This window comes from Paramormyrops kingsleyae, chromosome 18, assembly GCF_048594095.1.
Source record: "Paramormyrops kingsleyae isolate MSU_618 chromosome 18, PKINGS_0.4, whole genome shotgun sequence".
Lineage (NCBI taxonomy): Eukaryota > Metazoa > Chordata > Actinopteri > Osteoglossiformes > Mormyridae > Paramormyrops > Paramormyrops kingsleyae.
Genome location: NC_132814.1, coordinates 1,546,121 through 1,618,209, shown reverse-complemented (window position 1 = coordinate 1,618,209; position 72,089 = coordinate 1,546,121). Strand labels below are relative to the sequence as shown.

At 41.8% G+C, this 72,089-nt stretch overlaps 5 long non-coding RNA genes across 7 annotated transcripts in view; 3 read left to right on the top strand and 2 right to left on the bottom strand.

The window, feature by feature from the left end:
• Positions 1-1,386, top strand: part of LOC140579754 (uncharacterized) — a 1,987-nt gene extending 601 nt beyond the window's left edge. Inside the window, exons 2-3 of the long non-coding RNA XR_011983623.1 lie at positions 956-1,050; positions 1,164-1,386. This is a non-coding gene — a long non-coding RNA (uncharacterized lncRNA). The remainder of the gene's footprint in view (positions 1-955; positions 1,051-1,163) is intronic.
• A 536-nt stretch (positions 1,387-1,922) lies between these two features.
• Positions 1,923-3,185, bottom strand: LOC140579405 (uncharacterized). Its single transcript, XR_011983458.1, has 3 exons — positions 3,119-3,185; positions 2,489-2,604; positions 1,923-2,197 (listed from the first exon to the last, which is right to left on the bottom strand). It is a non-coding gene; the product is annotated as an uncharacterized lncRNA (long non-coding RNA).
• Positions 3,186-54,511: 51,326 nt separating this feature from the next.
• On the bottom strand, positions 54,512-64,751 carry LOC140579556 (uncharacterized). 2 transcript variants are annotated; one of them, XR_011983531.1, is made up of 5 exons: positions 64,249-64,751; positions 63,788-63,915; positions 63,479-63,641; positions 62,725-63,018; positions 54,512-54,772 (listed from the first exon to the last, which is right to left on the bottom strand). It is a non-coding gene; the product is annotated as an uncharacterized lncRNA (long non-coding RNA). The 2 variants fall into 2 exon arrangements; XR_011983530.1 differs by lacking the exon at positions 54,512-54,772 and adding an exon at positions 58,448-58,831 and having other exon boundaries at positions 64,249-64,750.
• Positions 54,963-55,676, top strand: LOC140579559 (uncharacterized). The gene is made up of 2 exons (XR_011983534.1): positions 54,963-55,185; positions 55,368-55,676. It is a non-coding gene; the product is annotated as an uncharacterized lncRNA (long non-coding RNA).
• A 736-nt stretch (positions 64,752-65,487) lies between the features above and the next one.
• Positions 65,488-70,259, top strand: LOC140579557 (uncharacterized). Of its 2 annotated transcripts, XR_011983533.1 has the most exons (4): positions 65,488-67,372; positions 67,592-67,759; positions 67,855-67,950; positions 68,961-70,259. It is a non-coding gene; the product is annotated as an uncharacterized lncRNA (long non-coding RNA). The 2 variants fall into 2 exon arrangements; XR_011983532.1 differs by having other exon boundaries at positions 65,488-67,759.
• Positions 70,260-72,089: the final 1,830 nt, after the last annotated feature.

The window sequence follows — 72,089 nt, the reverse complement described above, 5'->3', positions numbered from 1 at the left end:
ACGGACAGAAGTGGCAGCTGCCACTAAGAACTGGCAGCTGCCAAGCTCCTTAGTGGCAGCTGCCGCTACCTGCCTTGACGGGTGCCTGTGACGTCACTTCCTCCTGCCAGCTGCCTTTTTGGGACTGAACCCTTACTGATTATAACTTCACATCTTAATAAAATGAAATTTTCATCCAGTTCGCCAGTGGAGTTTGCCAACTCTAGTAACTCCCGCACCGTTTCCCGAACAACATCCGCCATTCTGGTGGCAGGTACAGTACGGTTCTTGATGGTCACAGTGCTTTTTTGTAGTCGTAGACACGCCCATCGACCCACCCGCCTTATTAGCATATATTTGCATGATGTGAACTTGAAAACGAAAATGAAAAGTAGGAAACGAAAATGCTAAATGGAAAACGAAAAGTCAAAGTGCAGTAGATGGCGCTGTAACTCATTTGTGTTTGTCTTTTCATTTTTACAGCCTCAGTGCTGTTTGTGCTGAAAATGAAAATCCAAACGGGCACTTTGATTTCGGTTTATCCATTTTGAGTTTTCTTTTTAATATTGTCATAGATGTACCGATAAGCCTCAGAAAAGTAAATATGATGAAAAGATTTCATTTTCATTTTAATTTTAGCAGTTAATGTGCATGCTGTGAAGATAAAGCAAATGCAAAGTCGATATTGCTCTTTCTTTTACCGATTAGCGATTTCATTTTAATTATGACACTAAAATACCGCGAGTATATTGAAAATGAAAATGCAAAAGAGATAATGAAAAGACAAAGTGTTCTTTTAATTTTATACTTAATTTTTGCACAAATTACTCGTGCCTGAGTGGAAAATGAAAATGCAAATGGTGTTATTTTGATTTCTTTTTCATTTTTGCAGGATTTTTGCGCACAGACTATGGAAACTAAATGGCAAAGTGGAGATTGTATTTTCTTTTTATCATTTTCATTTTATTTTTTGCAGAAAATACCTCCCATAGTTTGGCCACTTATGTGCAGTTCGAAACAACATGCCCACATTTTTACCTGTCCCACAAGTGATGCCTGAAGCCATGTGTAGTAAGTCAAGTATTTACTGTTTTTTTTTGTGCTTTTTTTTCCTTTTAAACTTTACTGTAGAAAATGAGGTAAGAGTGCACCTTTTTCTAATTACCTATTTGTTTCCATTGCAGAGGACAGTGAAGAAACCCTTTCTGATGAGTGTCCGGAGGAATTACCTGTAAGAATGTATGATACAGGCGTATGTGTCTTTATGTGTATGTAATATGACGGTATTTTATTATTTGTGAGTTGCCGGAGTCCCCACCTCCAGAGAGGTCTACAGATAGGGCTCCAGAGAGGCCTATAGAAAGGGCTCCAGAAGACTCCGCACACAGAAGTGAAACTGAGGTGGCTAGTGTTATACTTGTCATTGAATTTTGTTGTGAGGCACATATTGAGGTGTCCCCCCTTTTGTTTTTCGGTCTTTTTTTTTTTTTTTACATTTTCTTTTTCTCCTTCACAACTGGCACAGAGTGACATCCGTTCTTTGTACCGAAGAAACCTTCAGCTTAAAAATGACTACTTGGTATTGATGAAACGGAGAGTGGAAGCACAAATTGAAGTGGATAATTTAAAAAAACAGAAATTATCACTTGAGATTCAGTTGCTTCAAAAGGAACTTCACAGTAATTAATGTGACTTTCACACATAGTACCCTACTATTGTTGACCTTGAATAACACTCTCTCTCTCTCTTATTGCAGCCAAAAGATGAAAGATGTGCTTAATTTCAAATAAAACACAAGAAAATAACCGTATTTGTGTAGTGTTGTTCTTTTATTCTGTTAATAATTATGTGAAATGGTATTCCACAATTCTGTCCCGTGCAGTTTTGCCACTAGGTTGATCCAAGTGCACTGGCTGGAGGTCATCATCAGGATGCACCTCCACCACTGGGGTCCTCTCCTTTCTGATGGTGGCAATGTTGTGTAAGACAGAACATGCAACAGTAATGTCACAGGCCCTGTCAGGTGCAACCCTCAGACTTTTCAGACACTGAAATCTTCCCTTCAGTTGCCCATACGTCATTTCAATGCGTGCCCTTGTCCTAGTTAGAGCTGCATTGTATCGGGCTTGTGGACCTGGGTCTGGGTCTGGGAATGGAGTCATGAAATACTGCCTGCAGGCATAACCCCTGTCTCCAATAAGAACCCCATCGTAATCACCTGTTTTATGGGAAAAGGCAATTATGTTAGGCCCAGTTTACTGTTAGTGTAAGTAAAACATTGAGCTTCACATTTTCTATTTCCCTTACCACGTTCAAATCTTTGGAACAAATGTGACTCTGAAAATTCTGGAGTCGTGCACTAAACCAGGCCATTTGGCTTCCATATTCGTAATGTGGCACAAAGAATCACACACCATCTTAGAAATCAGTCAAATACATACTGAGTCAGTCAAATGCATGCTTTTTCATTCCATTACATTAAAATAGTTCTTATACAGTATTAACTTACCTGCACATTAACACTGTGAACACCCTTTCGATTCACAAAATCCCCTTCATTGGGGCCTGATGGGGCCTTGATAGGAATGTGGGTGCAGTCTATGGCACCAATCACATTAGGGAAGCCTGGGGACACACTTCATACTTATTGGAATGATCATAATTGCATTATTTTCATCAGCAATATCTATACCGTACCTGTGCAATGGCAAAAAACTTAAGTGGCTTGGAAATAACACAAATACCCTCAAAAACTGTTTGAGTGCCAAGTAAACTTTGCGAATGGCATGGCAGACAACACTTTTCGCCACTTTCTCCGCGTCTCCAATGGTGTAAAGGAAAGTGCCACTCGCAAAGAACCTCAGGGCAATACACACAGTTTGTGCGGTTGTTAACGCTCGACTCCGGTAAGTTGAACATTTCTCATGGGGGTTTAGCAAAGAAATTATATAAATGATACCCTCACGAGAAAAGCGGTATCTCTCAAGAAGTATATTGTCATGCTGCGCCCAAGGGTCCTGTTTATCATGCAATACACGAGGACTTTGAAAAACTCTGCGTATAATCCTCGCACCTTCAGTAACCGGTTGATCTCCCTTAAACGGACAAGACATGGCTGCGACAGATTTGAGAAAATTACCTCCACTTATATAGATGCAATCGGGGGATAGAATGTGACATATTATTAGACACACACGGCGATTAACACACAAATGATGACAACAGCCACACACACATGTATACATATACTGTATGTATGTTTAAATACATCCATCCATATATATATGCAAGATACTTCTCCCACTTGAGTCAGTCCGCGTCAGTCGTGCTCTTTAACCAATCAGATGTGACCTCAACATTTCAACCAATCATAACCCGCCAGGAGCGCAGCCTAAATCCTGTTTACATGAAATAAACCTGCTCCTGAGCAGGTTTAAGCTTACGGACCTGTTGCTATGACAGCAAGTCCGAGATGCTCATCGAAGAACGAAACTATCCAAGATCAGGACAAATCCACAACAATCAAATCCAGCTAACTGAGTTAGCGACGTACGAAGAACGGACCCCAGGTTTGTTCTATGTAAACAAGGATTAGCTCACATGCGTAATCAGTGTCCGTGTGTTGAAATCCAACCAGTCATGGCCTCACCATTCATGAATGAGTGACCAATTGATATCGGTGTGCAAATTATAAGAAGAGAATTTCATACAGAGAGGGTTTTGCGCGATCGCCAAGATGCTTTATTGCTCCCAGAGGAATTTTTTTTCGAAAGCTTTAATAATAATTATCCTTTATTGTTCCTCATGGGGAAATTCTTTTTACACCTCCCTCAACTTGCTCTTTGTAGAACAAACTGTCACCTGTTGGGGCACCCAGGGAGCTGGGAGTTAAGGGCCTTGTTCAAGGACTCACAGATATGCTGAGATTGGATCTGAACCAGCGACCTTGTGATTACAAGCACACAGGCTCAGCCCACTGAGCCACACGCTACCGAGGGGGAATATTGTATCTCAAAGATTTATTAGCACCTGATATTCAAAGTCAAACCAGGCAAACTATATATACGTATATATAAATATATATATATATGATTTTTATGTCAACAATTCTTTGAATAGTATATATTTACACCAATATTCACCAATTTGAAGTATATTCTTGTACTTCACTTTGATCTGTTCCCATGTTCTCATTGTGCTTATGTTTGATCTGGAATTATGACATACAGTAAAATCGTGTCATAGTGGACTCGCATATAACGGAATTTTGCTAGACAATTTGGTCGGCTATAACAGACATGCACACTACAAGGTGTGTGGCGTGCCGGTGATATCCAGCGCAGATACGTAGTCGAGATTATTAATAGTCACGCATCTGGTCAGGTGATGTTGGTTTACTACATGTACAATATAATAATCTATACCAAATGTGTCTGCTGAGGTGTGGCATGAGTAAATGGTGCCCTGTAGTTGTGTTCTGGGCATACAGCAACTCTGGATATAACAGACTTTGGATATAACAGACTGTTTTGCTAGGTCCCTTGAAGTCCGTTATAACTGGATTTTACTGTATTAAATAATAATTCATCTGATACATAGAATAAGGTGACCAGATAAGCCATGTCAGGGAGGACAGCCTGAGCTAGGACAGGAATTGTAAATTACCATTTCAATTAAAAGGACCTGGATTACACTTGAGCACTGAGCTCTGGCTGTGTGCCAATTGGTCAGTCTCTTATAATCGTGCATCTGTCACTAATGTTAATGTGAAACAGCTGGATGAGTCTTTCAGTCAAGGAAACAAACCAGTCAAAGCAGAAGAACAGTTGAACTATTTAGCCGAGGACTGGAGCCTTTCAGTTTTAAATTAGTTTGTAAAACCCGAAGTAGCTCAAAGTGTCCTCCCTGACATGGATTATCTGGTCACCCTAACATAGGAAATGAAACGCTGCATTCAGTAAGTACAATGAACACTACATTTAATTTGTCGGCCACTTTTTGCCAGCTGTCTTTTCTGGTTTGGGCTGCTTTTGCCGTGTTTCCCCTTGTGCATGTTAGTTCTTGAAATTCTTCATATCCTTTTTAATACGAGGTCCTGCTCCGCTTGTGTGAAAAGGTGCAACCTTCCTTTCGTCATCTTGTTGCAGCCTATTAAAGACTTGATCAAGTTTTCTAGAAGCGATATATATGGGTTTTTTAAGCAGCGTAGGCGCACGCAATCATCTCGGATGATTGGATCCAGCTAGACTAATCTACTACTGCGTTTGAAAAACCGACTTATCTCGGACGAGTTTCAATGGCATTAACTTATTCAGGATAAGGCATCTAATCTCAGATGATTTAAGTGACGTATGGAAAATACCCCCAGAGTATCTGCTAATCTTCTGGCACAATGACCAACTCAGGAACTGAGCTAAGGCAGAAACATAAATACACAAACTGAACGGCGTAACAACGCAGGATGAGTGAGACATGAAACAACTGACCAATCAGGGAGGGTGCAGGACGATGAGCAATCAAGTGGAACACACAAGGACTGGCACAAGAAAACAGGCAACAGGTGAAACTAATAAATAAATCAAGGAACTATGAGACCAACAGAGAAACTAAGAAACAGTAGAATATACCAAAGACAAGTAATACATAATCACCAACACAGGCACCAAGCAAAACCCAGAACAATACGCAAACTACAAAACTGATGAAGTAGAAAAACTAATACAACAGAAACAATAAGGAACAAAAGCTACTAAAGACAAAAATAGAAGTGGCTGGACTGGATCACATGACTGAGGAGTTTACAGATAGTCACATGCTCAGCCCATAGAGCCATGCTGCAGTTTGGGGAGCTGTGGAAACACACTAAGAAACAATACTCAACAAATTGTCATGTAATTATGTAACTAATCTAGCTATCATTTAGGCACCATATTTATCTGTCAAAGAAATAATTATATTTAAGATTTTCTAGTGTTAATCACATAACCTTCAACTTCTGTCTACAATACAAATGCCAATGTGTCGTCCATATAGCAGATATTTAACCTCAGGGGCATACAGGCATACTCTGAGATTATCATTCCTCACCTTACCAACACAATAATTCAGCTATATTACACTTCGGGTCATATTTTCCCACAGTTTCCTGTTTCCTGTCATTAATTTTATCAGACAATGACACATTCCTGACCATTAAATTTTTCTAAGGCCGTTTGAGAAAAACCATGCAATACCATTTTTGACATAGGGTGGCATAAGACCTCAGCAATATGCTTAAAAGCCACTTTTACCCTCTGAACGCTGCTGAAAATGATAATTTTTAAAAATTACGCTGTGATTTTTTTATATTGTACAAAAATGAAAACGTGACTAAATGCTAAATTTCATGAGTTTAAAAAAGCAAGCATTTGAGTCTGCTAATTCTGTGTGAAATATAGCCATGTATTTGTATGTAAGCATTGTCATCATTATTTATAACAAATATACTACGACATTATTACATTTCAGTGTTTCCCCTAAGTTTACAGCTTTGGGGGAGGGGGCAGACGGACAGGATTCATGGTGTTCATGTATTTCTTTTAATGAAGCGTTGATGAACGCAGATAATTTTGTCTGCTTTTCAGGTGGTTGACGCGACATATTTTCCGACACGCGCTCTGTCCGCTGGTGGGAGTGTGCTCACCTGTGTGCGCGCGCACGTATCAGGGTGGGACTCCGCCACGCGCGATACAGAGAGCAAAGGAGAAATGTAGACGTGCGACCGTGGGAGCCAACCCTGGCCAGGTGCCAACACTTACAAGTGTATACTTTTGGACTGTGGGAGGAAAATGGAGCTGCTGGCGGAACACGAAGAGAGCAAGCAAGCTCCACACAGAAAGGTCCTACACCTGACCCGGGGATCAAATCCAGAACCTTCTAGCTGTGAAGCAGCAGCACTAACCACCCCACCACCCCCAAATCTGTGATTCAAACAGTACAGCAAATTACAATGCAAAGTTCACAGCAAAAACCAAATTCCGTGCCTCCATGTGTGGTGTTTTCAGTGCTCTCCCCAACTCTTCCAGGAACAATCTTCTAAAGTTGCATCTCTGGACCCTCCATGTTGGACTTACCACCTTCCAGAAGAGGTAAGCATTGAAGGGCTTGGCATCGATCAGCCAGTGTGGCATTTTTCGCTGACATGAGTAGCTGGGGGTCACCTTGTCCAAACTGTCCAACCGTCCTTTACTAGAGTTATTGTTTAAAATTATTTGGGGCTTTTTGACCCCCTGCCCAGATACTTCAGCCCTCTGTTGGTATGTACTCATAAGGAGTACAGTTTTGTTTCTTTTTGGAACATAAAAAACCAGTGTAGTGTTTGGGGTGAATGTGAAGAGTGAGGAAAACACCCTTCTATCTGTTGTCATCATGGACGGTGGCATTTCTCGCTTTCGTCTACTTATGCCCACCATGGTCATGTTGCTTTTTAGAAGTTCCTGTCCCAGCTAATATGGTATAAAAAAACATTGTCGCATGTTACCCTGTGACCAGCGAGCCCCTCTTTGAGGTCCAGTACTACTCTCATCCCCAGATGGCGTTCCGGTGCTGCTCCTGCCACCTTTCACGATAAAAATCTGCATTCCCCTGATGTAACTGGACCTGGCATTGCAGACCACCAAGATTTTTATCCCGTATTTTGCTGGCTTACTGGGAACATATTGCCGAAAAGGACACCGGCCTGCAGGAAGTCAAAAAGAGAAACAGACATATTTTCAGAACATCTCCAAAATGCAGAATATAAAATTACTTTCCACATAAAACTATAAATTTCTGTAAACCTTTTGTCTGACTGACTGCATTGGATGACAATTATTCTTTTACATTTTTAGCAATGAACAACATATATTAGTTACCTCTCAATGGAATGAGTTTCTTATCCCTCATCACATGATGTCCTGGGTTGTAGAAGAGAGGTAATCTGCCTGCCCTCTTCTCTCAAATGGTCCTACAGGTGGCCAGCTTGTCTCTGGCCCTGCGCTTGGCCCATGTTTCACGGTTGTCGAATCTCAGGACCGCTGAGAGGTAATGGAATCTGTTCAGGGGAATCGTCACTGGAAAATCAGGACTTCCAGGCTCCATGTTCCATTGACTGCGAACAGACTCATTCCTTGACCTAAAAACAGCGCTCAGGACCAGAAGACCAGTTCAACAGTGTCCACCATCTGCCAGTTATCACTCCGCCTCCACTTCCCTTCAATATTTGTCATTTCAATGACAATATTCTCCATTTTGGCTGAGAAGACAAGCAGAACCCAGATAGCAAAATCTTTCTGGCCCGGATGTGGCCCACATCACGCATAATCATCTGGCCCACATACTGCATGGAATGACGGCGATTGAGCGGACCGCTCTCGGTTGCCGCATCAGGTTAACATCTGGGCCAGAGCAGGGCCTGATGTTAGCCACGAGTGGCCAGGCTCTGTCTGAGATCTGGCCATATTATGGCCCATTACCAGTTTCTGAACCTCACAGATGTTAACCTCGTAAGAGCTACTTTTCAACAGGAACTGTATACACTCCCTGATCAGGCTTCAAATGTGTTTAGAAACAACAAAAGTCCAATGTCTTCAAGGATTTTGAATTTGAGGAAAAAAACAAATAACAAAAAAAAAAAAAAGACACTTGTATCCAGAATAACTTCCATTTTCAATTTGGGGTTAAGGGTCTTAATAACTTGCAAATGAATCCAGCTTCACCCAGCCAACACATCCATGTGGGGCCCGCATGGGATGCACTTGGGCTGACATGGGAAACCCAAGTGGGGCCCAGTCAATTTTATCCACAGTTTCCATGGTGGCCCCACATGGGTTAGCCCACATGGGCTAATGATGAGCCCTTGATGGGCTCCATATACACTGAAAAAAAGAACATGTTGGATTTACATAATTCAATAGTGGACAGTGGTTGCACAGATGTTTTGCTTTGGCAGCAACTTGAACAATTGAGTTAAAGTATTAATCTTTATTAACTCTAATAGTGTTTAATTTACAACATAGGGTAAGTCAATGAGTCTCCACCTCCAAACATCTGCCCCATTTTAATATGCACACAAGTCATGAGGATCAGAAGAGCCAGCCCAGATTTACCCATCATCATGAGAAAGACTCTGACCAAAAAGGACCTTACAGCTTTTTCTTGTTTTATTTTGAAGCTTTGTTGGTTCAGTTCTGATTGTTCTTGGAGATTAGAAAGCTGTGGTCCTGGTGATTTTTTCCCCCTGATGTGTGGTTTTATCGCATATTGGGGAAAAACTTTAGGAAACGTCCTGGGCACGTCTCCTGAGTGGCATATAGTTTAAAGGGATAGGTGTGTATATGGTTGCTGGTCCTGCCCTTAGATGATTAACATATGCAGAAAGGTGTCAGGACATTTGTAATACCCTTTCTGTAGAGTTCCTGGAACCGCCTACTCCCCTGTAGACCAATGGTGCTGGGTGTATATTTGCATAGCATGATACAGTACTGTCTTTGAGTGAATAGAGTTTTTTTTTTTTTTTTAACCCACCACGATTGCAATGAATAGGGCAAGAGAATAAAAGCCACAGGAATGGCTCATGTGTGCTACTTGGTGACTAGACTAAATGGTTTTTGCCTCTATGGCTTAACTAGAGAATGCATGTTACTATGAAAAATCAGTTGTTTTGTTTGTAGGGTCTCTAGAAAGGACATTTGTACATCTACAATTGAGGTTTCTTTGGGGATGCACATAGATAAGTAGTACAAATTAGCATACACAGATAACCCAGAACAACTATTAATAAAATGTGGTAAAGATTAAATATCAGTGCCATACCATTCTCAATCATGGTGGGTTTCTAAAAATGAAGCTTAATGAAGATCTGAATATTAAATGAGCAAAGTGATTAGATTCGTTCTTCTATCCCAAGCTGTGGTCTAAAAGCAATAAGGCCACCACACATTATATATGCTTTAGCAGAAATACACTCCTTCGACCATTAAGATAGCTCTCACCTTTCCTCAGCCCTTATATACCAGAGATGGTTCTCAAGAAAGCTGGTTCTTTCATACCCTAACTGAAGACACCTTATTGATGCTTGAATAAATACATTTATAACAACAGCTTTTCAATATACTCCAACTTACACGAGCACAGTTCTTTGGGTATAAAGAGCTGAACTGGGGGGGGGACTTGCATAAAAAGAGAAAAGGCTATGTTGGTCTGAATCTTTCTCATGATGGTGGGTAAATCTGGGCTGGCTCTTCTGATCCTCATGACTTGTGTGCATATTAAAATGGGGCAGGGGGGCGCTAGAGAGCAACGCATGGAGTAAGACGTATTTTTCAGTGCTTCAGTGCACACTTACCTTTAAAATTGCAATCGCAATTTCAGAAATAAACTTTCATCGACCAAAGTGTAGTACAATTCTCCTATATGGCGCAGAATTTACGAAAATTCAAGTACGACTGCGCGTCCAGAGCAAGGCCTAGCACACCACCGGCGAAAAGTACGAGAAGTTCCGACGAAATTCCAACTGATTCTGCGGCTAGCCCGACCATGGACACCGCATTGAACACAGCTGATGTCCTCACCACGTTGAGAAAGGATATATCTACTATAATAAGAGAGGAGTTGAAGGGAGCCTTAGCAGATGAATTTGATGATATACTGTAAAGAAGGAAATACAGGCAGTAAGATCTGAAGTCGCCAATAATGTAAACGCAATGCGCGCAGAGATTGCTCACGCTAATGCTAACATGAAGGCGGTAGAGGACGGATTGTCGTTTATGGTCGGACGAACTAGTCTGTACTCAAAGCTCCGTAACAGATCTTAAGAAACAAGTAGAAGAATTAAAAGAAAAATGCGAGGACATGGAGGGCAGGATGAGGAGAGCTAACATTCGGATCGTGGGGGTTGATGAGAGACCGGGCTCGAGCTCTCCCACAGCAATCTCCAAACTTCTCAAGGAGGTGTTCCAGATGGATAAAGAGGTGCGGAGTGAACGTTCACATTGCAGTCTAATACAAAGAAAACCAGGAGACAAATCACGTGCAATTATCGCTAGACTACACAGCGATGGGGACGCTATGGACATTTTGAGGAGAGCCCGAGAGAGCCGCGGTCGCCTTACATATAACGGTCATCCAATCGCAATATTCCCAGACTACACGGCCGCGGTTGCCAAAGCCAGAGCGGCCTTCACTGACGTCAGAAAGATGCTCCAGGGCAGACCCGGAGTCCGTTTTGGAATTCTCTTCCCAGCCAGATTTCGTATTTCTCACAACAATGAAGAGAAAATGTTTATGGATGCCGCTAAAGCCATGGACTACGTAAAAAAGAACGTCATTCCGACAGCAGAGGTAGAGACCTGACCGTCTGTACCTTCGTTTTCCACGGGGTGTGAAATTACACTGGAAAACGTACTCGGTAATATTTTGCACTTTTCTAAATTAATCCGTATTATGTTCCTCACAGTATGTAATTATTTAAATAATAGATATTACGGATATAATAAGGTAAGCGCTTGCTCTTTCATCTCTTTGAGTTTAATGTGTGTTTCTGCAGGAGTCTGAAATGTGGAGTAGTAATCTTAGTCAACTTATTGGGGGTCGCACCCCAGCGGTGGCGAGCACTTTTAGTGCTGTTCGCACTATAGTCTGTTCTGACACGAAGTAGGGGACTATGTCCCGATAAAAGCATTGTATACTAGTAAATGCTGTGTTCATTGCGCACCTACTGTTTTGTTTAGATTATGCAGTTCAGATCCCTCTGTTCTTTAGGGATCTCGTTACAGGAATTACGGGGAAATGTCTCGTTTTTCTTACGCTACTGTGCATTGTTGTTTTTGTTCCTTTCTTGTCTTTTAAATGTTATTTATTTCTTTATTTATTTTTTGCTTTCATTATTATTGCAAGCATGGGCGTAAATTTCATTTAACAGTAGGGGGGGACAATAAATATAAAATTTCTCATGAGCAATTTTTGAAGGGGACACAAATAATACAGTCAAATTGTACTTATGAAGATATGTCCCCACAATGAAAAACTTTGCTTCTATCATTATCATTGTAGCATGGAGACTGCGTCATTATACTTATTTTCAAAGGTTTTCTCAGGTTCAATGACAAAGCAGATTTTTCTTCAAAACTATTTATTGCATTGTTTGTTATATTGTTTACAGTCAAGCCATCAACATACAATAAAATTTAAACATGACTTTAAATGCATAATAGAAATTGATTATACAAAAAAATACAGTGGGGTCAGTTCGGACGTAGCACAGTGCTCATTTAGTAAATGCACAGCTAAACAATATGCTAATTGTAGTTAACATTATGCCAAGTCGTCACAAATAAAACAATGCATGGGAAACGGCTTTGGCGTGTTATTTGCAGTGCACTATGCAACAAGCTATTGTAAACAAGCTAACGTTAACTAGATAAGTAATATTTTAATCACTAATATAGCAGATTCATGGAAAATTACATCGGTAATCAGCATTTTTGCCGCAACTAATTTATGAATGAGTCTGCATCAACTACATTAAAGAGAATCGCTTTATTTAAAGTGAATAAAATACCCTACTTACTGGAGTTCAACATTAATTGAGCCACACCCCTGACTCGTGTGCGTGGAGTAGGCGATATGAACTGGGAAAGCAGGCAGTTGGCCAAACCACTGTGAGGAAGGGGAGGGGGAACTTAACTGTTTCTAAATGCATTTTTTGCGTTTGTTTTTTTTTCTACTTACAGAATTATTTTAGATATGCATACATATATTTTTCACAACAGAGAGTGCGATTTTTTTATATATATATTTTTTTTTTTGGGGGGGGACAACCCTTGGATAGGGGGGGACATGTCCCCTCCGTCCCCCCCGGGATTTACGCCCATGATTGCAAGCCTCATACAGCCAAGATTGTCCGGTGGTCTGATCTCAGAAAAGAGAAAAGGAAAGGGAAGAAGGGGAAAAGGGAGAAAGGAAAAAGAAAAGGGGAGGGGAAAGGGAAAAAAAAAATAAAAAATCATTGTAATTCTAGTCTGAGCTATGGGAGCTCTTAAGGTTATAAGCTATAATGTCAAAGGCCTTCACAGTCCTGTAAAGAGGAAGAAAATTCTTAATCAGCTAAAAAGAGAAAACTGCCAGATTGCATTTCTACAGGAGACCCACCTTACGGAAATAGAACACGAAAAACTTAAAAAAATCCTGGCCAGACAAAGTATTCTATTCATCACATCAGTCAGGTACAAGAGGGGGGTTTCTATTTTGATACACAGGCTTGTTAATTTTACACCAACCGCAATCAATAAAGATTCTGGGGGGAGATTGTCACGCCCCGCTCCGTCCGCTCCCGATGTGTGCCACGCCCACCTCATTACCTCCTGTTTCGCCCTAATTGTTCCCACCTGTAGCTCGTTCTGTTACCTAGTCTTGTGTATTTAGTCCGAGTCTCAGTCTGTATTCCCCAGATCTGTCATCGTTGTATGGTCCGTCGTTGTCTGCACCTGTCCTTCTGCCTACAATAAACCCTTCAACTGGACCTTTTGGCTTCGTTCGCCTGCTTCCGTGCTCGCGTCCCACCCCGAAGCTGACAGATCTGGGGAATACAGACTGAGACTCGGACTAAATACACAAGACTAGGTAACAGAACGAGCTACAGGTGGGAACAATTAGGGCGAAACAGGAGGTAATGAGGTGGGCGTGGCACACATCGGGAGCGGACGGAGCGGGGCGTGACAGAGATACATTATAATAAATGGGCAAATTGATGAAATACAGGTTTCAGCTTATGAATATCTATGCCCCAAACGAAGATGATCCAAGTTTCATTAGTACTATATTTCGCATAATATTGAGGCACAGTTCTGGTATTCTGTTATTAGGGGGGGACCTCAGTTGTGTCATGTCCCAAACTACACTGTAAGACCGAACAGTAAAAGCTTGTCAAATAAACTAGGCTTTGTAAACTAAAATATTTGAAAAATTTAATTCACCTCTAATATTTTGAGTCATCTGTACTATTTTTTAATTTTAAGTTTACAGTGATCAACTGTCTTTTTTGTCATAGTACTCAAATATTTTCATAACATTCGTCTGACGTCACGCACTTTGAACGCGGGAGTTGGTGGAGAAAGTCGGCCATGTCTGATCTGCTCGCGTCGAATGAGAAACACGGATAAAAGTTTTTCACCTGTGAACAACTCGGATAATTTTCGAAGCTAAAGCAGAAGAGGATATGGAAGGCCAACGGGGCCAAAACGTCTTAAAAAACACGTCGATTTTTTACATGCAAAAAATCAACACGTCGATTTTTCCCGGCTAAAGACGTATTTTTTTACGCCTTCAGACGTCAAAAACAGGCAGAATTTCTCTCTTTTTAAATGAGGACATACACTTAATTATTTTAAAATATAATAAAATATGTGCATGTATGCCTATATTGTTAATATTCTTAATTACAATTCGTTGGTACTAGTAGTTGTATTTAAGAAATTCTTACTACTCTTCTTCTTCATATTATTATTATTATTAAAGTGAGTAATTATTTGTCACCACAGCACAGTGCACCACAACTAAATATGACCTCTGCATGTGACCCATCTGTGAAGGAGCAGTGGGCAGCTGACAAGCACTGTGCCGGTAGCAGTCATGAGCAAGGTACAGTACCCAGTTATTACTGGGGGATAGCCTGTCAACAGGAGGGGAAAATATTTGAAAATATTTTTTTAAATATTCAAAATGTTTGTACAATGTCATCATTTGTCTATTTAATCAATAAAAAAACTAAAACATGTTTTCTTTTAATTCATAAATCAGTAAGTCAGCCCCTTCCTCATAGCTATGTCATAGCATTCTGTTTACAATCTTGTCAAGTTTTATACTGTATAACACGTATGCCCACTTCACCTCTATTGGCACACACAGATATAGAGAACAGTCAGAGTGAAGGAAGGTGATTCAAGATTCAAGATTCTTTATTTGTCACATGCATAGTCATACAGGTACAACATGCAGTGAAATGTATAGTGAACCGCTCTTTTTGACTGTGCCTCCATTAAATAATTAAACAAAAAATCAAACAAAGAACACAAGTCAAAAAGATAAAATTTGTAAAGCAATGTAGGAAAATAGTAAAACTTTGAAATAGATTGAACAAGTCTGAGACAGATTTACATATGTGCAAGTTATAAAGTTAAAGTGCATTTTGCAATGTCTGCACAACAGTGTGAACAGCTTAGACACCCTTGTAATAGTGTAGCAGCATGAACAGTGCATGTACAGTAATAAATGATAGAGACTATGGAATGACAGACAATTATTATTAATACAGACAAAAATTAGGCTGCTCTGCAGTAGGGTTGCAAAGGGGCGGAAAATTTCCGGTAAATTTCCGGAAAGTTTCCGGTAAATTTCCATGGTAAGTTAAGCTTGGGAATTTTGGAAATATTCCATATTGGAAACTTTCCATGGAAATAATGGGAATTATGGAAATTAATGGGAATTTAGGAGAACTAACTGGGAATATATTATTTCCAAGCATAAATATAAACAGAAATCATAAGAAAACCTCCATGCAAAATGTTTTCAACAGATTTATTTGTAAGTACAGTAGAATAGAACACGTTTCAATAACTTGTTTCATGGATGAATAAAAACAGAAATGTTGAGTTCAATATTACCATCCCCTAACCCCGCTCATTCAAAAATGCCCCCTGTCCAAAAATCTCCACAAAGTCCCATTCAAAAGGTTAACTGAGTTAGCGACGTACGAAGAACGAGCCCCTGGAATGATCTTCAAAACAAAACAGCCAAATGAGGAAGCTAGCATCTTCTTTATGTTATACTAGCTATGGCTTATTTAGCATCTAACAGATGCTAGCATTTTATTTAGCATCTTATCAGATTGCTATCTACCAGATTAATACATTTTATGTGATATTCACAATTTAAACATTTAATGAATATATTTTCACATAATATCATCAAAACTTACCTCATTTGTTAAGTCCACAGGCTCAAATGTGTGCCTTCAATACTCTTTGTCCTTCAGGCTCAAAAGTGTGGTCCATGTGTACATGTGATGGAGGCATGCACAGTGCCAGTAGGTGGTCTCAATAGCCATGCAGCAAGCATGTGCTCTGTACATGTGATTAAGGAATGGCATGGATATTCAAGTGTATTTGAATTGCATTTGTTTGTTTTTGTCAATATTATGCTAAAATATACTTTGCTCAACTATATTTAAGTTCCCTAAGAAGAGCCAACCTTCAATTTTGAAAATTCCCAGTTTATTCCCATAAATTCCCGTTAATTCCCGTTTATTCCCATTAATTCCCGTTAATTCCCATGGAAAGTTTCCATCTTTGAAAATTCCGGGAATTTTGCAACCCTACTCTGCAGTGATCAAGAATGTAATACTACAAAAAGGAGGGGTTAGACATGTCTCAGTTGAGAAGCTGAATGGCCTGAGGATAAAAACTCCTCACAAGTCTCTCTGTTTTCCCCATAATGGTGCAGAACCTTCTGCCTGATTGCAGAAGCTGAAACAGTCCATTCCTGGGATGAGATTAGTTTTTTACAATCCTTGTTGCTCGGCCCATGTCAGCCCCTCTGAGATACGGATTCCTAGGTACTTGAATATTCAACAGGCCACACCACTTCATCTAGACTCATAGACTTTATAGATCTAGAGTATGTATACATATATATATATATATACACTCACCTAAAGGATTATTAGGAACACCATACTAATACGGTGTTTGACCCCCTTTCGCCTTCAGAACTGCCTTAATTCTACGTGGGATTGATTCAACAAGGTGCTGAAAGCATTCTTTAGAAATGTTGGCCCATATTGATAGGATAGCATCTTGCAGTTGATGGAGATTTGTGGGATGCACATCCAGGGCACGAAGCTCCCGTTCCACCACATCCCAAAGATGCTCTATTGGGTTGAGATCTGGTGACTGTGGGGGCCATTTTAGTACAGTGAACTCATTGTCATGTTCAAGAAACCAATTTGAAATGATTCGAGCTTTGTGACATGGTGCATTATCCTGCTGGAAGTAGCCATCAGAGGATGGGTACATGGTGGTCATAAAGGGATGGACATGGTCAGAAACAATGCTCAGGTAGGCCGTGGCATTTAAACGATGCCCAATTGGCACTAAGGGGCCTAAAATGTGCCAAGAAAACATCCCCCACACCATTACACCACCACCACCAGCCTGCACAGTGGTAACAAGGCATGATGGATCCATGTTCTCATTCTGTTTACGCCAAATTCTGACTCTACCATTTGAATGTCTCAACAGAAATCGAGACTCATCAGACCAGGCAACATTTTTCCAGTCTTCAACTGTCCAATTTTGGTGAGCTTGTGCAAATTGTAGCCTCTTTTTCCTATTTGTAGTGGAGATGAGTGGTACCCGGTGGGGTCTTCTGCTGTTGTAGCCCATCCGCCTCAAGGTTGTGCGTGTTGTGGCTTCACAAATGCTTTGCTGCATACCTCGGTTGTAACTAGTGGTTATTTCAGTCAAAGTTGCTCTTCTATCAGCTTGAATCAGTCGGCCCATTCTCCTCTGACCTCTAGCATCAACAAGGCATTTTCGCCCACAGGACTGCCGCATACTGGATGTTTTTCCCTTTGCACACCATTCTTTGTAAATCCTAGAAATGGTTGTGCGTGAAAATCCCAGTAACTGAGCAGATTGTGAAATACTCAGACCGGCCCGTCTGGCACCAACAACCATGCCACGCTCAAAATTGCTTAAATCACCTTTCTTTCCCATTCTGACATTCAGTTTGGAGTTCAGGAGATTGTCTTGACCAGGACCATACCCCTAAATGCATTGAAGCAACTGCCATGTGATTGGTTGATTAGATAATTGCATTAATGAGAAATTGAACGGGTGTTCCTAATAATCCTAATAATAATACTTTCTTTCAAAGTAATCAGAGTTTTCTGCGAATCGATAATGCAACAACGCGATCTCCCAAAAAACTAACGAGACGTTCACAGACAGGGCCATTATTATCCTAAAACCTCAAACAGTAGTAAAGTGTATAATCAGTAAATTTGGTTAAAACTCCAAAACGCTTAACACAGGTTGTTTACGTCATCTTTAAGTTTTCTCGATGATTAGGCAAGATATTTTTTAGTGTAGGAACATAGGCATGATTTTTGTCTTAAGTATATATATGAAACACTGTCTGAAGTATATATATGAAATAAGTGCTTTACGTTGCTTGTAAAAACTGATTTAGTGTTTGCTATTTTTCTCAAAACAGACATGAGTGGAATTAAAAAGATTGTTGTGCCCTATGCAATGTCAGAACGTGCCTTCCAAGAGACGGTTTGGGACACATTTCCTGAACTTGACCATAGAGAATTTGAATTATGCAGAGTTGATCAACGCCGTAGAATTCACAGAGTTGATATTTGTGCTCAGTGTCCTTCTGTCATTAAGGCATGCCCAGAGCTTTCACGTTCAGCAGTGTACATCCGTGTTAAGGTATGATTTAAAATCATCTCTCCGGAGATGCTCAAATTAATAATACAACTCCATAATGATTCATTTGTTATTAGACTGAAGTTGACTCAGCAACACTTGATAATCATCCAGTCTACAGTGACCAAGTGAGTAAACATTTGTTAGTGAGTAAACAATTGTTTGCATTGTAAAACATCACAGTAATATCACTTTTTTTTCACAGTAATATGTCCTAGTGCTCTAGAGTTATTTGTCTGTTTCTTTGCAGGATACCCAGTCATCTTCAATTGAAGTGCAGTCAGTAAGCAATGAGGTAATTGACTGTTACAGTAGAATTATATGCCATAACTGAGATCTGGGCATGAAACTATGAATAATCCTTTAAACTGATATTAAAATGTTTCCTAATTCAATATTACAATCGATGTCCCATTCCTTATCATGTCTGATAAAAAAACAGTGCTCATTAAATGTTACCATAATTGTGTGCTAATCTTTGTTTTAGGTGCTAGTCCAAGCAGACCCAGAGGCCACAACAGCAGCCACAAACAACAGTGTATTTATGATTATTGTCAGCTTCGGGATGGAACGCGAGCACGGAAGCAGGCGAATGAAGCCAAAAGGTCCAGTGCAGGGTTTATTATAGGTAAAAGGACAGGTGCAGACAACGACGGACCATACAACGATGACAGATCTGGGGAATACAGACTGAGACTCGGACTAAATACACAAGACTAGGTAACAGAACGAGCTACAGGTGGGAACAATTAGGGCGAAACAGAAGGTAATGAGGTGGGCGTGGCACACATCGGGAGCGGACGGAGCGGGGCGTGACAGAACCCCCCCCCAAAGGCGCGCACACCGGGCGCGCCAGGGAGGAGGCGACGGACGGGACGAGGGAACAGGACCTGAAAGACAAAACAGAACGTCAACCAAACCCAGGGAACAGGACGGAGACGCAAAAGACGAACAGGGACGAAACGAAGGACAGGACCTGACAGAGAACAGGGAAGGCGGAGAGACAGACCCAGAAGGGAGACACAGGGGGAACACCCACAGGCGACACGAAAGGGCCAGGGGTGCCAAAAGGAGGGACAAAGGGACCAGAAGGAGAAACAGGCGGGACGAACGGAAAGGGAGGAGGAACAAGGGGAGCACGAAAAGGCCCAGGCGGGCGACGGGCAGCGGCCGGAGGGGCCGCAGGGGAGAGGGAGAAGGGAGCAGGAGGGGACCACCCAGGGACCAAGGGGACGGGACGAGGGAGTGACGGAGGGGACCAGGAGGGAGCAGGAGGGAACACCAGGGAAGGCAGGCAGGAGGGGGAAGCCGCGGCAGGCGGAGGCGCAGCCGCAGCCGGCGAAGGCGCCGTCCGACGCCAAGCCGGAGCAGGGGGGCCCGGAGGCGGCCGACCGGGAGCCGGAGGCGGGACCGAGGACCGGCACCCAGGGACCAGGGGGGGGCCCGGCGGCGACCGCCGACCCCGAGCCGCAGGACCCGCAGGCAGCCACCGAGCCAGAGCTAGGGGCCGAACGGGCGAGCCAGGGGGCATGGCGGGCGGGACCCAGGCCCGACGCCTGTGTCCCCGTCCCTTACGGGACACTGACAGGCGGGGTCCTGGGCGGTGTTGGTCTGGCCGGGGTAAGGGCGAGGGAGTCTCAAGGGAGGTCAGGTCTGGACAAACAAGTGTCTTGGCCTCTAAAGAGGCAACAGGCGGGGCAGCCGGAGCCTCAGGTGTGGCCGCAGGCAGAGCGGCGGCCTCAGGCGGGGCCGCGGGCAGAGCGGCGGCCTCAGGCGGGGCCACGGGCAGGACCGGAACGGCGGCCTCAGGCGGGGCCGCGGGCAGGACTGAAACGAAGGCCGGCTGGACAGGCGAGCAGGGCTGGGCCGGCTGGACAGGCGAGACGAGCAGGTCAGGTGAATCGGGCTCGGGTGTGCGGCCCGCAGGGGGCGCTTCATTGCGCGCCACCAGCACGCGGGCAGCAGGGGCCGTAACCGCGGCAACCTGAGGCAGTTCAGGTGCCGGTAGGACAGGTAGGTCAGATGCCGGCAGGACAGGCAGTTCAGGTGCCGGCAGGACAAACAGTTCAGATGCCGGCAGGACAGGCAATTCCGATGCTGGCAGGTTGGGCGCTGCCCTCCCGCGGCCAGCAGGGGGCGCTGCCGCGGGGCAGAACCCCCCCCCAAAGGCGCGCACTCCGGGCGCGCCAGAGAGGGACACCCCGGCGGGCGCCACCAGCACGCGGCCAGCGGGGCCCGTCTCGGCGGGCGCAGCCTCCACGCGGCCAGCAGGGGGCGCCTCGGCGGACGCCACCGGCACGCGGCCAGCAGGGGGCGCCTCGGCGGGCGCAGCCTCCACGCGGCCAGCAGGGGGCGCCTCGGCGGGCGCTGTCACCCCGTGGCTAGCCACCGGGACTGTAGGCAAGCCAGGCAGGGCAAGCGGGTCCAATGGGACAGACGGGTCAGGCAGGTCAGGAGGTGCCGCTGACAAGGCGGCGGAAGCTGCAGCAGGCGGTGCCGCAGGTAGAGCGGTGGCAGCTGCAGCAGGGAAGACAGGCAGGACGGGCAGTGCCGCTGACGAAGCGGCGGAAGCTGCAACAGGCGGTGCCGCAGGCAGAGCGGCCGCAGCTGCAGCAGGGAAGACAGGCAGGACTGGCGGGTCGAGCGGTGCTGCCGGCATCGCGGCGGCTGCAGCAGGCGGGGCTGCAGGCAGCTCAGCCGCGGGCAGATCGGCGGCGGCAGCAGGCAGCGCAGCCGCGGGAGGATCGGCGGCGGCAGCAGGCAGCGCAGCCGCGGGCAGATCGGCGGCGGCAGCAGGCAGCGCAGCCGCAGGCAGATCGGCGGCGGCAGCAGGCAGCGCAGCCGCAGGCGGATCGACGGAGGCAGCAGACCGGAGAGGTTGTGCTGGTGGCCGATCGGCGGAAGCTGCAGCAGGCGGTGCCGCAGGCAGGGCGGCGGCAGCTGCAGCAGGCGACGTCGCTGGCAGAGCGGAGACGTCAGCAGCCGGCGGTGCCGCGGGCAGAGCGGAGGCATCAACCGCCGGCAGGTCCGGACCGAACCGGTCCGGTGCAGGAAGGAGGGGTGCTGAGCGCGTATGCGCCCTCCCTTTTCGCGCTTTAGGGACCCGGGGACTGGCGTCTCTAACAGCGCTGTTCCCTCTCCCAGGACAGCGCTCTGGCCAGGCATTCCCCGTCTCCAAAGCAGGCAGGTCCTCCATGTCTTGGGGTCCACCCATCACCCAGGCGTCCTCCAAGGCGGGGCGAAGGGAGCACGCTCCCAAGAAGAGAGTTGGGGCGGCTTCTTCAGCCTTTCCCTTTCGCCTCTTCTTTCTCCTTCTGGATCCGGAAGGCAGCAGTGGGGTCGCATCAGCGGGTGGCGAGCGGTACATCAGCCCGCTGTCAAGCTCCACCTGCCTTTGCAGGGCTGCAGCCGCTACCTCCCGAAGCTGCTGGAGGCTTTCGCGCACCACGTCCGCTTGGTGCGCGTCGCCGGGGACAGATATCCCCTCCAGGATATCCCGGCTTCGGTGAGCTAACCGGAGTGCTGCGGGATCCTCTCGGATCTCGGGTTGGGCCAGCCAGTATAGGACCTCGTCTACCAAGCCGAGGTACTCTTCCTCGGCTAGGGGGGATCCTTTCTTGCGGAGATCTGTCATTCTGTCAGCTTCGGGATGGAACGCGAGCACGGAAGCAGGCGAATGAAGCCAAAAGGTCCAGTGCAGGGTTTATTATAGGTAAAAGGACAGGTGCAGACAACGACGGACCATACAACGATGACAGATCTGGGGAATACAGACTGAGACTCGGACTAAATACACAAGACTAGGTAACAGAACGAGCTACAGGTGGGAACAATTAGGGCGAAACAGAAGGTAATGAGGTGGGCGTGGCACACATCGGGAGCGGACGGAGCGGGGCGTGACAATTATTATTTTCATATTATATTTATATTTGTGTATTATATTTAGATTTCTTTTAGAATTTAATCTTTTGGTAGACTATTGGGCCATTCTTATTATCACATGAATATAATTATAACAAAACTAAAATATCATTGTTACGTCGTTAGGAGTTGATGGCCAGGAGAGCTCTGATAGCAGCGCAGGATGATGAGTACAGCTACTCCCTTGAAGTGGATAGAGCCAGGGTAGGAACATATAGGCTCTGTTTTGATTATATTTTTATGAGTTTTGTGTGTATTTTAGTTAAGTGAATTTAAACATTTATAGGAAATTAGAAGAAGATAAGAATTTGAGCTGGAGCGAAGACGCAGAGAGGTACATTATTTTTCCATTATCACAGATGTAGTAGTTTCTCTATTGCATTCTGTCAGAAGAAATGTAATTTCTTCACAGGCATTTCTTATCAACTAATTAAATGCTCATTTTAGAAAATAGCAGACAGAAGGAATTACATAAATGCAGTGCCTGAGATAGAAGATGGGTTCATAATCCAGCTGAAGTACTCAGATGGAAGGATTCAAAAGAGGAGGTTTTCATCGTCACAGCCTTTTCAGGTATGCTTTTACTGATCTCTTAAATTTCAAATTACGTTGTCCACAACACCACTTGGAAATCTCACTAGCTTCATGATCCAAGTGATAAATACATTTATTAAGCAAAGACAGTGGTCAAATAAATTCTTGATTAGCGGGACAAAAATTTACATGCTGACAAATCAGTTAACTTGCCTAATCAGAGAGACAATATGATCACATTTTTTATTCTTAAAAGCACAATATTTTTGGTATTAACATGTTCCTTTTTTTAGGATTTGGTGGCCTTTGCAGGTATGGATGAGATGGCTAGTGAAATATTTTCATTACAGCCAGCCATCTCATCAAATCCATTACTTAGCACCTTGTCAGGTACTATTTTGGACCAAGGTATTAGCAGTCCACAAACCCTGTTTGTGCTTTGGATGTCTGGTGATGAAGTACTGGTATGTACAGTTCCTCTTTAATATCCTCTGAATTTATATCTTTCGGAAAATGAAGTGTGTTATAATTTTCTTTTTTAACAGCAAATGTTGACGGAGCAAGAGAAAACTACCTCTGAACAATTTTATTCGTCCAGTCTAACCTCCTTTACTCCAAATTTGCCTTCTACTGTGGCCATTACAGATGATAGAACGTCTCCACCATCTGCTTCTTCTCATGATATTCCTTCTGTCCCTCAAATTTCATATGAACAGAGCATTAATTCCACAGCCCACATCACAATTCCCATATCTTTTAGTCTGTCCTCTCCCTCTCCTACTCGGAGTAATTCTCCCCTCCCTGACAGTCTGTCCTCTCCCTCTACTATTCGGAGTAATTCTCCCCACCCTGACAGTCTGTCCTCATCTACTTTACATAATTTCAACCAAGTTAGTTTGCCCTTATTGGGACCTCCTGCTCTTACACTTGCAGCAGAAGGAGGTTCTACAATGGAAAGTCCATCCACATAAGAAGAGTAAGCCATGAATTTATTTCATTAATGTATGACCAGCGTACTTGCATATTTTAAGCCTTAATTCATTGTATATTGGAGTGGAGTTTAACATAACACATACAGCTACAAAATTTTCAATTCAATTCAATTTTATTTATATAGCGCATTATCACAACATTACATTGTCTCAATGTGCTTTACATTTCTGCCTCGTAAGGACCCCCCATTGAGTAAGCCAAAGGCAACGGTGGCAAGGAAAAACTCCCTAAGAGGAAGAAACCTTGGGAGGAACCAGACCCAAAGGGGGAGCCCATCCTCCAGGGGCCGGCAGATGAGTCAAACAAACAAGATGATATGACTAAGCTAATACAGACAAGATGAAATGACTAAGCTAATACAGGGGTTGAAATATATGTCTCAATGCAGCGGCCGACCGGTGCAGGCACGTGGTGCTTGATGCACGATGGCAGGATTAATAGACACACAGCCGCAGGATGGATGGCGAGGCATCGTGTTGAGCCAAGGGCAGGCAGGTTGGAGGGTAGTTGCCGGAGGTTGAGGTAGTTGTCTTGCAGGCCGCAGAGGCATAAACTCTTCAACGACATTGTGCTCCATGGAGCACACCCCAGAAGGGGTGAGGGAGGAAGTAAGGATAATTGTGTATTAGCCAGAGTTGAGGAAATCAGAGGCAGTGCAAGCAAAATGATCGAGTGCAATATTCGTCTAGGCTCCGGCAGGTCTGAGTATAGCAGCATGAGAAAGAGGGAGAGACAGGCGGAAACACAGGCATGGGGACTCCCTGAACATCAGCACTCTAGTGTAGAGCCAGAGTGACAGCACTGACGCCTCAGTTTATCCAAAGCCAATGACACCGATCCCCACCCAGCTCATCACCTCATACTGTTAGTCTGACTGGGAGTGAGGGACTAGCTGGAACCAGAACTAGGTTTCCTATACGCTAAGCTATACAAGTGCGTTTTTAATCTAGACTTGAAAAGAGAGAGTGTGCCTGAATCCCGCACATCCGCCGGGAGACCATTCCACAGCTGCGGAGCTCTGTAAGAGAATGCTCTGCAGCCTGCCGTAGCCCTGTCTACTTTAGGAACTAATAGATATCCTGCTCCTTGTGAACGAAGCAGGCGAGAAGGGTTGTAAGGGACCAGAAGATCATTGAGATATTGTGGTGCAAGGCCATTCAGAGTTTTGTAAGTCAATAGTAATAATTTGTAGTCAATCCTAAACTTGACCGGTAGCCAGTGCAGGGAAGACAGGATAGGGCTAATGTGATCAAATTTTTTAGTTTTTGTTAGAACTCTGGCAGCTGCATTTTGTACTAACTGAAGTTTATGTAGGGATCCAGATGGACAACCCGAATGGAGGGCATTGCAGTAGTCCAATCTAGAAGTTATAAAGGCATGTATTAGTTTTTCTGCATCTTGAAAGGACAGCAACTTCCGAAGCTTGGCTATGTTCCGTAGATGATAAAATGCCGTACTGGTAATGCTATTTATGTGAGCACTGAAGCAGAGGTCGGAGTCTACCAGGACACCAAGATTTCTGACCACTGTTTTAAATTGAGTAGGGAGGTCGCTAGGGTTGGGGTTTACAAACTTATTGCGGGCCTCCTTAGGACCGATTAAAAGAACCTCAGTTTTTTCAGTATTTAACATGAGGAAATTCCTTGCCATCCAACAACGGATGTCTAGCAGACAGTCGGCTAAAGAAGAGAGCTGGGATGCGTCACTAGGTTTAACAGATATATACAATTGTGTATCATCAGCATAACAATGAAAATTAACACTGTAATTTCTAATTATGTTACCAAGCGGTAGCATATATAGATTGAACAGTAGGGGGCCCAGCACTGATCCCTGCGGGACACCATATCTTACTTTAGTGGCTATGGATGACTCATTGTTTACATGGACAAACTGGTAACGATCAGTTAAATACGAACGAAACCACAGTAGTGCTGTCCCTTTAATGCCAATCAATGTTTCCAACCGGTCCAAAAGAATATTATGGTCTACAGTATCGAATGCTGCAGTTAGATCCAGTAAGAATAATAGCGATATACAGCCACGGTCGGAAGCCATAAGCAAGTCGTTTATCACTTTGACTAAGGCCGTTTCTGTGCTATGATTGGGTCTGAAACCAGACTGATATAGCTCGTTAGCATTATTATCTTGAAGAAAGGAGGACAGCTGGTGAGCAACAACTTTCTCAAGAATTTTAGAAATGAAGGGAAGATTTGAGATGGGTATATAGTTTCCTAAGTCACTAGGTTCAAGATTTGGTTTCTTTAGGATAGGTCTAATAACAGCCATTTTAAAAGATTTAGGAACATATCCAAGACTAAGAGATGAGTTTAACAAGTGTAACAATGTAGTGCTAATCAGTGGTGCAATTTCCTTAAGTAGATTGGTGGGTATTGGGTCAACGAGGCTAGTGGAGGGTTTGCAAAAGGAAATTAACTGAAGGAGTTCTGTCTGCACTACAGGAGTGAAACATTCCAAGATGTTATCATTAGTACTAATAACACTAGCACTAGCAGAGGATTGGTGGTTGTGTGCAACCGTGGGCGTGCTCGTGATGGTATGTCTAATCGTGGTTATTTTATTATTAAAAAACGCAATAAAGGCATCACTACCAAGAGCTTCTGGGACTTGTGAGTTTAACATTGAACGATTCTTTGTTAACCTAGATACAGTTTCAAATATGAATTTAGGATTGGTTTTGTTATTTTCTATTAGTTTAGAGAGATACATAGACCTAGCAGTCATTAGTGCATGTCTATACTTAGACAGGCTCTCTTTCCAGGCAAATCTAAAAACTTCTAATTTTGTTGACCGCCATTTGCGTTCTAGCTTTCGTGAAGCTTGTTTAAGTTCATGTGTACGGTTAGAGTACCAGGGGGCAGGTTTCTTATCTCTATGTTTTATTTTCTTGAGTGGTGCTACATGATCAAGAGTGGTACGAAACGATTCTACCATGTTGACAGTTACCTGTTCAAGTTCATTTACACATGACACTTCAGAGGTTAGGTTAAAGGACTGTGGGAGCTGTTCCAGAAAAGTTGCAGCGGATAATGAGGCTATGGAACGTCTAGTATCGTACCTCTGGTCTGGGGCCTTAGGGGAGTTATGTTGTATTTGAAATGTTAAAAGGTAATGATCTGAAAGTAGAGGATTCTGAGGGATAATTGATATGTGTTCTACCAGGACACCATGACTAAGAATCAGGTCTAGGGTGTGGTTACAGGCATGAGTTGGCCCAGTTACATTCTGATGTACACCGACAGAGTCAAGAATGGCAGTAAATGCTTTTGTTACTGGATCACTTTCATTTTCCATATGAATATTAAAATCACCTACAATCAAGGCCTTGTCGGTAGTAACCACCAAGCCTGTTAAGAAATCTGCAAATTCCTTAAGGAAATTGCTATAGGGGCCTGGCGGTCTATACACAATGGCAATGGTGATTGGAGGTGTAGAACTACACTTAGATGTGCTTGCAAGATTTAGAATAATAAATTCAAACGTACTAAAGCTATAAGCAGTATTTTCACGCACTCCTAGGTCAGTCTTAAATATTGCAGCAACTCCGCCACCTTTGCGATCGGGTCGAGGAGTATGCTTATAGCTATACTCAGCTGGAGTGGATTCATTTAGTGCCAAGAACTCATTCGGTTTTAGCCAAGTCTCAGTAAGACATAGGGCACTAAGATTAGAATCAGTAATGATTTCATTTACGAGCAATGTCTTAGGAGCCAGCGATCTAATGTTCAGGAGTCCAAGTTTTAGGTTTGCATTACACCTACTATCCAGAGTTGAAATAGGTCTAATTTCTCTAAGGTTTGCAAGACACGAACTACGATGGAATGACCCCCCACGATTAAAACCGCGGGGAACAGACACAGTCTCAATAATATGAAGCCTGGGTGACGACTCTAAGTGACTAGCAGGCGGTCGGTTAAGCCGTTTTACCTGCCGCCTTGGCTTGGCTCTGGTTAGTCAGCAATCTGCCCTAAGACTGTGAGCTATGCTTTTTGACAGGAGATCGGCACCAGCCCACGTGGGGTGAATACCGTCCCTCTTCAAAAGCCAAGGCCTACCCCAGAATGTCCGCCAATGGTCTATATAACCCACACCATTTATCGGGCACCATTCTGACAGCCAGCGATGCAGCGACGATAATCTGCTGTACATTTCGTCGCCACGTCTAGCAGGGATAGGGCCAGAGCATGTTACTGACGCGGACATCTTCCTCGCAAGGCTGCACACCGCTATGAAATTTGCTTTAGTGATCTCCGATTGCCTCAATCGGACATCATTTGTGCCGACGTGGATAACAATATGCGAATACTTACGTTTACTCTTAGCCAGCACTTTTAAGTTTGATAAGATGTCGGTCGCTCTGGCACCAGGGAGACAATTAACTACGGCCGCTGGAGTCGCTACTCTCACGTTTCTTAGCATAGAATCGCCGATTACCAGAGCGCTTTCAACAGGCGGCTCAGTGGGTGTTTCACTGAGTGGGGAGAACCTGTTGGAAACGCGAATGGGTGAATGGTGCCGGTGTGAGTCCTGTTTGGACTTACGGCTATGCCGCCGGGTCGTCACCCACTCACCTTGCTGCGAAGGCCCTGCTGCCGGAGCGGGGGGAGACTGGCTCACTATAGCGGACATATCCGGAGCCGCTAACACTGCATCAATAAAACTCTCACTCTCCTGAATCTCCCGTAACGTCCGGATGCGTCCCTCTAAGTCTGCGATCTTCTCCGTCAGCCTGGCAACTAGCTTACACTTAGAACATAAGAACATAAGAACATAAGAAATATACAAACGAGAGGAGGCCATTCGGCCCATCGAGCTCGCTTGGGGAGAACTTAACTAATAGCTCAGAGTTGTTAAAATCTTATCTAGCTCTGATTTAAAGGAACCCAAGGATTCAGCTTGCACTACGTTATCAGGAAGACTATTCCATACTCTGACTACACGTTGTGTAAAGAAGTGCTTCCTTAAATCCAGTTTGAAATGTTCTCCCGCTAATTTCCACCTATGGCCACGAGTTCTTGTATTTGAACTAATGCTGAAGTAACTATTCGGTTGAACAGCATCCAAACCTGTTAGAATCTTATAGACCTGGATCATGTCCCCCCTCAGTCTCCTTTGCTTGAGGCTGAACAGATTTAGCTCAAATAACCTTTCCTCGTATGCCATTCCTCTAAGACCAGGAATCATTCTTGTGGCCCTACGCTGCACCTTTTCTAAGGCCGCTATGTCCTTTTTAAGATATGGTGACCAAACCTGTACACAATATTCTAGGTGAGGTCTCACCAAGGAATTGTATAATCTTAGCATTACCTCCCTTGACTTAAACTCCACACACCTGGAGATATACCCCAACATCCTATTGGCCTTTTTTATTGCTTCCCCGCACTGGCGAGAATGAGACATGGAAGCATCAACATACACACCAAGGTCTTTCTCATAATCAGCTACCTTTATTTCAGTAGGTCCCATAAAATACCTGTACTTTATATTTCTGCTCCCTACATGGAGTACCTTACATTTGTCTATGTTAAATTTCATCTGCCAGGTGTCAGCCCAGTCACTAATTAAATTAAGATCCCGCTGTAGCTGCTGAGCCGCTAGTTCAGTATCTGCTACACCACCCACCTTGGTGTCATCTGCAAATTTCACCAGTTTACTGTATATATTGGTGTCTATATCATTTATGTAAATAAGGAACAAAAGTGGTCCTAAAATTGAACCCTGCGGTACCCCACTATGAACGCAGGCCCACTGTGACATCGAGCCTCTTATAACTACTCGCTGCTTCCTATCCGTTAACCAGTTATCAATCCAAGTCGCTACAGTTCCTAAAATACCTGTCGCTTTGAGTTTAAGTGAGAGCCTCTTGTGGGGAACAACATCAAAAGCCTTTTGGAAATCTAAATAGATGACATCATAGGCCTTCTTATCATCAACTTCCTGAGTAGCTTCCTCAAAAAACTCCAACAGATTTGTTAAACAGGATCTACCTCTCCTAAATCCATGCTGGCTATCCCTCAAAATGTTATTTGAGTCCAGGTAATCTACCATTTTCTCTTTGATTATAGCCTCCATAACTTTACCAGTTATACAAGTTAGACTGATTGGCCTATAGTTTGACAAATTACTTCTATCCCCTTTTTTGAAAATGGGCGTTATGTTGGCATGCTTCCAATCAGAAGGTACCACACCTTCAGATAAGGATTTTTGAAACAGTAATGTTAAGGGTTGGCAAATAATATCCCTCATCTCTTTTAACACTATAGGTAAGATGCCATCAGGGCCCTGTGATTTATTTATTTTGAGCTTAGCTAGGCTTTGCAAAACATCAGCTTCAGTTATATATATATTAGTTATAGACGATGTTGGATTAGTAATAAGAACTGGTAAGTTACTAGTGTCCTCAACAGTGAATACCCGTGCAAAACTATCATTGAACTCATTTACTATGTCAATGTCATTTTCAATTATAAGACCCTTACTATCCTGCAGATTAGTGATTTCAGCTTTTAGAGCTCTTTTAGAGTTAAAATACTGGAAGAAACTTTTAACGTCATCCTTAGCCTCCAATGCGATCTTCCTTTCGACATTCCTTTTAGCTCGTCTAATGTCATTTTTTAATTCAGCCTGTAGATTTAGATACTCTTGCTTTATTATGTCATCATCAGTTATTTTCCATCTCTGGAACAAAGCCCTTTTCCTCCTTACTTTATACTTTATGTCCCTATTAAACCACCTAGGTTGCAATTTCCTTGATTTATTCTTGCTAGAAACAGGTATGAAGTCCTCTTGTACTTGCAATAATGTGCTTTTAAAAAATCCCCATGCCTCTTCAACAGTTTTGTTAATTAACTCCATCCAGTTCACAGTTTCTAGTTTTAATCTCATACAATTGAAGTTAGCCTTCCTAACATTATATATTTTTGATTTGGACTTTGCTCTTCGGGCAGTAAACTTAACCTCAAATTTAACCATGTTATGATCGCTACTGTCAAGTGGTTCTAAAACATCTAATTTACCAATCCTGTCCTGGTTATTAGACAAAACAAGATCAAGAATGGCATCTCCCCTGGTAGGGGTGTTAACAAACTGAGTAAAAAAACAATCCTGTACTAATTCCACCATGTCAAGTTCATTTTCAGAAGAGCCAGCAACAATGTCCCACTGCATCCCCGGTAGATTAAAATCACCCATAACTACCACATCATTTTTATTGCTCATAATCCTAATATCACTGTATAACAATCTGCTTTCCTCAGCAGCTACATTGGGTGCTCTGTAACAAACACCGACAATTAGGCTATTTGAGTTTGTAGCATCTAATTTTACCCATATAGCTTCCGTACTTTTACTTATATCAGTAAGCTCCCTTGCCTGCAAGTTTTCCTTTACATATACTGCAACACCACCTCCCTTCTTACCTATACGGTCTTTACGGAACAATGTGTAACCATCCATATTATATTCTTGTCCATCCTTATCACTCAACCACGTTTCAGTTATTGCTATAATATCATAAGAGTCTGATGAGATAAGAGCCTCTAAATCATGAATTTTATTCCTAATACTCCTGGCGTTTAAATACAGACAACAAAGGGTAGGCCTATTACAGTGCCTACTTATAATATGATTTTTTGGGGCTTTCCGTTTCCCCCCAGTTACATACTTAACTAACCTCCCTGCCCCCCCAGTCCCTAGTTTAAACATTCCTCAACTACTCTACAAATACGCCTTCCCAGTACACTGGTTCCCCTCCGGTTCAGATGCAACCCATCCGGCTTGAACAGGTCCCACCTGTTCCAGAAGGTCCTCCAGTGCCCCATAAACCTAAACCCCTCTTTCCTACACCATCCTTTTAGCCACGCATTTAATCTCCTTATTAGGGTTGGGCATCGAGAACCGGTTCCAACTTCGAACCGTTAAAAAAATAACGATGCCATTGGAATTGTTTATAAAATTTGTTTTCGATTCCGATCATCGGTTCCAAACACGCAAGTTTTGGTTTCCATTGTGGCCACAGTATTTCCGGAAGTGCTTGCCGCGCGCTTGTTCAGTTGCAGCTATGGAGCACGGTAAGCGGCGCTCAAAAGTGTGGCTTTATTTCACACTAAAAAAGCCTGGGTCGGCACAGTGCAACACATGTGACAAAATGATATCTTGCACGGGAGGATGCACTACGAATATGACGAAACAATTAAGGAGTGTAGCGTGTTTGACGTGCTGCGCAGGTCCACTGTCTCGTCCTCCTCGGGCAACCCTGCGCTAACCAACGTTAGTAACGTTACCTCGTCACAACAATCAGGTAAGTGATTGTAGTTTAACAATAAAGCGCTTGACCAAATTTGGTGAACAACAACGTTACTGAAATATTTTTTTCCCTCGTAGATGAATGTAGCGTTATGCAAATTGCCCACGCTAGTAGCAGTCCTAATATTACTGCTGGTCTGAACGTTCACGGATACAGCCTGAGAAGGCAGACATGCTCATATTTCTGAACAAGAACTGTTTTTAATGAATTAAGTTTATACATGTACAGAGAGTCCAGACCAGGGTGCAAGTTCTGCATATATAAATCTGTTTTTTTGGTCTGGTGCAGAGGCATTCCTAATTTTCTCCTACATGGGCTGCAGCTCCTAAAACTAAAACTCATATTGAATCAAAATAAAATTATCCTCTGTGAAATCAAATGAGCCTGTGACATGTTTTGACTCCAGCCCACAAAGAATCGGAATTGAGAATCGAAAAGAACCGAAATCGAAAGGAAGAATCGGAATCGAAATCAGAATCGTTCAAATCAAAACGATGCCCAACCCTACTCCTTATCTCAGTTAACTTAGCCTGACTTGCGCGTGGCACGGGGAGTATTTCAGAAAATACCACCATGGACGTTCTGCTTCTAAGCTTATTGGCGACTTCTATAAATTTATCCTGCAGAACAGCCCTTCTACCCTTGCCTATGTCATTGGTGCCAACATGCACCACGACAACCGGATCCACCCCAGCTGGGGCCAAAAGCTTGTCCACACGATCTGGAAGGTCTCCTACCTGGGCACCAGGCAGGCAAGACACCGTACGGGACCCTCTATCACGCGTGCACACATACTGTAACTGTCTACTCCCCTAATAATTGAATCCCCCACTACCACAACCTCCCTTTTTCTGGGGGGAGGGGGCTCCTCAGTGCCCAAGGGCCCACCTGCTTCCCCAGTCCCTTCCGGCTCTAAAGCTGGAAGCACCTGAAACCTGTTAGACACAGACACCTCAGGTGATGCCGCCTCTGTAACATGTGTACGCCTTTTCCTGCGTCTACGACCTATGGTCACCCAGCTCTCTCGACCTCTCTGCTCTTCATTCTCCCTCCCCCCCGCTAGTGGCGTACACACCATCTCCCTAAACGGCGTATCAACTAGCTCATCTAACTCACTGTTGCATTGGATGCGAGCCAGTTGCTCCTCAAGGTCGCGAACCTTGACCATGAGTGAGTCCACTAGCTTACATCGCTCGCAGATGAAGTCCGACTGGACACTAACGTCCAGAAGGGCAAACATCTTGCAAACGCAACACTGAGCCGGCCCCATAATTAACTAACTCACTATGACCCCGTACTCCCAGCCCAGTAAATTTATATAGTGTATTTAACTATAAAGATTAATTTGCGTAACAATAAATGCAGTAACGTGCGGAGTACACTAAAATAAGTTATTACTTGTGTTAAAACGGAACTTAATTATTATTTTATTTAAAATTTTAAACCTGATAAATTTACTACTACTTACCAGAAGAACTTCTGCCTGAACCAAGTATGAACTAAAAACAAGGCGAAATCGAAGTTGCTCTTGGGAGGTCGAAAAACCACAAAAACCCCCTCACAGCAGGCTACTGCCGGAGCGGGAAAAAAGTGGAAAATGTCCTCCCGGCCCCGACTGGCGACCGAGCAAAGCTCAGGAGCAACTGTCCTTTTCCGACTCTGGGTAGCGATACCGACGTTAGATATTATTAGTTATTATCGCCCCGCGGGTGTTTGCTACGGAGTTTAAACGCGGACAGAAAAACGCCGCTCAGAAAAATCGCGCTGTTAATTAACAGACAGGACAGACAAGCACTCACGCTGACCGAAATAAGAACAATAAATAGAAATAAACAGCCACCCACGTAAACAGGTAAAGCACACAAACACTCAAAACACTCCAAAAAACAATCCCAAACAATCGCTGCAGCTCAACACCACTCTCTCGCAGCAATCCCAGCAATCCTCGCAGCAATCCCAGCAATCCCTGCGCCTAAATGCACTGTCCTGAGAAATCCTTCGAAATAATCGAAGGCACTTATCGCAGACAAACATACCGCTAATGACGGGAGAAGAATAACTAAACATACTGCACTCGGAGCAAACGACAAGAGCCATAGTGATATACTTGCGTTTAGCGGGGAAAAACTCCGGGGGCGGAGGCGATTAATCCGTCGTGGATTTGGAAGATTATCAGGAGACTTATTAAGCTTGCCAAGATTTATCCGATTGCTTAATTCTAGCTCTAAGTATTATTTGGGTTATAGTTATAGTTGTAGTTTAAAAGTTCGCGCGGTAGCAACCAGTCTCGCTCACGCAGGAAACAGCAAAACCAGGAGCAGGAGTGGCTCATCAGAAACCAGGTAGGACAGAAAACTTACTGGATAGTAGCCTTGAATGAATTTCTTTGTAATGTTTGCCACACTTACATTTTTTTCTCAACTTTTTAACAGGCTTGATGTGTCAGTCCTACTGAGAAATCTACACTCTTGATAAATGTGTGTCGTGATGATATAATGGCATGTGCTGTGAGGGCTTTGGAACGCCCTCTGTTCGATCCACTGAAGAGGATTGATGTCATGTTTGTGGATGACTGGGAAATGTCTGAGGGTGCTGTTGATGAAGGAGGACCAACCAGGGAGTTCTGTAGGCTATTAATGCATGCCATAAAAGACAGTACCATCTTTGAGGGGCCTGAAGAGGAGAAAAACCTTACCTTGGATTCAAGTGGTAAGTTGAACAAATACAGTCATTTTGTAAATCAAATCACATTGCAGTTTCACCATCTGTAACATGGTCATTGTGAAAGGGTTCAATAATCAGTGTTGAGGAGAAAAGGAATACGTGTAACGGGTTTACCTATTTATAATACAATTGTACAATTATGAGTAATTGTATTCCGATACAGTTACAATTTAAATAGATGGCAATTAGAATACAGTTACATTGTTATCAAGATACTCGTTCAGTCTCTCGTCATCTCCCGCCTTGACTACTGCAACTCGCTTCTAGCGGGTTTGCCACTGAGTGCCATTCGTCCTCTCCAACTGATTCAGAATGTAGCTGCTTGACTTGTTTTCAACCTTCCCAAGTTCTCCCACACCACACCTTTGTTGCACTCCCTCCACTGACTTCCTGTGGCAGCCACACAGATAGGGAGGGGCGAGGTTATGGATGCACTTAAATGCAAAGAGTAGGATTTTAAAGTGTATCCTAGCATCTATGGGCAACCAGTGAAGTTGTTGGAGAACTGGTGTGATATGATCTCTTAACGAGTTATGACCCGAGCTGCAGAGTTCTGTAAAATTTGAAGTTTATGGAGAGATTTGTTGGGAAGGCCAAATAGGAGGGAGTTACAGTAATCGATACGGGAAGTGATGAGACTATGCACAAGGATGGCGGCAGCATGGGGAGTAAGGAAGGGACGGAGTCGGTTAATGTTACGTAGGTGAAAGTATGCAGACCGGGTGATGTAATTAAGACTCTTTACCTGATGGAAAGGATGGATAAGGGAGTTATCTATGTCAATAGGAAAACTATGGGATTTTGTTAGAGTGGAAGGTGTACCAATGAGCAAAACTTCAGACTTATTACTGTTAAGTTTTAGAAAATTGGAGGAGAACCATAATCGAATCTCCATAAGGCAGTTAGAGAGGGAGATGGGGGAAGGGATGAATTGGGTTTCGAAGAGATGTAGAGCTGGGTGTCATCTGCATAACAATGAAAATTAATGTTATATTTCCTGAATAAATGGGCAAGAGGGAGCATGTATATGACGAATAAAAGAGGCCCCAATACTGAACCCTGGGGTACACCTGCAGAAACAGGAAACAATCTTGAGGAGTGAGATTTAAATTGAACAAACTGAGTGCGGTCTGAGAAATATGAGGTGAACCAGGTGAGAGGGATATGACTAATGCCAATGGATGTTAATCTGTTTAAGAGGATATCATGGGAAATAGTATCAAATGCTGAACTGAGATCAAGTAGAATGAGAATGGTGAGAAGGCCAGAGTCAGCTGCCATAAGAAGATCGTTAGTGACCTTTAACAAAGCAGTTTCAGTACTATGATCGGGGCGGAAGCCAGATTGAAATTTTTCATAAAGATTGTATTCATTGAGGTGAGAGTGGAGCTGGGAGGCAACAACTTTCTCTAGGATTTTTGAAATGAAAGGGAGGTTCGATATAGGGCGAAGATTGTCAAAGTTATTGGGATCTGCACCAGGCTTTTTGAGTATTGGAGTAACAGCAGCAGTTTTCAAGGATGAAGGAACAATTCCAGTGTTAAGGGAAGAGTGAATAATACTGGTTATAAGAGGAGCCAACGAGGGCAAACAGGCTTTAACTAACACTGTAGGGAGGGGGTCAAGCTGACAGGTGGATGGTCTAGATTTTTGAATGAGATTTGATACATCAGTTACAGAGGGAATGGTGAATTTTGAAAATAATTGACAGGGAGACAGTGAAGTGAGTGGGGAGTTGGCTATAGAATTAGAAGCTCCTATAGAGTTAAGTTGTTCGTGGATATCAGAGATTTTAAGAGTAAAAAAGGACATGATATTGTTGCAAAAATCAGTTGAGTACATGTGAGCGGGGAATGGGTCAGGGGGTTTTGTAATTTTTTTAAAGAGAGAAAAGAGAGATCTGGAGTTCACTTCTCTAGAACTGATTAAACCGGAGTAGTATGTGGATTTGGCTAAAACTATGCTGTTCTTATAAAGCAAAATATGATCACTATACATTTCTTTGTGTATGGTGAGACCGGTTTTCTTATAAAGACGTTCCAGTTGCCGTCCTTTGGCTTTGAGAAGGCGCAGGTTGGGAGTAAACCATGGTGCTGAATGAGAAAAAGAGACAGAACGGTGTTTGAGGGGAGCAAATGTGTTAAGAAGATTATGGAGGTTGTCATTATAGTGTGAAACAAGTTCTTCAGGGGTTGAGGAGCTGTGGATGGGTGAGAGTTCATTTATAGCAGATGAGAAAATATCCGGATTAATATTACTAATTTTCCTAAATGAAATTTCACGAGGAATGCAGGTTTTTGAAGCTGATACATTAGCAATAAAAGAAATAAACATGTGATCAGATTGAGGAAAAGTATTAGCTTTGCAGTTTGTGGGGGTGACACCAGAGTCCAAGATATGACCTTTAGAATGCGTAGAAAATTTGATGTGTTGTTGTATTCCAAAACTATCCAGACAGGAAGTAAAATCTCTGGAAAGAAGGTTGTTAATGACATGTGTACAGTATATTGAAATCGCCAACAATTATCATATTTGGAGTGAGTACAGAGAAGTGAGTGAGTAGAGCAGTAAAGTCGTTTAAAAAGTCCTTGTTCGGCTTAGGTGGCCGATAAACAGTGCTGTGGTAGAAAAATTATAAATCAAGGACTTAGAATAAAAGTCTGGACCTCTTAGTTTGGTGAGTAAAGAAAATCTCTTTTATTCCAGCAAGTTCAGCAAAGCGCTCCCATCACACTCTGGCACTTGGTACCAAGTCACACCCCGCACACAGAGCAACCAGTAGATAAAACATAATTCCCAGGGCTTCTAAGGCCTGATTGGTCATGAAACATCAACAAACTGAGCTGAAACGTATAACAAACACAATTCTCCTGCTCCATTGGTTCACCTTGGTAGCAAGGTAAAATCCACCCATTATACGCAACTTACTGGAGACAGCCTCGTCTTCTAGACTCTACATGAGATATGTATATAGATATTAATTATATGACATTGAATCACTGTTAATGTTTGATTAATGATTAACACATTGACGTATTGTCTCTGAATCACTGGAAATACATGGTTAACATAGGCCTGGACGATATGGCAAAAATTTATATCACGATATATTTCCTAATTTTGGTCGATACGATATAATTCCGATATCGATATGGACAATATTAAAAAGCCTCAGGAAAAAACTGCCGAGGACACGCACAATGGATGTCTGCAAACTGAATTTGCAAAGTCTATAATACCTCCAGACTCCTCCTATTAAAATTATATAATTTTTTTTTTAAATAAAAACAGTACAAAAAAAAAAGTTCACTTTTTATTTGTATTTAGCCTTTACAAACAAGAAATGTGAAATAAACTATCAAATAAATAAAACTCTCAGACTCAGCTTATTAACAATAATATATTTCCATTTAAACTAGAACAGGCTGATTATTCATATACAGTCGAACCCGGTTATGTCGCCGGCCTAGGGGGTTGCCAAAAAGCGTTGAGATAACCGATGATCGAGATAACCGAAAACCAATATGGCAGCAATATATTAGCATGTGCTTGAAATGTATTTATGTGCGTTAATAACTGAGAATGTACATGCACGGGTTTTTGGCATTGCCGCGATTTGTTTGACGCGATCGGCATGCTATAAATATGTACATACATCGGGGCCGGTTCTAGACATGCATATATGAGGGGGCAGACAGAAATGTGAAGGGGGCATATGGTGGCGACAAAGGCGGGAAAGGGGTGGGGTGGTGCTCTGGATAACTGTTTTTGTCATGTAATTGGATTGCACTTTGTCAGGCCTCTGCCCTAAGACCTGTCCAACTTGGGTGTCCCACCTGAAGGCTAAGCTTCTGCTGGTGTAGCTCTTAGGGTCACTGAGGCACGCAAAGCCCCTGACCACAGTAAGGTGGCAATCCCTCAGGGGGAAAACTGAAAAGTAAAACAAAAAATAAAATAAAATATTCCTCATCAGATTAAAAACAAGACATTTACCTTAATTGGATGGCCTATATCAAACATATTTGAACCCAACAAAACACCTTTCACTATTGCCAATATTACCAAAACTAAAAAGGGTAGGCTAAGTTATGAAAAAGAAAAAATCAATTCACCGAGTCTTGTGTTACGTCCGCGTGTGTGTGTCCAGTCCATCTCTCCATCAGATCCCATTCCATCAAGCTGCTGATTCCGGTTCCGCATTTTCCATCTCTCTACACAAGCCGTGCCAAAACTGGATCTACTGGTTATCATCGCCTCGTTCCCGTTTCCCGCCTCTACAGCCCCGGATTATAAAAGACGCCTGCACACCCCATCTCCCAGCTCTTGCTCGTGATTTGTATTTGCTTTGCCTTTTGCTATTGTATTTTTGGATTTACTGTTACGACCCGTTTTGGCTTTCGACTTTCGCGTTTTTGGTTTTTGATTTGGTTTTGGTTGCTCGGCTTGGATTGATTTACCCGTGTTTTGACTATTGCCTGTTTATCGACTATTCTTAGGATTTCGGATAGGTTTTGGTTGCTTGTATTATATATATATGTTCTTTTTTTTTTATATGTGTGTGTGTATGGGGATAAAGGCTGTAGGGAGTGACTGCCATTTGGTTTTCTGCGTGTACGGCGTTTTTGTTCCTGTTTTGTGATTAGCGAGGGTTAGGATAGCGTTTGTCTTTTGTTTCACTTTTTGTTTTTGGTTAGGGAAGTTCGTCGGTACGCGGTTAGTTAATTCACTGGATTTTGTTTATTGTTTTGGCCGGTGTCACTCCTGAAGTTCACCTTTTCCCCTGAAATACACAGTGTTATCATCTTCATCGCCTTGGGTGTTGATTATTCCCTCACCTCCTTCTCCTCTACCTCCCGACTCCCTGTTCCCCTTTTCCCGAACCATATCGCTGTTTACGCCCCGTCCCTAGACCGGGACGTAACAGAATTGGGGGCTCGTCCGGGATCATCATCACCTAGGGTAGTGGGCTAGTATCTCACTGGTGTGGCAATGGCTGACTTTGACCTGACTCACTTTACTCTGTGTCCCACCTTGGAAGGCTTTGATGCCTGTAGGAAGATCGATCTGTTACAGATCGCTGCTTTCTTTGATGTGCCGGTGCCTCGAGCTGCTTCCAAAAAGGAGGTTAAAGCTCTGCTGTTTGATGACCTGGTATCTCGGGGTATATTGCCTGAGAGGGAGGAGGCGACGGGTGTTGCTCCTCAGATGGCACAGTCACCCGTAGCGGAGGCGAGCGGGATGACCGGTCCAGCTTTGGGCATGAATCCTGGAATCTTAAGACATTTCTTTTGGCCTGGTATTAAAGGTAATGTTATTTCGTATTGTCGCACTTGTCACAAATGTCAAGTGTCTGGTAAACCCAATCAGGTGGTTCCCCCTGCACCGCTTCGACTTATACCGGTGGTTGGTGAACCGTTCGAATACATCTTGGTTGATTGTGTGGGTCCTCTTCCGAAGTCTCGTGCAGGACATAATTACCTCTTAACTCTCATGTGTATGACAACTCGTTACCCTGAAGCGATTCCAATTCGTTCCTTGAAATCGCGGGTGATTGTCAAGGCTTTTGTTAAGTTTTTCACCACATTTGGCTTACCTAAGACGGTTCAGTCAGATCAGCGGTCTAACTTTACCTCTCGTCTGTTTAAACAGGTTCTTGCGGAGTTACAGGTCCAACATAAATTGTCCAGTGCTTACCATCCCGAGTCACAAGGTGCACTGGAACGCTTCCATCAGTCCTTAAAAAGTATGTTACGTACTTATTGTCTCGAGTCTGACAAGGACTGGGATGAGGGAGTCCCTTTGTTGCTTTTTGCCATCCGTAACGCTGTGCAGGAATCTACTGGTTTTAGTCCTGCTGAGTTGGTTTTTGGTCACTCTGTTCGTGGACCGCTTAAGTTGCTACAGGAGCAATGGTTGTCACCTATATCGGCTGCTCAGCCTAAACCTGTATCGACTTATGTTGAATCGCTTCGTTCTAGGTTGCGTGCGGCGTGGGATTGTGCTCGAGACTCTTTGACTGCTTCCCAGAAAGAGATGAAGTCTCGCTATGATTTGAAAGCGATTGAACGCTCTTTTCAGGTTGGTGATCGCGTGTTGGTTTTACTGCCTCTGCCTCGTTCCTCTCTGCAGGCACGATTTTCGGGACCCTACGTGATTTCCAGAAAACTTAGTGATACGGATTATGTTTTGGACACTCCCGACCGCAAGCGCAAGTCCCGAGTATGTCATGTAAACATGCTAAAGCCCTATCGCACACGTACAGATCCCGACATAGACGCTACATCTGCCCTGCCTGTTTTATCAGTCCCGATTGTCCCAGTGCCTCCTTCGGAGTATTCCCCTGAACAAGATGATCTTCATCTTGGGAAATTGTGTTTTCCCTGTGCTCGCCTGCCAAATTCTGAAGCCCTCGAAAATCTAGCCGACCGTTTAACCCATCTCCCCAATTTAGCTCGACAAGACATTCAGTCCCTCACAAGAAAATACCTGGATCTATTCTCAGACACCCCGTCCCGTACGAATGTCCTCTGTCATGACATCGATGTTGGTAGTCAGGTGCCTATTAAGCAACATCCTTATCGCGTAAATCCCCAGAAGCGTGCTGTGCTCCGTGAAGAAATCGCTTATCTTGAGGAAAACGGGTTAGCCATCCCCAGTGTTAGTCCGTGGTGTTCTCCATGTGTTTTGGTGCCAAAACCAGATGGCACGTTCCGTTTTTGCACCGACTATAGAAAGGTTAACGCTGTAACAAAAGCGGATTCTTTTCCACTCCCCCGTATGGAAGATTGTATTGATCGTATCGGCTCTGCCACTTATGTGAGTAAACTGGATCTTTTAAAGGGTTATTGGCAAGTTCCTCTTTCTCCGCGTGCCTCCGATATTTCTGCTTTTGCAACTCCGGACACCTTTATGCAATATACCGTTATGGCTTTCGGGCTCAAAAATGCACCTGCTACGTTCCAGCGGCTGATGAACAAAGTCTTGGGACATGTCTCTAATTGTGAAGTCTATTTAGACGATATCGTGGTTTATACCGATACCTGGGAAGAACACATGCGTGTGCTAGACGTTGTTTTTGGGAAGTTGCGTGAAGCTTCTTTAGTCTTGAATCTAGAGAAATGTGATTTTGGTAAGGGTATGGTTACTTATCTGGGAAAGACTGTAGGGCAAGGCATGGTTAAACCTGTTAAGGCGAAAGTAGAGGCTATAAATTTGTTCCATGCTCCCCAGAGCAAGCGTGACCTCAGGCGGTTCCTTGGTATGGCCGGTTACTATCGGGGGTTTTGTAAGAATTTCTCGGATGTGGTTTTACCTCTGACTAGCCTCTTACGGAAGGACACAATTTTTGTGTGGTCCCCAGAGTGTCAACAGGCTTTTAACACGGTGAAGATGTTGCTGTGCAGTACTCCGGTGTTATCGACCCGTAACTTTAACAGACCGTTTAAACTAGAGGTGGATGCCAGCGGTACCGGTGCCGGGGCTGTGCTTGTACAAGAAGACGACATGGGGTTAGATCATCCCCTCAGTTATTTCTCAAAGAAATTCGTAAAACACCAGCTAAATTATAGTACGGTGGAAAAGGAAGCTCTTGCTCTTTTGTTGGCCCTCCAACATTTTGAAGTTTACCTGGGTGGGAGTAGTGTCCCGATCACCGTCTATACTGACCATAATCCACTTGTTTTTTTAAATCGAATGTCCTCCTCCAATCAGCGCTTGTTACGTTGGTCCCTCATTGTGCAGAGTTTTAATTTGGTTATTGTGCATCGGCGTGGATCAGAAAATGTGGTAGCTGATGCTTTGTCAAGGTCGCATTGATTTGTGGACCCCCTTTGTGGTTTATTTTGTTATTGTGTGCGTGGGTCCACACTTGTGGGTGGGGGTGTTACGTCCGCGTGTGTGTGTCCAGTCCATCTCTCCATCAGATCCCATTCCATCAAGCTGCTGATTCCGGTTCCGCATTTTCCATCTCTCTACACAAGCCGTGCCAAAACTGGATCTACTGGTTATCATCGCCTCGTTCCCGTTTCCCGCCTCTACAGCCCCGGATTATAAAAGACGCCTGCACACCCCATCTCCCAGCTCTTGCTCGTGATTTGTATTTGCTTTGCCTTTTGCTATTGTATTTTTGGATTTACTGTTACGACCCGTTTTGGCTTTCGACTTTCGCGTTTTTGGTTTTTGATTTGGTTTTGGTTGCTCGGCTTGGATTGATTTACCCGTGTTTTGACTATTGCCTGTTTATCGACTATTCTTAGGATTTCGGATAGGTTTTGGTTGCTTGTATTATATATATATGTTCTTTTTTTTTATATGTGTGTGTGTATGGGGATAAAGGCTGTAGGGAGTGACTGCCATTTGGTTTTCTGCGTGTACGGCGTTTTTGTTCCTGTTTTGTGATTAGCGAGGGTTAGGATAGCGTTTGTCTTTTGTTTCACTTTTTGTTTTTGGTTAGGGAAGTTCGTCGGTACGCGGTTAGTTAATTCACTGGATTTTGTTTATTGTTTTGGCCGGTGTCACTCCTGAAGTTCACCTTTTCCCCTGAAATACACAGTGTTATCATCTTCATCACCTTGGGTGTTGATTATTCCCTCACCTCCTTCTCCTCTACCTCCCGACTCCCTGTTCCCCTTTTCCCGAACCATATCGCTGTTTACGCCCCGTCCCTAGACCGGGACGTAACACTTGAAATATAAAACTGAAAAATAGGATCGGTCAGGGTTCATTTCACTACATGTTGTACTTGTTATAACTATGTATGTGACGAATAAAGAATCTTGAAATCACAACGAACAAGTCGCTCAATGAGAATGAATGACGTAACCGACTGGCTAAGCTGCTTCTAGCGCCAAGGTGGTTCAAATGGTACGATCCACACTAGGGGTGTCTAAAATCGTTTTACATAAAATTTTCCTACAAGGTGAGGTTCTTTCTTAAAAAAAAAAAAACAACAAGAAAAATGTTAATACCCCCCCCCCCCCCAACTGCTATTTTTGTCTATTTGGGGGGGGTCTTGATCGGGGGGTACAGTACCCCCCGATCAAGACCCCCCCAAATAGACAAAAATAATTCGAACCATGATCTCACTAGTCACTATGATTTTGACGAGAGAGATTGCTGTTTCCTCCTAACCTTCCGCAATCACGCAGCTCATTTCGCTTTGCCCTGCCTACTGAGAAACTGGCTAATTTGCATACTAACAGTGATTGGATGTTTAGCTGGGGGGAGGGTGAGTGGGGGATCTGCCGAGTGCTGCGTGAGTCCGCGCACAAACAGAACGCGGAGGGAAAGAGCGAACAAGAAGTGAAACTTATCATCTCGTTTGTGCCTTTTTCAGTGGATTTTTCAGCTACTGTAGTAAATCTTGTCCATATTCAGTTTGTGGGTAATTATTATTTTCTTCTTCAACTTCTAAAAGTTTGATTTAAGGGGGCAGGACGTTTGCTTAAGTGGGCGTTGCCCCAGCGTAGAGCCGGCCCCGACATACATGTTGGCTAACAAAAGGCATACCACCAACTAACAGCAGAGATTTACCAGTATACAATAAAAACCACCGTCGTTTCTTGATACAAACCTTTAATTATATTCTCCAACATTGAAAACACAAAGATCGCTCACAAAATCACAAAAAACCTGCGGGGTGTACTGTAGTTCGTTTTCACAAAAAGCTAACCAGTGTCAAAATTAAATTCACGAGTCATTTCCCTCTGACGCAGCTCTGAAAAGTATCATACACGTGGTTACTATGGTTTCTTTACAAAGTCTAAAATGCTTTGTTGCTTTTGCTTTTAACAGTCTGCTTGAAAACAAATGCTTCAATATTATTTATGCTGTCTAAAAAAGTTTTACCTGGATCACGTTTCACAGCTGCGTTGTTCAGCAAATTACCATGCGAATGCGATTTGAATACGCGCTGTTTAGCACTTGTGATACATTTTTAAAAGCCGGTGAATATATATAATATTCAAATGTATATCGAAATATCGGAAATGTGTTTAAAAATCGTATCACCGTTATCGGAAAAAATTATATCGCGATATATATTGATATCGAATTATTGTCCAGCCCTAGGTTAACATATGATTAGTATGATTAACATGATGCGATCAATTGCATATAACAAATTATATATTGACTACTACTATTCTATTAAGCTATAACTCTTTGTGCACCAGTTGGGGCAGCTTCGAGTCTCTTCCTGCAAGTGGTTTCTCCCCCCCTTTGCTCCACTGTCTGCCCCTCCAAGGTCCGAGCTTCTGTGGAGCCAACTGCAGGCAGCTATCACAAAGCGAGGTCACACAGTATTCAAAACAATCTCTTCTGGCCTAAGGCCTAAGACATAACAGACCCAATATGCCTCCCCTCCCGGGCCTACTAATGTCCAATTTTACTTCCACAGTGCATATGATGGTGGGAGTGGAACCAGGGAGCTGTATTGCTGTGTATTCAAATGAATGGAAGAGTGGGGCTGAGAGAGGGAGGACTTTCCACTGCTTCCGGTGAATTATCGCGAGACCACCACCCCTCCCTGAGTTGCGAGGTTGACAAACGTAAACAAACTCAGGTGGAGTGGAGTCATTAAGCAAAACAAAGTCATTAGGCTGTTGCCACGTTTCAGTCAGGCAAAGAAAGTCCAACTTACGGTCGGAGAGGAGATCCTGGATGAGCTGCCCCTTGCCAGTGAGAGAGCGGATGTTTAGTAGACCGAAGTTGACGCTGGAGATGCCGTTTCTGATAGTGGGCTTGGCCGACCTAGCAGGGTGTGCTAGCGCGTTGTGGCTGACAGTACGGTGGGTATTGCGGGGAGGACGTCGAGATCTGGACCAGATGGACTTATGGAGTTAGTGTCATTGATGTTGAAGTTTCGTCGGGACCCTCGGTGGATATACCTGCGACGGGGCTTAAGAGCGATGTCTGGATGGAGGTGCAGAGACATGGGTGGAGGGACAGACAAGTAGAAGCGGAGCCTAAAAAGTTCGCTTGCGGAGTACTGCAGCAGAGCTGTCGCCGGGTGGTGAACAATGGATAACAAAACCCCGGTGAGCACAGACCACACACACAGCCTGTGGATCCACATCTTCAACAGCGGAGCGCTGGAATATAGCCGGCTGAAAAGTCCCGATGTGGTAAAGTCCAAACAGACAGCAGCAGCGTGAGCATGAGACACCCGCAAATGTTATTAAAATATTAAAATATATCAAGGTACGATTACACTTTAGGTAATCGATTAGAGGTTTAACAAACTTAAAAAACAAAACTTAAAAACAAACTTAAAATAGTAAACCGCTGAGTAGCGGCAGCCAAGAACGCCAGCGTTCACTCAACCGGAACCGGAACATAATTCACCTACAAGAGCATGTATGCATATGAAAAAGTATGCAGAAACTCTCTGCTCTGGCACCTAATTAGTGGAATGAACTCTCCCTAGATGTCCGTTCAGTTGAGTCATTGAATGTCTTCAAACGACGACTTAAAACTTACCCCTTTCGGAAACATCAACCTCTATTTACCAGCCACCAACTTACTTTCTGCGTCCAAAAACTCCAATTCCAACCTAAAGAAACATCTTGAACTAAGTTCTTTTTTTTTGTCTGGCTAAAGTGAGCTTGTTAGCTTGCTTGTCCTAGCCCTTTATAGTTATAGTCAAGCTGCCAATTGACAATCTGCTATATGCTAACTATAGCTATTTACCATGCTGTCTAGCAAACGTTAGGTCAAAGGCTGTAAAATCCATGGTGTTAGCTTTGTGTATTATGCAGTTTCGAGTCTACAAACAATAAAGGCTGTCTACTGCTGGCATTCATGTGTAGTGCTGTTTACATATTTAATGTTTCTGCATACTTTTCCATATGCATTAGGGTGCATCAAACCCCCATTGATTTTCAAAATGTTTTTGGCTGTATAATAAATATGTTCTACCGGATGAAAAAATAATTTGGGCAAAATTTCGTTAATTTTGATTAACATCTACCGGGTCCACATCTAGATTGAAAATATGAAAAATAATGATAAACGCAAGAAAAACGAAGGTACTTCAGAAGTTCACAAATATATTTTAAATGCACAAATTAAATTATTAAATTATTGTGATACATGTCTGATGTCTGATATAGTTGGTACAGGTGTATAGGGCATAGGCCTACTGTTACAGAGCAATACTTCCAGCAGCAATATAATAGCAATATACTTCTGGGCAAGTATAATAGTATGTCTATCTTAAGAACTGATAGTGAACATCAAGAAGACTGATATATCGATGGCACCTGGGAAAAACCGCGTAAGTGCACTATAGTATGGCGCAATCCGCGTAAGTGAAAAATGGGCGGGAACGAAACTAAAGCAACTAAACAAAACCACATCCATTTCATATCATGCAATTTTCGCGTAAGGGACATCAGTCTGTGCTGTGATTTGGAAGTGAGTAGCTTGTGAACATGGACGAGGCTCAGATTTTAGCACCAGTATTTTCAGTATGTTCACAAGGGCTCTCAAATCTAGGTCACGTTTTACTTCCACCATTTAGAAAAAACGTTCCCCTGTAAAATTGACAAATTGTTGGATACGCGGTTTTTCCCCGGTGCCATCGATATCCACTATTAACCACTTTAAATACTAAAACATGAAATCATTAATGCTTGCAGTATAACTATTCCAAAGTATGAATTATTGCCGTTATTTCAGAATTTCATGGCTGTTGTGGACCCGGTAGAACTTATCCAAATTTCAAATTATTTTGCACAGTGTGTTTTTAGTACAGATAGAACATTTTTTTTTATATAGCCATGAAAATATTTTTCACTTGGGGGGTTTGATGCACCCTAATATGCATACATGCATGCATATACATCTTGTTGAAAAGTATAGTCTAATGATACCACTTTGCTACCAAACTGATATAGGATAATACTTTATGGCAGTGCTTTCACTGAGCGATGAACAGGACATGTTAAATAGCTGGTGGTGGATTTCTCATGTACATTTATGATGGGCAATTATTTAGAATCAGTAAGTGTAATGAAACCATCAACAGGGTTTCACCAACTCTCACGTGTCTGGCGTGATACTTTAATACATTCAACCAGTTGCTACAGTAGAAGAACACAACAGAATTGTCTTCTTAAGTAAGTATGGTGCGATTGCCACCTTCATACTGTTATGAAATTGGAGTAGCTTAATGTTAGGAATATTAAGTTTCACACATAAGGAACATGTTACAAATTACATTTTAGGGCATGTATTTTGTAATATGTAGTGGAATACATTTTAAAAGTAACCCTCCTAACACTATCAATAATATTACGATACACATACAAAACTTGTGTTAGGGTTCCTAATCTACTCACAACTGTATTTTTGTGCATTGAAAGGGAATTTATTTATATTTGAAATTTTCTAGTTTCTACTTATCCTTTGTTGCGGACTGAAAATTCCAGAGATTGCAGAAAATATTTTAGAAATATGAGTGTCTGGTGTCTATTTTTTTTTTCTTCAAGCAAAAAAGTGTTCTGATCTTAGCGTACCAAAGGATTTTTCAGTTTGGGCAAAAAAACATACATTATAGACCTGTGTTGAAATTCGAAGATCTCCCCCGACTGACCTAGATTCTTTTATATATTTAATTTGCATTTGCATCCTTTTACCAATAGCACAACCTCTCCTGCCTTATGACATTTTCACCCCTTTTTCGTCATGATCACAGCCTAACAAGAGACATACATGACCTAGCTGTCCTGGCCTCTAATCTAGATTCATGACTCAGGACTACTCCCTGCTCTCAGGCCTAACATCACCATTGCTTAGGGCAGTGTATTTCAACCTTTTTTGAGCCACGGCACATTTTTTACACTGAAAAAATCCCACGGCACACCAGCAACCAAAAATGTTACAAAATGACATTCTATAGCCTAGTAATGAGAAATAGTCTCTCAATTTATTTATACTCACTCAGTGTGAAACCTGAGCTTGTTTGGATGAACATAAAGCTGATATCCTGGCAGGAACTGAAGACAGACACACAAAGCTCTTCCTCAACAGCTCTCAGTCTCTGTCTGTTTTTAGTTTTTATATGAGTCAGGCTTTAAAAGCTCAGCTCACACAGATATGTCGTGGAAAATGGGAGTAATGTTGAAATAGCTTTGTTTGTTTAGAATACATCACTATTACAGCACATACACTCGACAATGGCATCATCATCATCATCATCTGCCGCTTGTCCGGGGTTCGGGTCGCGGGGCAGCAGCTTCAGGAGAGGCACCCAGACCTCCCTCTCCCCAGCTACCTCTACCAGCTCCTCGGGGGGGACACCGAGGCGTTCCCAGGCCAGCCGAGAGATATAATCCCTCCAGCGAGTCCTGGGCCTGCCCCGGGGCCTCCTCCCTGTAGGACATGCATGGAAAACCTCTCCGGGTAGCCGCCCAGGAGGCATCCGCACCAGATGTCCAAACCACCTCAACTGGCTCCTTTCGACGTGAAGAAGCAGCGGTTCTACTCTGAAGCCCTCCCGGATATCCGAACTTCTCACCCTATTCCTAAGGGAAAGCCCAGACACCCTGCGGAGAAACCTCATTTCGGCCGCCTGTATTCGCGATCTCATTCTTTCGGTCATTACCCACAGCTCATGACCATAGGTGAGGGTAGGGACAAAGATGGACCAATAGATCGAGAGCTTTGCTTTTTGGCTCAGTTCTTTCTTAGCCACGACGGACCGGTTAAGCGCCTGCAAAACTGTAGACGCCGCTCCGATTCGTCTATCCAGCTCCCGATCTCGCCTACCCTCACTCGTGAACAAGACCCCGAGATACTTAAACTCCTCCACTTGAGGCAGTACGTCTTCCCCGACCCGAAGAGGGCAAACCACCCGTTTCCGGCTGAGAACCATGGTCTCGGACTTGGAGGTGCTAATCCTCATCCCTGCCGCTTCGCACTCGGCTGCGAACCGCCCCAGTGCATGCTGGAGATCCCCAGCAGATGAAGCCAACAGGACGACATCGTCTGCAAAAAGCAGCGAGGCAATCCTGAGGCCACCAAACTGGACACCCTCAACACCCTGGCTGCGCCTAGAAATCCTGTCCATAAATATTATAAACAGGACCGATGACAAAGGGCAGCCCTGGCGGAGCCCAACCCGCACCGGGAACACGTCCGACTTATTACCGGCAATGCGGACCAAGCTTCTGCTCCGTTCATACAGGGACCGAATCGCCCACAATAGCGGACCCCGGACCCCATACTCCCGAAGCACCCCCCACAGAGCACCTCGGGGAACCCGGTCGTAAGCCTTTTCCAAATCCACAAAACACATGTAGACCGGATAGGCAAACTCCCAGGCCCCCTCCAGTACCCTTGCAAGGGTATAAAGCTGGTCCAGTGTTCCACGGCCAGGACGAAAACCGCATTGTTCCTCCTGAATCCGAGATTCGACTATCGATCTCACCCTCCTCTCCAGTACCCCGGAATAGACTTTCCCAGGGAGGCTGAGAAGTGTGATCCCCCTGTAGTTGGAATACACCCTCTGGTCCCCTTTCTTAAATAAGGGGACCACCACCCCGGTCTGCCAATCCAGCGGCACCATCCCTGACCTCCACGCACTGTTGAGAAGGCGTGTCAGCCACGACAGCCCCACAACATCCAGAGCCTTCAGGTACTCCGGGCGGATCTCGTCCACCCCCGGGGCCCGGGCGCCACTGAGCTCTTTAACCACCCTGGCCACCTCAGCCCCAGTGATGGGCAAGCCCCCCCCAGCACCCTCGGGCTCTGTGCCCTCAGATGTCTCAAAGGCAGTGTGCGTAGATGTATCTGAGGCAGGGTTGAGGAGGTCCTCAAAGTATTCTTTCCACCTCCGGATGATGTCCCCAGGTGAGGTCAACAGCCCCCCCCCCCCACTATAAATAGTAGGAACCAGGAGCTGCTTCCCCTTCCTGATACTCCGGATGGTTTGCCATTGTTTGTTTAGAATACATCACTATTACAGCACCTACACTCGACAATGGCATAATATTTGCAAATAATAATTAATTTTCCAAAAAGTTTTTTAGACCAATTAAGTGAAATTGGATAATTTCCCACAGAACACCTAACAATCTCTCACGGCACACTAGTGTGCCGCGGCACAGTGGTTGAAAAAATCACTGGCTTAGGGCTCACAAAAAGAAAGGTGTTAGCTCTGCTCCATGCATGGATGGTTACATAATGCAAACGAAGATGAATATATGATTATATGAATACTTGATGCAAGCATGAGTGAATAAATCATGGTTATATGACTGAATTTAATTTATACATACATGACTATGATTCATACCTGATTACATGCATCCACTATGTAAACTTTTACCAACATACATGTAAAACCAACACAGACAGTTATCCAGCACATTACCATTTTATATAAGGTGCTGATGAATTGTACATACAACCACGTTCTTTGTTCAAGTGTTGTGAAGTATTTTAACATACCTTTCTTTTTGTCTCCAATGGTAAATTCAGCTCTACGAAGTGGTCTCTATAGACTCACTGGGATGATGATTAGTGTCTGTCTCATCCATGGAGGGGTGGCACCACATTTTTTTTCATTACGAACCTTCAACATAATTGCTAGGAGACCAAATGGGCCCGTATCCCTCAGTGAGCTTCATGATGAAGATTTCAGAGGAAGACTAGAGAAGGTACACTGCAAATGAGAGAAGCTCTTGAATTATAGTGTATATATATCACTCATCTCTTTTATGCAAAATATTTTATTTTCGCCCAACAGATTCAGAATGCACCCACTATTGATGAGGTAAGGGAGGCTGTTCTTCAGGCTACAGAAAGCCTTTCTCTTCTTGGTGCAGTTCGATATATTTCAGACTTCACAGAAAGAGACAAACTGGTTCAAGAAACAGCTCAGGATTACTTAGAGAGAAGGCTCAAATCTGCATTTGAACAGTAAGAATAGTCTATTTCTCTTGATCAAATATGACTGGCTAATGTATAATCCTATTTAACAATATGTTTGTATCTCTTTCTATTGTTTATGGCAGATTACTGGAAGGACTGAACACACTGGGGTTGGCAGAAGCCATTCAACGCTATCCTGTCCAATTTCAACATCTGTTCCTGCAGAATAAAAGTAGATTGACTGCAAAGGACCTCATGGCGCTTTTTAAACCCACTTTGTCCCCATCTGGAAGTAACAAGAGACAGCAAGAGAACAGAGTACTTTGTTTTTGGAGGGATTGGCTCATTAATTTGCAGGGTAAGCTTAAATAAAAACAATGTGTATCATTATTAAGATTTGAAGACCTCTTTAGAATTAACTAAATAAATTTAATAATTGTAATGGCAAAATAAATCTGCTAATTCATATCTACACATTTATGATGCAATGAATGAGTTAGAGTTCTGTTTTAGGTGGTTGTATTTGTACAGATAATTATGTTGCATTTACTAAATGTGTAAACGTGTCAATCTACTACTGCATTTCAGGAGGCCAATGTGAACCAGTCACTCTAGAGAAGCTCCTGATCTTTGTTTCTGGCCTGGACAGGCTGCCACCACTGGGCTTTCTTTCTGCTCCCACCCTGGAGTTTCTACACCAAGACTCTGGTGAAAGGAGACCACTGCCCGAGGCAAACACTTGTACAGTGTGCATTAGGTTACCGCTGCACCAATCGTATGAAGAATTCCAGAAGTGGATGAATTCTGGCATATTACAAGCTTAAGGTTAGGAATATTAAGTTTCACACTTAATTTAATTTTGGCACTCTTGGCCCTCCATATACATGTTTATGTTTTACATATAATGCCAAGGCCACATTGCATATTTGTTTTAATGTTTAATGGCAATTTTAACATGTCATCTTTGTTTAAAAATGTGTGACGATGTTTTTTTGAAAACAAAACAAATGAACCATTGTTTTGTCTGTTATACATTGAAAGTAAATGATAATTGACACCAATCACAGCATTCGACTTTTGATTTATGATCAGATGTGTTCGAAACAGCTAAAAATATAAACATAGATCATGGAAAAACTGTCGTAGGTATTCCAAATGGTATGTCCAAGGTTATCATCGAAAATATCAGTTGTTCCTCAAGAAATCAAGAACTTGTGCTAAAAGGTCAGTTCCCATGCTATCCCTTGCACCTGCCAGGGGATTAACTAGTTGGAAAAGTTCTTGAATGGATCTTTCCTCTAGATGAAACTGCGTGGTAGGAACTTGAACTTCTTCTGGCCAGTCAAACTCTGGCGGAGCTGCTGGTGCCATCTGTACTTCTGAGGGAGGGTTGGCCTCTTGATCCACAAAAAGACCTCTGATGGCAGTTCGGTTCTGGGTTTGCTGAGCAAGGCTACCTTGAATAAATATCTGGTATGGAGACATGTTACCTTGCTGTCCTTATTTTATGATGGTTCCACTGATTGACAAATAATTGAAGATCTCGATTAATTCTTGGCAAGTACACATAATGGAGAGCCCACAGGTACATTTCATTGTTGCTGTCTAGAATTCCTTCATTCTCTAAAAAAGTAAATAACAAATGGTAAATGTTTGTGAGTCCTTTCCAAACATCTCCCCATAGTCTCTCAATTCTTTGATTGTGGGTGCTCCTCCCTCTGAGTGCACTCCCTCTAGAAGAACCTCTGAAGACCTCCATAAACATGCAAACTGCATTATTCTCTCCACCTTGATCGCAGCGAACTCTGGAGGGCACCCCATATATGCTAACGGCATCCACAAAACTATTCAGAACTGTACTGCTATAATTATTAGTAGAAGCTTTGAGGAAGATGACAAGCCTGCTGTAGCCATCAATCCCGCCATGAATGACAATTCTCCATCTTAAAAAAAAAAATGTATAAAGTTTACACACATGAAAGACAAAGGACTATAAATTTAGGTGCCACAGCGATATTTAGTCATTGCATCATTTTGGTAAAGTAAAAACAGGGAAAATTACCACATACTAGGGGTGGCACGGTTCACAAAACCCACGGTTCGGTTTGTATCACGGTTTTAGGGTCACGGTTTTCGGTTCTGTACGGTTCTTGTTATTTTTTTCTTTTAATCTTTAACACTCCAGAAATGTACTTCAGCATATGATATATAGCTTAATTATCCACAATTTAGGATACAGTATTAAAAAAGTTATATCATGTAATCATGCATAAACTGAATTTGACTTGACTTAAAGCACATTATTAAAATTATTAAACATTATTAATCACAGAACAGTAATAAAATAAAAGTCTTGCCTTAACATAAATGCTAAAAGAATAGATCGCTTTAATCGCTATTACAGTTGGGTATGGGCACGCGGTCTTATTTAGAAAACATACAAAAAGAGATGCATATAATGTTTAATCATTCGTTTTGTATTTGTCCGGTCCACGGGGTTAATTTAATTGGGGATCGTTAAAATGATAGATCACCTATGTTGATTAAGCCTGATTCGGTTCGTTATATATATATATATATATATATATATATATATATATATATATATATATATATATATATATATATATATATATATATAACGTGAAAAAATTTGGTATTAATTATATTGAATGTTCTTGAGTAATCGATAAAATCAGTTTCTGTGTATGTACAAGACATCAATCTGTAATAGTGCAAAATATGTCCAGTTGATATGTCTAGTATAATCATCTGGCAATAGCCTGTAGGTCTGTGTGATCAGACACTGTGCAATAAACAGAATTTTTAGGAACATGGCAAATGTTCACATTGCAGCAAGGAAGCAGGCTCACTGTTACAACGCTGACCGGGGAAGCAGAGGCGAGGAGACCTAGGATCGGGGGAATGTGGGGTTTAATGAGCAAAAGAAACACAGACGAGCGGTAAAGCAGAATTACAATATAATGACCGGATTGGAGAAAGAAACGGAAACGCGGACTAAATACAATGGAGTAATGACAAATTTGACAACAATCAGGAACAGCTGGTAAACACGGGGAATCCACACAGGGTTAACGAGGGGGCGTGGCACACGAAAAGAGCGGACGATCGAGGCATGACACTCGCTGAGTGCAGTACCGTGAAGCTAGCAAGAATAAGCAAGAATAATGAACCGGAAGTACTTTCGTTGTCATGGTTATAACAGAGCATTTTTCAAATTAAAAACTTGCGTGCTCTGCGAGCTATCAAGGTGGACTTGCGGCTTTGTATTGAGTCTGCTGGTTTCTCGTGTGCGAATTGAAGGTAAAATTTTATATGATATACTTCACATATTTATATCTAAATTTGCTTATTCGTTTACAATTACCTAATAATTAAAAATAAAGAAATATATTTCGTTTTTAATGTTTTGCATTTCACAGATTTATGGAATTGTAAATTAAATTTTAAGTTAAATATAATTGTTCTGGGCTAATTGTCTACAGTGATGGAAGACTACGGGACTGGATTCCGGCACAAGTTGGAGAAGTGGCCACGATCTTCCATAACGGGTTTTTTTCACAAAACCTCTATTCCGGAGATTGTTGAAGGAAAGAAGGTGAAGCGTCTCTTTCACCACTAAACTACAGCAGAAATACCTGAGCCTCAGAGCTAATATCAATGATTAAGTAAAGCACGTTTATACTTTCTATACTTTTCCGCATACTGTTATTTGCCAGTTTTGAGCTGATTTTTGTAAAGTAAACATTCAGTAAATGGTATTCCCCATAAGTAAATAAATAATTTCTGTGGTATAGTAAGACATAATTTCGTTCTGAAAAAATATAATGAGCAGTTTCAGTTATACTTCCCGAAATAAGAATTATAGTAATTATAATTTTAAAAGAATGTCAGAAATTTCATATCAGGATATATTTCACATAGCTGAAATAGCCTAGGTGAAATTTACATGCATAACACAAATCTAAAAGATTGTGTCAGCTTCAAATCTGGTTAGGTACATTCTACAAATGCTCTTTGAATAGAAACAAGTGCCACTTATATCAAATAAGCGTCAGCAAAAAGTTTGCTGGGTTTGGAACATAGTGTCCCCAACGAGAAATTATGGCTGATTTTACATAGGTCAAATGTACATGCTTAAAACACAAATTTAAAGGATTGTGTCAGCTACAAACCTAGTTAGGTACATTCTACTAAGGCTCCTTGAATAGCAACAAGTGCCACTTATATCAAATAAGCGTCAGCAAAAAGTTTGCTGGGTTTGGAACATAGTGCCCCCAACGCGCAATTAGGTCTGATCTTACATAGGTCAAATGTACATGCATAAAACACAAATAAAGGATTGTGTCAGCTTCAAACCTAGTTAGTTACATTCTACTACGGCTCCTTGAATAGGAACAAGTGTCATTTATATCAAATAAGCGTCACCAAAAATTTTGCTGGGTTTGGAACATAGTGTCCCCAACGCGCAATTAGGTCTGATTTTACATAGGTCAAATGTACATGCATAAAACACAAATAAAGGATTGTGTCAGCTTCAAACCTAGTTAGTTACATTCTACTAAGGCTTCTTGAATAGGAACAAGTGCCACTTATATCAAATAAGCATCAGCAAAAAGTTTGCTGGGTTTGGAACATAGTGTCCCCAACGCGCAATTAGGTCTGATTTTACATAGGTCAAATGTACATGCATAAAACACAAATAAAGGATTGTGTCAGCTTCAAACCTAGTTAGTTACATTCTACTACGGCTCCTTGAATAGGAACAAGTGTCATTTATATCAAATAAGCGTCACCAAAAAGTTTGCTGGGTTTGGAACATAGTGTCCCCAACGCGCAATTAGGCCTGATTTTACATAGGTCAAATGTACATGCATAAAACACAAATAAAGGATTGTGTCAGCTTCAAACCTAGTTAGTTACATTCTACTAAGGCTTCTTGAATAGGAACAAGTGTCATTTATATCAAATAAGCGTCACCAAAAAGTTTGCTGGGTTTGGAACATAGTGTCCCCAACGCGCAATTAGGTCTGATTTTACATAGGTCAAATGTACATGCATAAAACACAAATAAAGGATTGTGTCAGCTTCAAACCTAGTTAGTTACATTCTACTACGGCTCCTTGAATAGGAACAAGTGTCATTTATATCAAATAAGCGTCAGCAAAAAGTTTGCTGGGTTTGGAACATAGTGTCCCCAACGCGCAATTAGGCCTGATTTTACATAGGTCAAATGTACATGCATAAAACACAAATAAAGGATTGTGTCAGCTTCAAACCTAGTTAGTTACATTCTACTAAGGCTCCTTGAATAGGAACAAGTGTCATTTATATCAAATAAGCGTCAGCAAAAAGTTTGCTGGGTTTGGAACATAGTGTCCCCAACGCGCAATTATGGCTGATTTTACATAGGTCAAATGTACATGCATAAAACACAAATAAAGGATTGTGTCAGCTTCAAACCTACTTAGGTACATTCTACTACGGCTCCTTGAATAGGAACAAGTGTCATTTATATCAAATAAGCGTCAGCAAAAAGTTTGCTGGGTTTGGAACATAGTGTCCCCAACGCGCAATTAGGTCTGATTTTACATTGGTCGAATGTACATGCATAAAACACAAATAAAGGATTGTGTCAGCTTCAAACCTAGTTAGGTACATTCTACTAAGGCTCCTTGAATAGCAACAAGTGTCATTTATATCAAATAAGCGTCAGCAAAAAGTTTGCTGGGTTTGGAACATAGTGTCCCCAACGCGCAATTAGGCCTGATTTTACATATGTCAAATGTACATGCATAAAACACAAATAAAGAATTGTGTCAGCTTCAAACCTAGTTAGTTACATTCTACTAAGGCTCCTTGAATAGCAACAAGTGTCATTTATATCAAATAAGCGTCAGCAAAAAGTTTGCTGGGTTTGGAACATAGTGTCCCCAATGCGAAATTATGGCTGATTTTACATAGGTCAAATGTACATGCATAGAACACAAATAAAGGATTGTGTCAGCTTCAAACCTAGTTAAGTACATTCTACTAAGGCTCCTTGAATAGCAACAAGTAAAGTAGTGCTCCATGCTACTCCAGTCTGTGTTTTTTTTAAATCGTGCACGACTTAGATTTAGTCTAATTACGTCCATGCCACCATGCGGATTTAGATATAACACAATGTATGTGTAAGAAAGTCATTCTTCCCGATTTATGTAATATGTTTCAGGTCTGCTTCTTGTTAATTGTCGTATTTCATCTGCATATGTAATAAATTTAATGAACACCACTCTCACATGTATTTAGCTTACTGTATAGTATGGTCAGTTTTACCTGTCCCAGGTGTGAGTGTGGCTTGTTTATGTTAATGTTATTTTAATACACCCTAATTTTGTTCCACTGGGAGCACACTAGAAACGTATTATTTCTCAGTTGTGATTTTGTAAGTTCGTGGTTGATGGAATGTTAGTGGGACAAAATAAAAAAATTAAAAGAACATCACAACAAGCTTTGATTGTAAATAGTGTTACGAGCCGGTCTTGGCCGGGCCACAACATACAAAAGTGGATGAGACCAGAGATAAGTTTACGGTATATTTAATTAGTGCTCTTTGTGTCCCAAGTGGTTAAAGTCTTCAGAAGCCGACAAGGCCAAAATAATAAACAAAACTACCTCTACCTATTCAGAAAAATAGACTAACTTAGCTAATCCAAAGAAAAGAAATATACACCATCCACCCTCACTCTCTGTCTAACCCAAAACCAGGAGAAAAACAGAAAGTCATTCACAAAAAGTCAGTTCACACACAGATGTACAAACAACAACGGAACAGGTCTCTCTCGAGGTGTCGTCGGACGAGGCTTTAGAAGTAGTCCCATGTACAGCCAACCCATCCCAACACTGGAGGCCAGAACAATATAGTGATCATCTACTGGGAGGCAGGACATGTGGCAGTAGGCAGGACCTGCACAGGGAAGACACACCCATCCCACCACCAGCACAAACACCCAAACAGTAAGAACAATATACTGGTGGTCGTAACAAATAGGTCTAGCCATTTATTTGAAAAAACAACCATTAAGCAAGTCATTTAGTTTTTTAAGGTTAATAACTATTTAAATAGAACAAAAAGTTTCCGTTTTAATTTTAGAATCAGTGTCTAACATGGAAGACGAAAGAAGTGGTGTATTAATCAGGTAGTATAATACTATGTGTTCTTAATTCATATTCTATCATTTTCCTCTTGTCTTCTGCAGAAAGCATGGTATAATTGCCACCGAACAACAATGTCTTTGCAAATAAGGAAACATATAAACCACAGCTGCTGTTGTCTGTCTGTTTTTTAAAAAATGGACAATTATGGAAAATTTCTATCTCAAATTGTAACTGTATCACATCATTGTACAGTATGAGATACTGGGCAATTAAGAATTTTTGCAGTGCTTTGAGAATTTGTTTTATTTCCATTTTGTATATGTCCAAAGAATCCACGATGCGTGCACAAATCATTATACACTTACCATTTTTAGTAAAATTCTGCATGTCAAAGGACACAACAACCCAATGTGATGATTTTATGTTAAAAGGGACAATAACATTATTAAAACACCACCAGTTACTTTTGTGTTTAGGTGGATTAGGCAAGACTTCAACATCTTTGCAGTAAAGGCTCTGTAATATTTGACTTACAAATATAGATGGTACTGTTAAAGTGCTCATGACTTTGTTCTGTAGAAGCTGCATGTATGCATCAATTATTCTATCATTTAGCCATTTCCCACCTCTAAGAATGTCAATGTCTTCTTTTGAAAGATTGCCTGTTTGATGTGTGACTTTTGTGGGCATATGTATATGTACTGGAAGTGAACACTGCAGTTCACAGTCAGCCGTGCAGGTATGGCATATCTCTGTTGAATAATGTTGTTCTAAAACTGCTTCTTCACTGACATCATAGGAAAGAAGACAAAAATGTGCTTTGGAGATTAATTTTGTGACAATATCAAAGGAATATTTTACAATATTATTATCATTCAGGCACCATTCATTGTTTGAATCTATTGTATAAATTGTAGTATATGGATATGTCAGAGAACACAGCAACACAGCTCTTATTGTGTATAAATGTTCTTTAAAAAGTGAAGCCAGTTTTAAAAGTTGTGGTGCTACACTGCTTTTGGAACTTAAACTAACTAAAATCGATTGAGGAAGATGAGCAATGTTTGCTGTCCTCACTGTCAAAGAGTTGAAACATTTTTGGCACAAAACTGTATTACAGAGATTTGTGCAGACACTCTCGAGAAATCCTTTTTGGGATATTTCTGTTGCTGTTACAATATATTCTGGCCTATACTGAAACAGAACGTTGTTACATTTTGTGCAACTAAGATGTACATAAATATGAAGATAAAACAAATCACCTGAAAGAAAATTTGCAGACAGTGTTTGTGAAAATAAACCTCCTATCACATTCTTGATATAACTTCCTGAGATTTTATATTGCTGAATAGTGTTGTTAATTTTGATTGATCCAGCATTTAACAATACAGTACATGCATTGTGCAAGTGTTTAGAAGGTGACATGGCTGTAGCATGTTTAAGTCGGCAATAACATTTGACCTATGTAAAATCAGGCCTAATTGCGCGTTGGGGACACTATGTTCCAAACCCAGCAAACTTTTTGCTGACGCTTATTTGATATAAATGACACTTGTTCCTATTCAAGGAGCCGTAGTAGAATGTAACTAATCGTGCATTCCATTTGCCTCGGATTCCGATTTTCGGAATCCGAGATTACGTCACATCCGGTAAAAACTCGGAAAAACCGAGTTGGATACGTTCCATTTGCCAAAGAAGTAGCAATACCATCGACCCATATGAAAAAGCAAGATTTTTTGCTTAGCCGGACAACTTGTCGGATTTAAGGTACCTCAGTTTAAATGGCCTTTATTTTCGTTCACTTACAATTAGCCCGAACTACCTTAAATCCGACAAATAATCCGACTAATCATGAAATCCAATTCTAGACCGGTTAATTGGTAGCCATTGTTAGCCATATCACTTGATAACACATTACGCGCGGTGCTTCACGTATAAAACTCCGTAGCAACACGTCCACAGATAAGTTGGACGGTATAGTGTGTGCGACCGATTTAATGAGCCAGAAATGAGAAGTAGTGCTTAAACAGGATAAAACTACAACTTTCCCTTCTGTTGATAAAGGGCGCAGCCATCTTCGATTCTGAACTCGGGATCCTCTGCGTTATCCGAGATCATTCTCGGATCTCCGAGAAACGGGAGCGCGCATGTCGTCACTTCCGGCTTTGAAACTCGGAATCCAACTCGGAATCCGAGTTCCCAGGGCAAATGGAACGCACCATAACTAGGTTTGAAGCTGACACAATCCTTTATTTGTGTTTTATGCATGTACATTTGACCTATGTAAAATCAGGCCTAATTGCGCGTTGGGGACACTATGTTCCAAACCCAGCAAACTTTTTGGTGACGCTTATTTGATATAAATGACACTTGTTCCTATTCAAGAAGCCTTAGTAGAATGTAACTAACTAGGTTTGAAGCTGACACAATCCTTTATTTGTGTTTTATGCATGTACATTTGACCTATGTAAAATCAGGCCTAATTGCGCGTTGGGGACACTATGTTCCAAACCCAGCAAACTTTTTGCTGACGCTTATTTGATATAAATGACACTTGTTCCTATTCAAGGAGCCTTAGTAGAATGTAAATAACTAGGTTTGAAGCTGACACAATCCTTTATTTGTGTTTTATGCATGTACATTTGACCTATGTAAAATCAGGCCTAATTGCGCGTTGGGGACACTATGTTCCAAACCCAGCAAACTTTTTGCTGACGCTTATTTGATATAATTGGCACTTGTTCCTATTCAAGGAGCCTTAGTAGAATGTACCTAACTAGGTTTGAAGCTGACACTATCCTTTATTTGTGTTTTATGCATGTACATTTTACCTATGTAAAATCAGGCCTAATTGCGCGTTGGGGGGACTAGGTTTCAAATCCAGCAAACGTTTTCCTGACAATTACTTTTATGCAACAACATATGGTATAAATGTTTGTGCAGTTCTCTTACGTTTTTGTCTTGGATGGTTAAAATGTACTTAATAAGTAAGGAAAGCTGTGTAAAACCTGTGTAATAAACAAAATAATTTACGTATTTTAGGTATAAAATAAGGTAAATTTATAAGTTTCTCAATCTTTTTATACATTTACTTTTATTTATGATCAAATTTGGCGATGTAAGTATAATATATCACAGCACTTATTATTATTCTTGCACATAATTCACCATTCAATGGATTAATCGCCTATTAAAACCGAACTTTTATTTTGACACAATAAGCGGATATAGCGACCGGAAGTCTCCCTCTTATTCTTGCCAGCTTCACACTGCTCTGGAGAGCTTTGTCACAGATAACTTAATTTTCTTTAACAAAGTGCCTAACCGCACATTAAATAAAGTCACACAACAGAGGCGCACAACAGTGTTCAGATGTTGTGCTATCGGTTGGCTGAAATTTAAACGTTTTCTTCAGAGACAGGGTGGTAACGCCGAAAACACGAGCTAAACGCAGCAAACGAAAGGCTACCGGAAATTACTTAGCTGGCTGAACTTTTACCGGAACTACGTCACACCGCTCTGTGCATATAGCCTATTCTTTCGCGCGAAAGGGAAACACACTGACGTCACATACGGGGCACGAGGCTACATTGCGCATGTCATGAACCGTCGAACCGTGCGACGCATGCATGCCCCGAACCGAGACAAGCGAACCGAACGGTTCGGTTTTTTTTCATGAACCGTGCCATCCCTACCACATACCTGATCAGCTTGTGGTTGCCATCAAGGTGCCACAAAGAGTTTGGTCCTGCAACACTATACGTCCTTCTGTGCAGTCTGTGAGACATTGCTCTGTGTGCTGCTGCCCCTGGGTCAATCCTATTTAAACTCTGCCAAACTCTTTGCCGTTGCACAACAACACCGATGCCAATAAGTAGTGCTCTGACAGATTCAACACCAAGTTCATCATTTCCATTGACAACTTCTTGCACTCTTTCATCAAGATCTGAGTCTGTCAGATTGGTGTAATGACTTTGCAGTGATAAATTGAACTGCCTGTTGAAAAAGAATAGGTGCATAATGAATTCAAATAAAAACTTATAGTTCTATCTGAATAACATGCTTTCGTGTGCTCTGGCAAATTAAAAAATAATTTGAATTACGCTGCATTACACTGTTTTAAAATATCAACCCTCGTATCAGGTGTTGGTGGTCTAGTAGTAGGATACATGTCTATAGACCAAGAGGTCAGAGGTCCAAATACACCCTACTGTAATGCCAGCACTACCACCATTCTTTCATTTCACTATCAATCCTTAGGTGACATTCTGGCGAGTAGGTATAGAATAAAAATATAGTAGAGCATTTAGAAGAAACACCTGTCAGTGTATTACCTAGACCAGTTTGCTGCCTTAACTTTACCTGGAACAATTATTAAATGCTTCTAAATTCATTTTGCCCAGTTTGATATTGGATTTGGTCAAATTGGCTCACGTAAGAATCAAGACCAATTTACCTTAGGCGTCGTTTTACTGTTCTCTTTGACACTCCCAAAATATCAGCAATCTCTCTGGTAGTGAAACTGAAGGTGAGCAAAAATCGCAGCTGTTCTGAGCTGATTAAGTAGCGAGGACGACCACATCGACCCCGTATTGTCGGAGCGCTGTAACTGTGGCTGACTGCAAATAAACAATATGGAAATAGTGGTTAAATAAATGTTAAATGAATATATATATATATTATTATTAAGGGTCCAAAGCATGAAATGCTTATGGACCATTATTGTTTTTATTATTATTTAAAAAAAAAGCTAAACTGAACAAACCTTGTTGCTGAGTGAGTGTTTGAATCTCGGCAACAAACTCCGAAATTGTTCTCATCATCTCATCGGCAAATTCATTTTCAATTAATCGCCCACTTGCCCAACGTACACTGCTTTCCATTGTAGTCATTCTATTATAGCAAAATAGAGATATTCAAGGACACGCTAAGGGTATAAATCATAATAACAGCTGTTATATTAAAGTAGCAAAAATGAATTACCTCGTCAGTATCGTGTCTACATTAGCTTGTACATTATCAGACAATGCCAGCCGGGTGCATTCCATAAATATTTGATTGCAGTTCAAAAGAAAGCTTCTAAGAGCCATTTTAGTTTGCGCTCCGAACCAAGTTCTCTATCTAGTTTAATGGCACGCACACCTCCTTTAAGCAGACGTCTGTGGCTCATCACGACCACGCAAAGAATCCGTAATCAAAAACGTAAAGTGATGCAGAAATACGTACCTGCGGCGAAGGCTTGCGTTGTCTCTTACCCCTGATTGACCCCTGATTTACACTGGATGCGTATCCACTGCGGTGCGAATGCGCTGCGTTCCCATTCCGTCCGAGGCCGTCCGCTAATTCACGCTGGATGCGTTTGTGGTCCGTATCTGATCCGGCGCGCCGCTGGTTTGCGAGATCACATGACCACGGGAGAATAACATTTAACATAACATGTATCTATGTTTCTATGGATAAAATAATGTGTCACTCCCATATAGGTTACTGAACACTTTATTAGGAGTTTACAAGTACTTCACAGTACAGGTTACTTTCATTAAAAATCAAGTATATACATAGTTAATTGGAAGATTCAACTTATCGTCAAATCCCAAAACTTCTGAAGTTTCACTCCACGCCTTCTCCTTTCTACTATTATCCTTGTAAAAAGGATGTCTGGGGTCGTACACAATTCCGTGTTTCTCCACCTCCAAAATTAATTTTTCCTCGTCCATGATGTGACGGAGAATTGGCGCATGCGCTCTGTGTTGCGTTCCGTACCCGTCAAAAATAGACTTGATGCGCATCTCGACGTACTGCCGGACGTGTGACGGAACAGAGACGTAGCGGAGACGCAACGCAGCGGATCTGGTGTAAACTGATGTGTAACCCCTATGGAATTACTGCATCTCAAATGAATTCTTATTCTATTATACTTACACCTTGATTTTCGTTCATTCACCCAGAGTGGATACTCCCTAAACGCATTAGTAGTGGTGGGTTATTTGCAGACACTCCCTAAGTACTTTCCCGGGAGAGAAGAATTTTTTTTTCCTTTTTTTTCCCCCGCATGCTCAATTCACCCCGGAAAAGAAAAGCGAGGAGACGTTAACTTTAGATTACACACCGAACATCATTACACAGCCTCATACACGGACACTAAGAGGGTTTTCCTGCAGATTTTCTTGGGAAATTCTGTCTTTTATTTGAAGATACCCTGGCTGGTTTTTCCCCCCTTCTCGAGGCCCGTGCATCATCGTGGATTCCACTGCACCTGCTACGCTATCCTCTGACTTCCATGGACTGATAGATTCCCAACAAGGGAGTGGTAGGATTGGAATACTGTGAAATGCATTTTTTTTATTTTTTTTTTAAATCAGAACGCGGAACATTTCCCCATAATGGTTTTTTTCTTTCTGCTGTTTTGACTCAGCTCTTTTCCCATACACACACACACAAATCATATTTGATTCAACTCATCACACACCCATTTTTTTTCCTAAGATCGCAGAACCTTAAAGACTGATATACTCCCCTTTGGGGGGTTGTTGGATCCAACGTGTTCTAACGTGTTCTAATGTGTTCTAATGTGTTAGCGATTTATATTGCTATTCCATGCCATACTGTGTTCTAATGTGTTAGCGATTTATATTGCTATTCCATGCCATACTGTGGTTACCCTATTAATGGTTTACATTGATATCTCATATCATACTGTGTCTGTTCTATATGGTCTGAAGTGAACTGTGATCTGAATTGGAGTTCATATTACCTCAGAACTGTTAAGGGATTTTATTTATTTATTTAATTTTTTTGACAGTACCCAATATACCGTGAGAAATGTACACATATACATACATATTTTGACCTGGAGCCATAATCAACAATACAAGATTCCCTTTTATAAATCCTGATTGGTGTTTGTGTTATTGTGGGTTGGCGTAATGCAATAATCAGTGTTCACTACTGCAGTCCTCCTGTACGAATCTTGGACAGAGTAAGTAGACTTGACTAGTAGTGATTTAATAGGTACTAGGGCCCACCTAGGCAGGTAGAGGGAGACTTACATAGTTACAGATGCATTGACTTTATTGGCGGCGATTGCCTGCGGCTGCCGTGTCGGAAACGCACCGCAGCGGATACGCATCCAGTGTTTTATTATTTTCTTTTTCAAATGCATTTAGAGTCTCAGCAGTTAAATTTTCACGCATATGAGATCGAGTGAATGAAGGCATATTGTATAAACGTAAAAGTATATTAAAAAGTGGAAGGCATTGTATATAGATTTTTTTTTATTCACATCTTAGACTGGAAATTTTGTTGAGTGAATCTACTTCTCATATATTCAACTTTTTGTTATTTCAGATTCTGATGCATCTTTAATTGTCATGCATGTTCGGGCATGTTTTGTTAGAACTACTGTAGCTAACTTAATTAGTGCATAGAGGTTTTACTATAATTTGATGCAAAAACATCAGTGTTATAATCGGAGTGTTTGCATATTTGTGAAACATGTTATTTAAAAACATTTTGGCTATAGTAAACAGCTAAGTAAAGAACCTGAAAATCAATACGTGAAACAAAAGCGCGCGGTCAAAAATTAACGGACCTCTTCCGACTGTCTCGATTCTGAACTTGATAGTGTAGAATTAACTTTTAATATATAGTTTAGTAGTGTATAGTAAGCTATATGTAGGGTGTTTTGTATTTATCAGTCATGCTAATCTTTTAATATTCTCTCTTCAGGCTAAAACTGAAGCAACTGATTGATGATCTGTTCTCTTCATATACGTATATTTCATATTGTTACTAAAATGTGATTTCCAATGGCTTGGAGGTGCAAACTTTGTGCTGCTGTCTTTGATAAACGAGTACAGTTACTTGGAAGGAAATGTTGCATACGAGAGAACAGGGAAAACTCTCAAATTATCTAGGGGACAAAAACATGACATCCTCGAGACCCTTGCAGCTAAAATGCACAGCTTTACAGCATACCCCAATGATAAGGACGTTTCAATGGTAGCAGAAGCACTTGTCACTCAGCATCCTTGTCTAACAGAGCCAGGATCTCGGACTGGATGGTATGGTTGGAAAAATAGTCTGAAGTTTAAGATGGGGAACTACCGCACCAAGTTAAGTCGGGCTGGCTTTCACGAGGTGGCTGTAAATTCTGGAAAGAGAAGCAGAAACAATCCAGACAAACACGCTTCCCACACTAACATTAAAAGAGATAAATGAGAGAAATCTTCCCCTGATCACAAAGTTGATGCAAACCACCTTTGCACTGCGGCGGAAAGAGGTCATCGGTGATGAGCTACCCGTTGGTGAGATTCTTGACCGTTGGCCTGCCCTTAAAATGGAATCTCAGGTGAAAATATTTTCCTTATTATATCTCTTTGACTAGATTAGATTAATTAATGTAATTATTTTGTATTAGTGGTAACTTGGCTGGTTTTACTCAGATTTACATACAGGTTTAAAACTTGTTGTGACCTGTTAAGTTAATGTTTTCCTTTAACAGGCAATGGTGTTACAGTTTCCATAAATGTTTGATAATGTTATATACAAATGTATTTTTTTTGTACAGATCTGTGCTGAATTCCATAGAATCACAAACATGAATCTGAAGAACCACTTCTATGCTGTGTTGGACCAACATGCCCCCCGTCTTCAGAGTTTATTCAGGAAGAAGGCTGCTCACACAGGGAGAGTAGCTGAGGTTCTGGATCAGCTGTTCAGGAATTATGACCTTCAGGTATGTTTGTTACCCTTTCTGGTAGATGACATACCTATTGGAGGGTTTTGGTTGATATTTGGTTGAACTGTAATACGTATGCTCTCTCACTCAAGGAACAAGTTGACGTTCATGTGAGACGTGCTGCTGTCCTTCGTGCACTCCCTGCATATCTACATGAGGATGACTCAAGATTTCTGAAGCTGTGGGATGTAAGTTAATAAATTGTTTGGAATTAATGCAGTCTATCATTCATCTGTTTTTGTGTAAAATATTTGATAGAATTTTATTTATAAAGTTTACAAATTAGGGGTGGCATGGTGGTGCAGTGGTTAGCGCTGTTGCCTCACACCTCTGGGGCCAGGATTCAAATCCCACCCTGGTCACATGTGTGTGGAGTTTGCATGTTCTCCCCATGTCATCATGGGGTTTCCTCCAGGTACTCCGGTTTCCCCATCACGGTCCAAAAACATGCTAAGGTTAATCGGCATTACTAAATTGCCCATATGGCGTTTGAGTGTGCTCAGCAATGGGCTGGCAGGTTAGAAAATGGATGGATGGAAGTTAACAAATTAATATATAGAAAAAAGTTTTAAAAGACTGTTCTGGCACCAATTATTGATTGATATGATACTGTATGTCATCAGACCTTCTATCTCTTCTGCTTAGCTGCCATTCAGGTTGTAGTTGCAGCTGCTGAATATATGAATTAGAGATGTACTGTGGTTAAATCTAATTCAACAGTCCTTCAATAAATTGACTTTTTTTGAAAATTTAAAGGACATGTTAAACAAAATATCTTATTTAAAATGTGTTGGCTGTTGTAATTGTGGAGGCTGGTGAACTAATGCTAGAAATGTGTTTGTTAAATTGAGTTTACTCTATACATACACTTTATGTTATGCATATATTACATTGATTCTCAGCAAGCAACAACGGTAAAAAGACCATGAATTTTGTCGCAATATGTTTTAGAATTCTACAGATCTCTGGCTTATACAGACATGTGACAAATCAAATGTTTAATTTTTTGACCCCTATAGAGATCTGGTGTATCTGTTAATGCTGTGTAGTTGGTCATTGATAGGGTATGAAAAAAATGTGATTCCTATGGTGCCTTTGCAGTCATAGATCTCAGTGCAATTCGCAATGCAATTTAAATTGGCCTAAGGATAGCTTAGGCAATCTGGAGTAGAGAACTCCTCTTTGTTCTTGTCTACAGGTGGCGCAGTCTGATGAACCTGACATTGATGACATAACAGTTGCACTCCTCTTAATCAACACCAGTTCAACAGATGCCAAGTTCTTCTGCCCAGAAAGGATTGCGGTTGTGTTAGAGGGTAATGTAGTAATTGATTGCACCACCCTGGCTGATGGATTTGTCATGCTTTTTAGTCTCATTTATGGCCTTCACCTAAGTTACCCAAAAGACCTGGCCAACACATTTGACTTTATCCAAAAAGTCTTGATGGGACTAGATGATGGGAAGTTGAGGCCCAGTGTGTTAAGTCTTAAAAATGACCTTTTGGCAGTGGAGTAATCTGAATGTAAGTTGTTTCATTACTTGTGCGCATGCACTGCAGTCACTTTTGTTATACAGATGAAGTCGCTTCAATTTTCCCAGCCCTGCCGGAGGCCATTCGGCTGACAGCCGAAAGCCAGCCAGTTCCCAGCCAAAAACCAGCCGAAGGAGTTGACCCCCCTTCTTCTGGAGGTGTGCCTCAGTAATCCTTTAAACCCGCCCATTTATCCACTTGCAGGGTGTTACCATTAGATGGCGCTTCCTTAACAAAAACAAATTTCAGCTGTGGTCAGATGTCCAACAGGTATCAACCTGAAGCTTTTGGTAGCCATCAGCAAGCTTCTGGCTTAATTCTGACTGGATATTTGACCACTGTTCTTGGCAGAATTGGTAGTTGGTTTCCTAGTATGGCTTTAAAGAATAACCTACAAATTTTCAATATGTTTGAGAACATATAGGTGAACTGTTCCATAAAGCAGGAACAGTTCTGAAGCTTGGCATACTTATCAGGAGTGAAAATTTATTATTCCAATATTTATTTATTTATTTATTTATTTATTGTTTTGTACTATTCCTGTAATATAGAAAAGCTCAAAAGTCTTGGCAAAAAAATTCATGATGTGATTTTTACATTTTCTCAGCACCAAATAGATTTTTGAAAAGTGTATGTTTGATTTGAACAAAAATAGAATAATCACACTCCAAATGGTCTCAGATAATTGATGCTAAGTTTGTGCTGAATAAAAGCATTTGATTCACTTTGGGATAAATGTGTTTTAGGTCAAGGGTGAAATATTTTTAACAGAGACAACATCTACTGTTATATTTATATTAAACAGTGCAATATGAAAATACAAAACCAGTACAAAATAGATTATATTCTATTCAAATATACATTCTGTCCCTCTTTGTTCAACATCCTGTCCATCTTATTACTTTATTTAGGCCTGTAATTAGTGTGTTGCACACATCCTGGGTCAGTCTCACCAAAAAAAAGAAGTGAATTAAATTTAAAAAACTCTAAAATAAAATACACTAATGAGTTACAGTTACCTGATAACAGGGAAACTCACTGCAGCTTAATTTATCACTGCTCCTCCTGGTGGATAGGTAAATCACTGCAAGTGTTATACACAGAAAAGGTTTAGGGGCGGATCATGCCGGCCCCCTTGTTCATGACATCACCAAGGGGGATCTCATTACAGTCAAGGTCCCACCCAGATCCCAGCAGGGACCTGTCAGGGACCAGCCATGGCCCCATCAAGGAAACAGGGGAAATTTCAAGCGACTGCATCTGTACCTTAATGCAATGTAAGTTGCACTTTCTGTGGGTTTTCTATACTTTGTTTTACGTTTTCTACATTTTATTGTTGTTGTTCACATTAGAGAGTTACTGCTCAGCTTCTGGAATTATTATAATGAAAGAGTAAAACGATATGGAAAACAATTGTCCATACTTCTGCTGGGGCATTTAGGCATTTGTACTATGTTTAGGTCACTCATAATTTGATTTAATGTTTCATGGCTGGGATAGAAGTGATTAGGTTTGGTGATAGTCTAATATTTTCCATATACTGTTAACTGAGACAGATGCTTTTATATTGCTGCATTTATTAGGTCATTATGTGTGGTGTAAACCATTGAGCAGCATGTTTTATAGAAATACTGGTATTGTATATTTTTGTATACTTTTTTTGTTAAATAAATAAATAAATAAATCACAGTAGTATAATGTGCAGTAGTTTTATCCATATTGCAAAGTTCTAGAAGTAAGATTTAAAAAATGAGGCAATTTTTCATATAGTTTCAATGTTTCACTGTTTGTGAAGTATACATTACCATCAGTCAAACAACTTTGACCAAGTTCGTGTTTGGTTAATGTTTTATGGTTACTTAATAAATGAGTAACTTGCATTTAAATTGCCTGTGTTAATCTGTCTTTAAATGTTTGGTTAATGTGTGTATTCACAGATTTTGAGTTAAATCTACTTAATATTTATGTAATCAGTTTCAAATTTTTTTTAAAGTATCTGTTGTACACTTTTGAGTTAAAAGTCAGCAAAGTTTTAAGTCACAATAGAGTTTATACAGCTTAAGTGAACTTAAATATGTTCAGTAAATTTCACATTAAAAATGTATTAGTCAGCAACTAATTGCTTTTAGTTACAGGTAATTAATAAGTACAAGTTAACTATACTTGATTCAGTATGTAAAAAGTGCTTATTAAAGAATGTTCTTTTAACTTAGAAAGTCGAGTTGGTGTAAATTTAAAATAATCAGTTAAACCTACTTAAAAAACTAAGTTACTTTCACTTAAAGTTTTTTATGTAATCAGTTTCAACTATTTTTTTGAGTTCTATTAACTTATCGGGTTTTACAGTGTATGGATAGACAACCTGTCTCCACCTACCCCATCTCCAGAATGAGCAAAATGCTTAAGTATCTATTAATGGAATCAGGTCTAATAAACGTTTGGAGAAGTAAATTCCCAAATGGAAGAGATTTTACTTACTACTCGCACAGACATTCATCTTATTCTAGAATAGTTTTTTTTTTTTACCCCAAAGACAGAATTACATAGAATAGAAAATATTGAAATTCTACCAATAACTATATCTGATCATGCACCTCTTGCGTTGACATGGGATATAGGTCTTAGGCCAAAAAGCAAACAGTGGAGGTTTAATGCATCACTCCTCAATGATAAAGGATTTAGAACATTTGTGGCAACCGAATGAAAAGTTTTTTTTGGATATAAACGTCACACCTGAGATATCCCCTATTATCTTGTGGGATTGTGCTAAAGCATATATTAGAGGACGAATAATT